We start from the raw sequence: 72,089 nt of genomic DNA, 5'->3' as shown, positions 1-72,089 counted from the left end.
AGCTGCTTCTGAACCAATCCATAGAAACAAAACTTTCCAATTCTGGCGGCTTGATAGCAGCAATTGTACGAGAGAGAAGGATGATCTAAGAACAGTCCACGATAAATATTGTCGATACATTCTTGGCTGATCCAATATTCACACTCATTCACCCATGGGTCTCCGATGTAGTGCGGGTCGTCGCTTGCCGGACCTAGCGAATAGTTCCCTTCTTCTTGTCCCAGCACCGGCGAAAACACCAGCCAAACTGCCGCCACCATTATCACTACTTTGTGAAGCTTCGACGGCGCCATTGTTGTTGAACCTCGTACGTGGGTGTGTGTCTGTGTCGGTGTGTTGGAGGGTGATGAGAGAAAGATGGTTTTGTGTAGTGTCACGGTCTCCTCCATATATATCGTTACTTACTTGTTTGGAGTTTCGGAGGGGTTTTCATTTGAGCATTGATGAGTTGTGAGTTATATATATATATATATATATGCATGTTAATTATCGATCTTGAGTGTGAAACTTAATATTTGAGCATTGATGAGTAGTGATGAAGGACATTATGAAAAACTAGCGAGCAGATGTATAGGCAGGTTCACCGATAATACAGCATATCTTCTAGAAAACTTACTTCAAAATATAGAATATTAAATCGTTTTTATATTTATTTTTTTCACTGTAAACTCTTACTTCATTGATTATTATTTTAAAAAAATAATGAATTAAAATTTTAAAATACATGTATAAGACAATTATGAGGTATTTTGTTACCCCAAATTATATTAAATGAAGAATTCTTTTTGAAAGTTTATATTTTTATTTTAAAAAGGTAAATTTGTATAGTTTTATTGTAAAACTTTATTGATATGTATAATTTTATCTTAAATTATTTTTAAATTTGGGACGGAGGGACCAATTTATAATTACCAATACCTTATACTCCCTCTAGACCATAATATAAAAGTATTTTTTCATAAACATTGCTTACCTTAATCCAAAATATAGAGCATTGTGTTAATTATATATAGATATATATATATATATATATATTAATTATATATTTACTTTATTATACTCCACACACATAATTGATAAATATATTTTTAATGAATCAAATGTTATATTTATGTTACTCAATTGTATAATTGAAAAGATGTGAAAATTTTTAAAAATTCAATATTTCAACTAAATTTTTTAAAAAAATATAAATTACTTAACAATGACTTATATTATTTGGAGAACTATAGAACCCTTCAAAAGAAGATGAATGAAATTCTAGGATCCAATTTGATTATTAGAAAGTAATAGAATGAAATTGATTGAAAAATCAAAATAAAAATAAATTAAATCACCTTTTTTCATGGTAAGTAGGATAAAACTTATTAATATATACTATAAATATTGAGAATCATCACATCATTTAAAAATTTAATAAATCATGATTTTCAACACTATAAACTAAATCAACCTTTTTTATTATGAATGTATTTATCTATCTCTTTTAATTATCTTATTTTTTTTTATTTTTTTAAATTTATTTTTTTTTAGTAAGCAAATGGCACCTAAGTTTCGTCCTTATTTATGCAATCATTGCTATCTCGATTTCCATGTGTCAATCTCATCGCTACTTTCTTTCTCTCTCTTTAGAATTTTCCTTTTTTGTTTGCCAATTTCTCTACTTGGACTGAAAAAGCGCATGTTTCAAGCCCACTTTAACTTAAATGAATGTGATATAGATAGCAGTGATTTAGATCCTTTAAATATCATTTTAGGATTTAATTCCTATATAGAAAAGCATCATCTGGGAGAGGATTATCTCTTAAATTATTTTTAGATTTTTTAATGGATTAATCTCATGACTGTTAGCTATAAGAATATCTTGGACAACAACAAAAAATTAATCAATAACCCAAAAAAAATTTAAAACCAATCAATCCGAAAGTTGCCTTGCCCTCCCTTTATAAACCGTCCAACCTTTTAGCCTGCCATCCATATTATATATGCATGTATGTATGTGCACATGCGTATCTTATATATCGACCCACCATTACTATAACATTTTTATCTGTGGCAATAGCGAAGAACCATTGCAACAGGGTGTAAAATCATTGCATATAGGTATAGGCAACAATTTTTGGGCGTGGAACTTGTCCTTGTTACCTATATTCTAAGACAAAGGTTTTTTTTTTTTTTTTCATATATTAGGCCACAAAATCATAAAATCGTTGCCTATAGCAAGACATTAGGCAACAGTTTTATGTCGCTGAAATAAGCAATGACTTTTGCCTATTGCCAATTATGTAAGCATAGACAATACTTAAGAATTGTTGTAAAAATATTAAATAGTAAAATTTAATATTTTTTGACTTAGGATTCAAACCTTGATCCACTTGAAGTAAAGAGATGGCTCTATCCACTCTTTTAACATAACTTTTAATTATTACAATACAAAATATTATATATATATAGTTGTTATATTAAAATTTAAATTTTTCTACTTAATAAATAAAAATTAAGAAGATAAAATAAATAAACTAATAAAAGAATATAGATAAGTTTTAAAAAAATAAAAATAATATTTTATTAGTAGAAAAACAAAAGGCAACAGCTTTTAAATATTGCCAAAAAAAAAAATTTATGGGCAACATTTTTTTTTGTTGCCTATTAAAATAGAAAATAATTTTAAAATGTTGTAATAGAGGTGCATTATAGGTTAACAGTTTTTTATGTTGCTTATTTAAAAATTTTATTGCAACACTTGAAAACTGTTACCTATTCTATTTTACAGAACATTTTTCAAGCATAACCAAATATTTATTGCTTAAAGTATGATCGATAGCAACACACAAAAGTGTTGCTTATATCCATGTCAGGCAGCACTTTTAAAACTATTGCAACCAAAATTGTTGCCTAAACAAACAATGTTGTAGTGCATATATGCTTACATATAAGTATGTAGACTATATGCACTCACATTATTAAAATAGAGAATAACAATGAAGTTTCAACATTTAGAATTTATAACAGTTAAACTTCTGGCAAAATCTTTTAAAGAAGGGAGAATTAGGCTCTCTAAACAAAATAAATTTCTCTTAAAGCTCAAAAGATTTTGATAATGCACTGCAAGTTTAAAGTTCCATGTGCAATTAATTTTTGAAGCTAAAAGGATCAAACTATCCTTGGCTCTTCCACCCTTTCGTCCTTCCTCCTCCCATACTCATAATCACCGTCTTCATTACCTCCTCTTTACCTCATCTTTGTCATTGCCTTTATCATCTCCCGTGGTTTCCTTGCAAATAGGAATGAAAAATACCATCCATCCTCCTTGCAAATAGGGCCAAAATCATTGAACAAAAGCCACAATCAACAAGGGGAAAACTAGATTATATCAACTTGAATAATTAAGAACAACCAATTAACAAAATTGAAATCCTAAGAAGCTAAAATCAGCAACCAATTATAAGAGACATACGTTGAAACCCCAAAATCCGACCATCGGACCGCATCGTACTAAATCTATCATATAATCTTCCTCACACATTAATCGCACTGGTTTGTTGTCAACAACCTGGCCCAAAAATCCGTAGTGGCTTCCTCGGTCTCCGACCCTCCTCTATGAGATTTCATGAGCCCTTCCTCCACTTCTTCCCCTCGCTCTCCTCCTCACTGTGTCTTCCATTGCCACTGCAAGTTCTTCTCCTCCAGGCTCTCAACGACCACTAGAATGCCTACACACAGGAACGAGCTACTGTTGATAGAACCAACACCCCTCACCATCACTCTTTGCTCATCTTGATTCCTACACGTTGACCCCCCGACTTTTCATCGTCAACGACCGGTGAGTTGATGGATGAAGACGATGAGGTAGAGAGGGAGGTAACAGACGGTGTTTCTGAGTATTGGAGGAGGAAGGAGGAAAGGGTTGAAGGGTCAAGAATAATTTAGTCTTTTCAGTTGTAAAGTTAATTGCAAATATGATCTTTGGAATTGCAGCATTATCAGAATTTGTTAAGCCTCAGAAGCAAGAATTGCTTTTAAAGACCTTACATGCAATTCTCCCGTTAAAAAATAAGTTGCAAATTAAATATTAATTATTCTACCAGTTGCAAATAGGCATTTCAACAGTAAATTAAGAGTTATATTTAAAATTTAAAAATTTTATTTATAGTTAGAACTTTTAAATTTATAATTATTTGAATCAATATTCATAACTAATTTAAAAAAAAATTGTCAAAAACTTAACTGTCATACATCGTAAGTTTTAAAACTTTATTATCATTCAATGGCAAATCTACATGGGTTTGGGGATGCCCCACTGACTTAAAAAATTTCATGCAAGTGTAAGGGAATTTTACACATTGCTTGTACAAAATTTATGATTTTGAATCCCATACTTGGAAAGAAAAAAAAAAGATTTCAATGTAGAATTAAAATTTAAATATAGTTTTATATTTTGAATAGAGGAGTACAAATAGAATTAGTTAACTAATTTTATTTAACTTAATTTTAAAGTTTACAATATTGTAAATTAATCTTTTTATAAAAATGCCACCACTGATGAAAGGTCCTCGGTCGGCCACTGTTGTCATTTTCCCTTATAAATTAGTTGACCAACTTGCTTGATAGCTTGACACTCACTTTATTCTTCCTCTCACTTCGCCTTTTTCTTTGGACAAATTATAAAGAAGGGCCATAATCAACTTTTGATTACTATAAATCTCGTAATTAAAAGTGTTGCTTTAATGTCAGCCAAAAAAAAAAAGTGTTGCTTTTATTAGAAGATCAAAAGATCAAATTGTAGATATATTATGCTTTGACACCCTTCTCACCGTTTGTCCACGCTAATCTTTTATTTTTAAAAATTACAAATAACTATTTATAATTTTTATAACAAGTAGAATATTAAATACTTATGTTCTCATGTGTACTGATTCCAAGGCATTTTTTTATTGAATTTCATACTTCAATAAAATAGTTAATTATTTTTAAATTAATATTATTTTTCATATTTAGTTATATTTAACAGGATGTTTCACTTTTAAATAAATATAAAGTAATTTCTTTTATATATGAACACTTTAAGAAATATATTAATTATATATTAAAATACTAAAAATGTTTATATATACTCGTGCAATAATATATTCTTCGATATCACATAGTAATGTCCTTAAGTAGTTAGTAACAAGATATCACAAAATTTAGATCCTAGCTAGTAGCTAACAAATTAAAGCCACAACATATGACAACGTCCTACGATAAGACACACACACATCCTTGTACCGACACTATATCTTTTCTTAATACTTCTTTTATCTTAAATTATAAAATAGTTTTAGATAAAATCTCATATATCAATAATTCTTATTAAATATACTTAACAACCTTATTTTTAAAAAATATAAATTTTTAAAAATATCCTTCATTTAATAACCTTAAATCCATACCAAATTAATATTGAATAGAAAGAGAAAGGGTAATGTTCGAATAAGCATATCTAATAAACTTTAATTTTTTCAAAGTATCTTATACTTTGAGATAACAAATCTCTCTCAAAAATGTCTTATAATTTGGGATAGAGAAAGTATCAGATTAATAATTAATATACAGTAATACTCACGTGATAATCTTGGATAGACGGTCCACATCCTCTCCTAATCTCATTTTCCGTAATTTCTTCTCATCCCATCTCCACTTTTAGATGACAAAATCAATGGTTCTAATTTAATTGTTTTATATAAAAAAATTAATCACAGTATCATATAAAAATAAATAAATACATTTAAACTGTTAAAATTTGACTTACATAGTTCACAAATGTATACTTTATTAAAAAAATTTATAAATGAATTTTATTTATTTGTTAAAATTATTTATTTATTTTTATATAATATTATGACAGTAATTTTTTACAAAACAATTCAATCTAAACTATTTATTCTTTATCCAATGGTGGAGATGAGATGAGGAAAGCAAAAGAAGAAAGAGAGATGAGGAAAGGATATGCTTCCTGGATGGAACCACGTGACTCTTAGATATTTTATTACTAACCACTTTAATTTGATGAAAGTTTCTGTACCAGGAAGTAAAAATGTATTCTCTTGAGTCTTTATTACAAGACATAGTTAACTACTTCACTGTAAAAAAATATTGCTATGACATGGCTATAATATTCAAAGACGTTATCATATATATGTTTAATCAAGTTACTATATCAAGATTTAGAAATATTTCCTTTTCTTATCGATCGATTTTTTAAGCTAATTAAGGTTATTATGATGCTGAGGGATGTTATGACAATTATTTGTATTTTTTCCTTCTTTGTAATTTTGTCTTTTTTCTATTTTCAAGTGTTTAGTTGATAGTTATATATAATTTAACTGTATGTAATATGAAATAAAAAAATTCAAGATATTACAATGGGGTAGACGAAGAAGAGAAATTTGAAAGAACTGAAGGTTATGGGATAGATAAAGAAGAGAATTAAGTAATATAATTATATAATTGGAAGTTATGAGATTTAATATCATTCAAGGTGAGATGTAATGTAAAAGGTCGACATTCACGCAAAATTAATAATTATAATTTTCATAGCTCAAAATAATATGCATGTTTAAAAAAAAAAGGAGAGAGAATTACTATGAAGTCCTAACTTATTAATTCAATTATCCTCAAGTCCGATAAAATGCACAAATTGCCATAAAGTCTCAAATTTCTACGCATTTACAACAATACCCCTACAATATTTTTTGAAAAAAAATATACCATCCATCCATCACTATCGCTGAAGCTCAGGCCAGCCTCCTTTGGAGACCTCCCAGCCACCACTACCGGTCTTCAAAACACCTGCCAATGCCAAAGCTTTGGCGATTGATGGTGGAATTTTATTTTATTTTTTGGGGAAATGTGGTCTTGGGAGATTGGAATCCAAAATCACAGGGTTCCCAAACACTTTGGCCCCTTCTACTTATTAATATAATAGTGCAAAAACTTATATATATATATATATATACACACACACACACACACATATATATAAACTAATGTCAACTTAAATAGAGAAAAATAACAACTTCAATTTAAGTAAAAGACAATTCGAGTATATGTAGATGATAACTTAACAAAAGAAAATAATAACTTAATAAATGATAATAACAACTTGTAACAACTTGAGTTTAAGTAAACAATAACTTGACAAAGAAAAATAATAACTTAAATATACAGAAATGACAACTTAAGTGTTAGGGGAAAAAAAACTTATCTTAGTTGTCATTTCTATCCACTCAAATTGTTATTTTCTTTTGCAAAGTTATTATTTCATATCCCTAATTGTTATTTATTTAAATTGAGGTTATTATTTCACCACATGCAAGTTTTCATTCTCCTTTGCCAAATTGTTATTTCTATATACATAAGTTGTTATTTTTCATTTGGCAAGTTAGTTGTTTCATATTTCTAGTTGTTATCTACTTAAATTCAAATTGTTATTTCCTGGCATTCAAGTTTTCATTTTCCCTTGTCAAGTTGTTATTTTTGTATATCTAGGTTGTTATTTTCATTTGCCGAGTTGTCATTTTTGCATACTCGAATTTTTTTTACTTAAAACAAAATTGTTATTTTCTTATACTTGAGTTATCATTTTCCTTTATCAAGTTGTCATTTTTTTACTCAAGTTGACACCATTCATTATATATATATATATATATATATAATAAGATTTTGCACTATTATATCAATAATTATGAGTGGCCCAATGATTACAAAACATTTTGGTAACTTTATGGTCTTAGGGTTCTAATCCTTGCAAGACCATCCTTTCCAAAATAAATCCCACCGTTAGTCATAGGAACTCTAGTGCCAACAAGTGTTCCTACGACCAACAATGGTGATCGAGAGGTCTTTGGTAGAGGCTAGCCAAAGCTCCGGTGGTAGATGAATGATATATGTTTAAAGAAAAATAATGCAACGGTACTTTTGTGATTGCACAAGGATTTGGGTCTTGATAGTAATTTGTACATTTCATGAGACTTAAGGGTAATTGAATTAATTACCAGCTAGGACTTTTCAGTAATTCTTCCTAAGAAAAAAAATGGATAAATTGACCTCCTAGCCAAAAAAATCCCGTGCTAGAAAATATGGACCAAATTTTTAAAATTTTAAGAGTGTATCAGTTCACATTAATATATAAAAAGTTTATTATTGATATACAATGATATATCATTGACAAATATAATAAATCAATCATAATATAAAATATAATAAATGTTGATTTGTTTGCTTGATTTGATCCTGAATTATATCTGCAAAAGCCATAAGAGAAACTATGGCTTCATTAGATATGGTGGAAGAGTTTTTGATCAAATTGAAATTAAAATTGAAATTGAAATAGGAATAGAATTGAATTATAAAAGTATATTTGGTATAGAGATAGAATTCTAATATAATTTTATTAAAATATATATTTTAAAATATTAAAAGACTAAAGTGCCCTTTTCATTAAATAAAAAGAAAGTATTTCCCTCAATCCCAAGCCTGTTGAATGAACCAGTAACCATCATCGTATCCTTGGAACAAGAAACCACAATGCGTAGAAATAACAACATAAACAAAGAACAAGAGATCAAAACGGACCAAAAATCTTTGAAACATGTAAAGCAAGAACGAGAACATAGACTTTGCACCAACCAAAATCTCCAATGTCGATAAATGTCTGACCGCTTTTGCTCTTGGTTTCACAACTCACATTGAGTCATTTCTAGAAGCTTGTAGTAGAGGCCTGAGGGAAAGACATAAAGAGGCTCACTACAAAAAAATACTGCAATAGCGACGGACAATTGTCACATTTTTTTCTTAAACCGTCAGACAATCCCACATTTAAAAAAAAAAACCATCACTATTATTTTTTTTCCTTTCAAAAATTAATTAAAGCCACAGTTTTTCAAAAAATGAGGCTCATTGAGCCATGTTTTTTGTGAAAACTATGGCTCAACATGATTTGTTAGAAAATCGAGCCACGGTTTGTAATGAAACCATGGCTCATCTGACAGAAGTCAGAAACCGAGCCACGATTTCAAACAAAACCGTGGCTCAATGATCCACGTTTTTTCAAAAGCTATGGCTTAGTTTCTTGAGGTATGCATGCTTCATGTCTTTTCCTCTTCTTTTTTTTCTATTTATTTTACGTATGTTTTTATATTTAATATATTTTATTATATAATTTCAAGAGTTAAAAAATTCTCGAAGTCATTATAAATTTGATATTTTGCTGCACATTTGAGATAATTTATTTTATATTTCATTCTTTAATTATATAAAATTTTATGTGTGATATTTAGTTTTTTTTAATATACATTGGATATCTATGAATAGGATAAGTTGAAAATTAAATATTTAATTTTTTAGGATGAAATATGACATGAATTTATATCGTAGTATTTTATTAGGTTTAAAGTTTTTATTACAAATTTATATTTTTTATATAGAATAATTTAAATGTTTCGTTAATGTTAAAGTTAAATTTATTTGTTGTGCTTAAATTTATGATGTGCATGTTGCGATTTTTATTTTCATTGTTTATATTTATTTAAATAATAAAAAATATGTTGAAATTTTATGCTTAACTATAATAAATTATAAATATTTTTTATTTTATATAGAAAATAAATAAATCTTGGATATCTAAACTTCACAACACACGAGAATATATAAGTGGTTTGAAAAGATTTTTAGATTTTGCTTTTGTAAATAGTGGTGTTGAGGGTAAAATAATTTGTCCTTACCCTAAGTGTAATTTTAGAAAATGAAATGTTCGAGAGGAGGTTCGGACACTAGTGTAAAAGTATATTTCACGACAGTTGAAAATCACCTTTCACAACACAAGAAGCGTTGTAGTGGAAACGAGTGTAGTTGTAAGTTTACACCTTTCGTGACAGTTAGATGGAACACCATGGAGAAAAATATAAACTTTTCACGATTGTTATAATAACAACGGTGGCAAAAAGCTTTTTGGTAGGGGAAAAATCAATGAAAACTTTCGCGACAATTGTGTATTTGAAATGTTCCAGAACCATTTAATTGTTAAACCATTCCTTTCTAGATATACATGTTGGGTTTTGCACGGTGAAAAACATGAATTCAAAGTACCTTCTTCCAGTGGCCTAGTTAACATAGGAAATACAGAACAAGGCAATGAGGCTAGTGATCATATTCACGAATTATTTTGTGATGCTTTTGGGGTGCAAGAAGAAAATGAAACTTCAATTCAAATTGAGGATTCATCACAATATCAAAATCAGAGAAAGAATGAAGAGACCAAAGAATTTTTTGAATTGGTATAAGATAGACAAGAGCAATTATATGATGAGTGCGAAAAATATTCAAAATTATCATTCTTGTGTGGTATAAGCAACAAAGCTTTATCTATGATTCTGGAATTATCAGCATATGCCTTTTCATTTGCTAAAATTTTTTCTTCATTTTATGAAGCAAAAAAGACTATTATTAAATTAGGATTGGAATATAAAAAATTAATGTTTGCCCAAATGATTGTATGTTATATTGGGGGGAAGATGACAAAAGAGAAACCTGCAAAACGTGCAATACACCAAGATGGAAACTGATATCCAAAAAGAAAAAACAAGTGAAAAAGCCTATGAAATTTTTGAGATATTTTCCATTGAAGCCACGATTCCAACGACTATTTATGTCATTTAAAACTGCAAAGCATATAAGGTGACGTACTGATGAAAAGAATGTTGATAGTTTGATGAGGCATCTAAGGGATTTTAAAGCATGGAAAATTTTTGACATGACTTATCCAAATTTTGCTTTAAAACCTTAAAACATGCGGTTGGCATTAGCTACTGATGGTTTCAATCCTTTTGGAACTTTAAGTAGTAGTTATAGTATCTGGCTAATAGTTCTTATGCCTCATAATCTTTCCCCATGGATGTGTATGAAACAAGGTTCATTCATACTTTCAATGATAATTCCCGGACAAAAAGCTCCTAGAAATGACATTGATCTGTATCTGTAGCCCTTAATTCAAGAACTTTTAGATTTGTAAAATTCAATGACTTGTTGAGATGTGTTTTGTGATGAACATATGTAAAGTGACTATGATGATGATATTAAGCGTGTATGAACATTATGTAATTTTGCATGTTATGTGATATTGCCTCTATGCACCATATGATCATAAAAGGCAAGAGTTTGCTTATGGTGAGAAGTAGTGAGTTAAAATTCACGTGGTAAGGCTACCATTAAAGCTCAATAATTTGCTTAGATTTATTTATACATATCATCCCACTCGTTTGACGAGAGACTATCACACTTATTCAACAAAGGACCAAACCTAACTAATTTTTCACTTGTTCTATGAGGAACCTAGTTTAGGGAGAATGATATCACACAGTGTGAGATTTAGGAGAAACTGTGATCCACAAGTGAGATATGCAACCTTGGCCGACTAGCCCTTCAAGCCTGAATAGCTAAAGTAGTCTTATTTCATAGACAGTCCTAGTGTATAGCCCACAGTTTCATGTCAGAGATATAAGAGAAGTGTGATAATGCATATAGTGGTAAAAAGGCACATGGTTATCTGTGTTATAACCCTAATGATGAAAATCATGTAATTAGTCTTATATCCATGTAAACTTGTGTCACCAAGTCATTATCTTGTGAGTATATGCTACTATGAATGAGAAAGGTGAATAATGTTATGGAACAAGTTAAATGATTTGAAAATGATATCCTTACTAGTTACATTTGAATTGATTGACATGCATTAGTATAAGTTAGATAAAACTTAGTTATTAAGTAGTTATACTCACCCATTTCTCTTCAATATTATAGGATCTAACTCATCAGGACAAGATCAAGGAAAATGATCAAAGGCTTAAGACATTACCCTAATTTGTGTGCCTCAAATATTTTAGATTTATGTGTATAATATACTATGATATTTCCAATAGGATAAACCATGTTTACTTACTTGCACTATGTATTTTGTTAATATTAAAATTATGTATTTTGGGCCTTAGGATGAGTTCTATGTGTGAATTGTGAAAATTATAATAGGGCTAAAATACTAGTACAAGTAAGGGATAAACATAACATGTGATTGATGATGATTAATTGATGAATATGTGATTGAAGCTCCCCTTTTTGTTGTTTTAAATTAAGGAGTTAAGTATTAAAATGTGTTCTATTTGTTATTAGTGAGATATGGTGCATTGCATAGGTCCGATTTGATCTTTTTGAGTGTTGTCTAAGGTGTGAATTTGGCTTTTGACACTTGAAATATGAATTAGGCGCTCAAATTGTGTAATAAAATTGAAAAAGAGTGAGTTTTTAAAATGGGTTTCCAAATTTTGACTAAGAAATGTTATGATTGTGAAATCAGTACCATTAATTAAAGTTAGGAGAAATCTCTCTGTAGACACCAAATTCACCTCAATCAAATATCGAATTGAAAAATGGAGTCTGTTAGAAGTTCACCAATGTTAATGTCAAATCACAGCAATAGTGCTGTCAAATATGCGCAATATGCTACAGTGTATGGCACAGAAACATCCAAGTCATAATGCACATCTCTCTTCTGCACTGATATATTGTTTTCAACTTTTTTGCAAATGTTTTAATTTTTTCTGAATTCACATGCTTTTACATACCAAATAAACTCTGATTTTCAACTTGCAAAGATTTTTTGGATAGTATTAAATTTTGAAAAAAAAAAACTTGGGATCATTATATGTAATTTTATAGACTTGAAAATCTTATTGGGTATAATTCTATGATTGCCTATGTATGTGAAGTTAAATAGAGATTAGTAAGGAAGACTTAATGTAATGTCTACTTTGACATTATTAGGACAACACTCACACACCATTATGATAACTAGGATTAAACAAAATCCCATAAAGAAGTTACCACAATTCAAGAGTTTAAAGATAATTAGTTTAAAATATTAGGATCCCAAGAAAACCCTTTTTAAAATGTTTCTGAGCTCAAACTATAGTTAAAAATCAAATAATAGTAAATACGAAAGCATGAGAAACAAACCACGTCAAAATTAGGCTAAAACACCATTCTTCCACAAATTTTGATCTGTCTGCCGTGGTGCAAACACTCGCCGCGAAAGATGGCATATAGGGACAAGTCCCTCAAAGGCCCTATGTGCCATGGCCTAACAAACACGCACCGCAGCACGCACCTACTATCATGATAGTAATCTGCTGTCATAACAACCCTTCAAACTTCCGGAGTGCTCTTTTGCCATCTAACGTCTGATTTGAGCAGTTCAAGTGTCCACACAAAGTTTTTTGAGCTCTCTAGCTAATAGTACTGGTCTCAAGCTCAAATAACCATTTATCTAAAAGATGAACACCCGAATCTAAAATGGTTTGTTTTCATCTCAAAACACACATCGAGGATGTCCAACTCATAATATCAAATGTTATTAGCCTCAGAGACTCTTTGACCACCTTAAATAGACCACACACAATATAACAACTCATTCATATCATACAAATAAGCAGTCACACTCAAAATGACCACAAAACCCCCATTTGGCAATAACACAAAGGGGTGGATAAAAATCCAAGGCACATGTCAATTGGTCATTTTAGAACACAGATCACTTTAAATATATCACATGTAAGTGTGACTTGGCCAAGTACACACACTTAATCCACAACATCAATTTTAGAACAAGATAGACACACCTTTATCACAAATTCATATCAAAGGATAATTTCAACAATGTTATATTCCTAAGTTGGCATTATATATTAACAATATTCGTTACAATACCCAAAAAGAAGAAAGGGAAGGCTATGCAATATGCTCTTCACTTTACAAATGCTCCTTCTTTCCCTTTGCCCCTACCGGAGCCCTCACTTGTAAAATATAACCACGGGGTAAAATAAACATCTTAGTAACCAATATAGTTCATTAAATATTTATTACCACAAATAACCATGATAAAGTTTCAGAACTATAGTAATAATAAGTATACCATATTTATGAGATAAGTACATCTTTTCACAATAAAACACATAATTTCATACTAACATGATCATCTAACCATCGAACCTCCAATGCTCCCCGACATGAAGCTATAGGCTCTCCTAAATTAACCACTTGTTGACCCGAGCACACTTTCGATAGTAGAAACACCCAACCAAAGGTAAATCTAACCCACTTACAGACTATAGCCTTTTCCTCTTCACACACTTGTGATAGAGACTTCGTTGACTCCTAATTGCATTATAACGGGTACTAGAGAGTTGCCAGACTACCCAAATGTCCCATGATAACAGTCCCATATAATGCTGCACTGGATGTCCCATGGTGCCAGCTCGACCATATGGATTTTTCACTCACATATCTCCACACACACATATCCCCACATATCTCGGGTGAACTCTTACCCCCTATAATCATGCTCCTTTACAATTTCCATTACTTTTCTTCACATTTCCACATCACAAACTCATATACATAGTATGTACACATCGATCAAATTCAATAACATTTTACAAATTAATTTTCATGTTAAAATCATTTACAATATCAAATTATGCACAAAACTCTTCAAAACCACAACTTTATCATTTGTACTTACTTCTATACAGTTATAATAGTTAATAAACACAATAAACTATATGATTACCTCAACCCTTTACACATAAAAGGATTACCGTGGCTCAAAATTAGCTCTACACATTCTATACGCACGATAAAACTTGAGCAATACTTAATCTACATAATCAAGTGACAATTATCAATTATCACTTCAGTTAACCCTAAATTCACAAAGTTCTAGGTGCCTATACACCTAATTTCATTTTCTCACAACATCAACCATTCTCAGACACTCTAACCATCCTATTAAACATCCCAATACACCAAATTTGCTAATCAATATCCCACATTATCTCGAAATTTTCAAATTATATATAGGGTTCGTCCAAACCCTTACTAAAAATTTTCAAGCACTATAAAACTCATAAATTTAGGGTTAAAGGCTTGATTTAACTCTCCAAGACCTTAAATAAATCAATGGGTTTGGTTTAAACCCAAGAAAATCAAAATCAAAGCCCTTATTGCCCTAAATGGCCAGATTTTTGCACAATGAGGGAGAGAGAGAAGAAAGGATGGCTTACCCAATGTATATGAAGCTTGAAAGGCCTCCAAAATCATGTAGGAAGTAAGCCTTAGCAGCCACAAGTCTCTCTTCATCGCTGCCTTCGAGTTCCTTCTTTCTCTCTTTTATTTTTCGAGTTTGATTCATGATCTAATAAGTGCAAATTTTGCACGCCCTTCATGGTGCATTGACACGCCCGCCACGGCGCATGACACAAAAAATCTCACAGAATTTTAAATTTCCTTCCATGCCATAGCCCTCTTGAACATCGATCTAGCCCTCTTCTAAGGCTATCTAAAGATTCAAAAATCATATTAGTCTCCCATAAACCTCACTAAATCAATAATTTATCTAAATTGACCAAATTACCCTTAAAAACACTGATAATTATTAATGAGAAAATTTAGGATGTTACACTTAACACATTAACCCCCATATAAATTTATACATATTTTTTGGCCGAGATATAGTTGTATTATACACGCACAAATGTGTATATGAATAGAGTGAGAGTGAGGGAGAGAGTCATGCTAAGACGAGCAGGGAGAGAGTCCTTCATAGTTGATACTATATGATAACCAATTATTGGGTATAAAATTATGTTTCAATTTAAGATTATCATTTTATTCTTTTTCAATAGCATCACACCTAATTTTTTTGAATAGTATAAGTAGACTTAATTCAATAAAGATTGCAAATGAAAAATCTCTCTCAATTAGATTAAAATTCAATTATTATTATTATTATTATATTGGCATATTTTTATATTAAAACTTAACATGATTTTTTTAGCTTTTACAATGGTCAATATAGAAATTATAAGTATATTTTCAAATAAGTATATTAGTATTAAATACTCCCTCCGGTCCTATTTATAAGTCACTTCTACTAATCTCACTAATACCAATATAATAAAAGTACAAAGAATAATTGTCAATGAAATTCCAAATTTACCCTTCAAAATGAAAAAGGCAAAAGTACAATCAATGAATAAATTATTATTTTCAAAATTTCTCTCTCATGCTTTATCAAGCATGTGACTTTTACAGTGACAGGACAAGACTTTTATAGTGACAGTATGAGACTTCTGGCGAGAATAGAGCCTTTTACAGTGAAAATGAGACTTTTACAATGAAAAATTGAGCTTTCTCATGGGAATGAAACAGTAGAGGCATTGTTTCACATTTTGAGAAACTTCTATCCCACTAAAAGGGAATCAGACAACATTAAAAACAACAGAAAAGAAAGGCACAGAAACTGCACTTTTCCACCATAGAAAAGTGCTCCTTCTCCTTTGATTTAAATGCTTTAGCTAATGAGGAAGATAGTGGGGACAGCAACACCATTTCTTTGGACTTAAATGCTCCTCCCATATGTGAGAATGTCCACCTGGACAGTAATCAAAATGAAGAGCAACATATTACAATCAATGAAAGAAATGGTAAGAATCTCTCTCTTTATGAAGCCCATGAAGCCCATGAATATCCACATGAATATTCCCATCTTTTGTTATTTCTTCTTTCAATGATCTAAATTGTTTCTTCTTCTTTATTTTTCTCTTAAATTATTTATGTTCAGCTAACATTAAATAATAATTAAGTTAAATAAACCAAAATCTTCTACCACTTCTTTCCTCTCGATAATGCTTTAAATTAAATTAAATAAAAAGTTCTTACCTCCTGTGCATTGCACAGGTTAAATATCAAAATATTTGAAGACAAGGCTGGCCAAGAAAGTGCCATCATGATGCTAGGTACAAATAAACCAATGAAATAGGACTAGGAAATGTAACTTGCTGGGTTTAAACTTTAAAGAGTACAAGGGCGAATCTTACATGGGTAACTTGATGAAACAAGTAATTGAAGAGGCTAGACCTAAAAACATCAAGTCTTTAATGCTAATAAGGCTACAGTTGATTTGTTATATGATAAGTGGAATTGAATGATAGAAGTAGTAAAGGAACTGAATTATAAGCATGAGAGAATGGAACTTTTCAAGCATGCAATCTTTCATGAAGTTTTAGAGTATAGTAAATCAAGAATATTGGTCACTGACTATGTTATAACATGAAATAAGTCCATAAATAAACGGAACCAAGATCATTATTAAACACCTTCATATCATTCCTGACTATGTCATATCATTATTAACCAAGAGTTTAGCTAGCATTTCCATATGTATATTGTCCAAAAAAAACCTATAATTCCAATTAAAGAAATAAGAATCATAATTCCTAGCTTTGATTTTTCTCTCTTCTCTTATACTAACATCCTCCATATTTTCTTAATCTATAAAAATAGGCTAATTAGGAAGCAGTGAGGGATAAGAGTTCAGCTAGCATTTCTTAATCTCTTATACTACTTCATTCTTTATTGAAATATTAGTCTACTAAATCAACCCATCCAAATGTCACCAAATCTCTACCAACTAAACTGTTCCCCATGATCAAACTACTTCAATGAATAAACACTATCAGAGAATGAAACAGCTGACACCAGAAATAAACACTATCGAATAAATAAAACAATCCTAAAATTTTATACCTCATTCAACCACAATGTCACTACTCAACAAATAAAACAGCTAACACAACTAGACATTCTAAATTTCATTTTTCAAGGTAAGCAACAGCATCAATCTTTTCCATTTCTATACAGCGATTCAAAAAGAAAATTTATACCTTGGTTTGTGCTCAACTCACCCACAGAAACTTTTGTGTATAATTGGTATCCTCACAGTTTTAGAAGCTCAACCACAGCAACTTTTATAAATTCTCATTTTTTCTGCAAAAAAGGAGAAAAAAAGTTTATTAGATTATATGGTCTATCAAGAAATCTAACATTTGTAAACTTTTAAAACATAGACAGATGTAGGATGCAATACAATTAAATCACCAAGGCAACCACCATGTAAAAGAAGAAGGTTCTTATCAAATGAAGAACGTGTCTCCATTTACAAGATCTTATTAAACTCAAGCTATCAAGGTAAACTAAACAGTATTACAACAAGAGAGATAGCTTCAGCATATTCAGTTTTAATCAGAGTCATTCAACGCATTTGGCGTCAAGTTAAGGAAACAGGGGATGCAAGCCATAGAAAGACAAACAAGTATGGAAGAAAGGGACCTAATGTGAACATGGAACAAGTCATGGCAATTTCGATACATCGACGGGCTACTTATAGGTCTCTTGCAAGTGCTCTAGGTGTTAACAAGACATCACTAATCAGACTTAAAAAAAAGGAGTTCTATGGCACCACACAAGTGCAATCAAACCATATTTAAAAGAGAAAAACATGCTTGCTCAATTGAGGTGGTGTTTATCTATGCTAGAGCAATAAAGTATACCAAATGACCCAACTTTCTAATCTATGCATAACATTATCCACATTGATGAACAATGGTTTTACATGACAAAAAAAATCCCAAACCTACTACTTGGCAGCAGGGGAGGAGCCACCACATCAAACATGTAAAAACAAGAACTATGTTGATAAAAGTTATATTCCTAGTTGCTGTGGCTAGACCTAGATTTGATGCACAAGGAAATAAAATTTTCTCTGGGAAGATTGGTTTGTTCCCTTTTATTAAAAAGAGGCAGCAAGAAGAAGGAGTGTAAACAGGAGTAGAGGGACAATGGAAACAAAACCGATCACTTCAATTACAAAAGAAGTCATGAAGTCTTTCCTTATTGACAAAGTGCTAACAGAAATCAAAGCCAAATGGCCAACATGTCATGCAAATGAAACTATTTTTATTCAGCAAGATAATGCTCCTTGTCATATTGATAACAATGATGAGGATTTTTGTATGGTAGCAAGTGATGGTGGGTCTGATATTCGCTTGATTTCTCAACCCCCCAACTCCCCTAATTTAAAATTTTGGATCTTGGATACTTTAAAGCAATTCAAGCACTATAATATCAAGAGGCACCTAAAACTATAGAGGACCTCGTTAGAGCTGTAGAGAATTCCTTTGAATTTTACACATCTAAGCAATTGAATAGGATCTTCCTAACACTACAAGCTACTATAGTTGACATTATGAAGGACAAAGGTTCAAATAAGTACAAGCCAAGCCATTTGAAGAAGGATGTGATGGAAAGAAAGGGTGAATTGCCTAATCATCTCAAGTGTGATCCCTACCTAGTCCAAGAAGTGTTAGACCACTTAGAAGAAGTAGATGGATAGCTTAGATTAAGGGGTAAATATTTTTGTGAACCCTCAATGTTTTAGTCATTAATATTTTGTGTTACAATTTTTCATGTAAATTGCAACACATAATATAATCAGTCAATATTTTGTAGTAAATGAAGCAATTTTTGTATGAAGTGGGTAGTTTATAATTTGCCAACAATTTCTATATTGACAATGCATATTGATGCTACATATCAAATTAAAGAAGAAAAAAATCTTTAAGGATTCAAATTAACTCCACAATTATGAAAGGGCTAAATATTCAGCACTGCATATTGATATTGCCTATCCATTTGTAATTTCCTAGCTACTTATAATTCTTACCATAACAGAGATGCAAAAGCTCACTAAAACAAAAAGCTTGCTAATTCAAAAAAAAACAAAATAGAAAGCTCGCTAATTCAAAACATCTGCCATTAGTTTAAATATCATCATCTATCATTCTAATATAATAGAGACGCAGAAGTGGCTAAAATGTCAATACATTTATCCATCAAGCTAACCAAAAAAGAAGATCATCGACATGCAACTTTAGCCTAACCAAAATAAGCTAAACTATTATGCGTCAGAATAAGCTTAAAGTCTGGACTAATTAAAATTACATAAAACTACAGAAGGCCCAAAAATTTGACGCTAATTAGAGCATATAATGCAAAGTGTCATATACAAATTGCTTATGGGCTTTCTCTTCCTCGGTCAGATGCGCATAATCTTCCTCTGGAAATGGAAATTTGTTCAGATCAAATGAGTGGACAATCTTCCTCTTTTTTCTTTATCTTCCCCTGTCAGATGTGCCGTTGCCGTTATCGTTACCGCTGCTCACTTCTTCACTGTCCTTCGTTGCCTCTTCGTTCAAATTAAAGGACTGGACTTGCTTTTGTTGCACCACCTCAACGTCAAAAAAATTGAAAGACCCAAGCGAAGAATCCTTCGGACGAGGTGCCCACAAAATCTTCTGATTCAGAGACGTCACCTCTCCAGAGAAGTTGACTCGGGGTATATCTTCTTTCCCATCAAGAGAATCATCGACTATACAGCCCATTAGCTCATCCCATGACAGATCTTTAAAACCCTTTTTCATTGAGCTTGAACGGCGAAGATCCATCGACATTTCGAACCACTCCTTTCACGGCGAGTTTGAGGTGGACCACAATGGAAGAGGAAAGTTAGAAATGAAAGCTGATCACCGATGAGGCGAGAGCTAACGAGAAGAATGAGAGAAGCGATCAACGACGGAGACTAAACATGGTGAAAGAAGAAGCTCGACTTGAAGAGAGAGAGAGAGCTAAACCACAGACATAGGCAGGTGTCAGAAATGTCATACCACTAAGGGTATTTTTAGAACTTCAATCTAAAATACACAGTCATCATCTCTTGGTGACTTATATTGTGAACCAGAATTTCCTTTAGAATACACCTAATATTGTGGACCGGAGGGAATATAGGGTAAATGGATAAAACTACTCAAGAAATGATAAGCTAGAACACATAGTAACTTAAAATAAAAATAAAAGTGTAGAAGTACTTGTGACACTACTTTTTCAATACATTTATGAACAAATCATTAAATTTTAATTCACAGTGAAATGGTTAATGTCATTGATTTTTAACAGTTTGATCACAACTACATTTAAAAAATAATTTTATAAGCACTCATATTTTTTTTTATTTTAGGCTATTTGATGTTATGAACCTATGGTTGTTTGAATATTTCTGTCTCTTTGCTCTTGAACATAAAATAAATAATTTCATCTTATTTCTTAAATTTTTTTTTTAACCCTCACGGGTTTCATGCTGGTTGATGAAAATGTACTTGGGCTTTAAGGAATGATGATTGATTTTGTTTGTGTGGGTACTTGTGCCACGTGGTCAAAAATGTCCGCCAGCAGAGCAGCAAGCCCACATGCTTAGCATTTGTAATATGGGTCCACAGAGTGTGTCGGTGAATATAAATGTCGTATATATTTATTTTTAATTTTAATTTTAATTCCGAAGATATTTTTTTAAGGTGGATGTTAAAGTTCCCAAAGTCTCCCCACCCACTTACTGTCAGTCCCGTAATTATTACGCAAATCAATGACTACTGACAACAACACCGACTCCAGCCAAGTCCGACTCACCCACGTCAACCTCAACCTCCATTGGATCTCTCCATTACGTTATTAATAAACAAAGCAAAACCATATCACATGACTCACAATATGACTTGATCAAATCCTATTATTCGGGGGTCAAAGACTTCCTAACTTTTAATTTTTTTTATAAAATATTAAATTATATATTTTTAACTCTTAAATTAATACATTATAAAAGTTTTAAAATATTAAATAAAATTTCATTTCAATTCTATGAGTAATTTTTAGACATGTATTATATATAGTCCAACTACTTTAATAACTTAAAGATATAATTGTTATAAAATTTATTTATGTTCAACAAGAAAATGCTTTAAAACATTGATGGTATTTGTTTTCTTTTATTTTATACTCTTTTCATTAAAAGATATTTTTTAAGCAATTAAATATTTAAAAATATAAGACATTTTTAATATTTTGAGGTATAATCATTGTCAGTGCCTCATTAATGATGAATTTATATTTATCGTAAGGTATTTAATAGGGGTAAGTATAAAAAGATAGAGTTTGTTTGAAAGTAAGTAACTACTTTATTGCGAGTAAGATTTAGTTAAAAATGCTTTATATTTTGAACGAAGAAAGTATTTGATTAAATAAATTATAAGAATTATAACAAATAAACTTTGTCAAGTATTTCAACAAAAATTTCAAGAGATATTGAATAATATGTGCTTAATATCTATTGTAAAATCATTTATCCAAAATTTAAGACATTGTGGATAAAATATGTTCTTCTAAAAAAAAAATTAGTGACAACTAAGTATCATTACTTTGTTGATATATTTATTTACTCAATTAGTGACAATTGAAATAATTAAACAGTAAATTTAAAATGTAAGTAAGAGCTTCACAGATTTAACAAAAATTTGATTCTCAATTATGTGTTTAAATTATTCAATGCTCATGGAAAAAATAAAATGTTCACTGATTTAGTAATAGTTTATATTAAGAAGGAAATTACTGAAAATTTATCATAGATATAATAATTAATTATTCTTATGTGATAAAAAATCTAACTAAAACTTAAAAAAATAAAGGTACATATTTATTTTTGTTATATATTTGTAAAATTGAATAAAAATATATATATGTTAAAATATGTATCTAATATTAATCATATATATATATATATATATATTTAATTTTCCTTTGACTAACATATATGCTTTGTCATTTTGGCCCTCTTAATAAAATTTGTTAACTTTGCCCATGCTATTATTAATAAAAATATTTTTTATAAATAATTTATAATTATTTTTGTAAATATTTTTTGAATTTGAAAATATATATTGGCTTTAGTAAATTCTCAAGGCCAACTCATTTACCCGTTTTTTAACCCACAAAAAATAAATCATTCCAATAATCCAACATCATTTACTACAGTTAACAAAAACTTTGAATACTCTCTGTAGCACATTTAGTTAACTACATTCATGAGATTAAAAAATTATTAAAATTAATTAAATGCCAATGTTTTTTTCTTTTACAACTTTTCAAAATTATCATTTGATTTGTAGAATAATTTATTGGGAGGAAAAAAGAGAAATGGAAAAAACCATCATTAAAGTAAGAGCAGAGGAGATAAGGGCAATTTTTTTTTTTTTTAACCGGCGAGATGAGGGCATTTTTAAAAGCGTTATAATTTTTTTAAAAAAATGTATTACTCCCTATTTGGTAAGAAGGGAATGGGGTAACATGTAATTTGAGAATAAAATATGTATAATTTTATGTTATTTTATTCATATCAAAATAAAATTCTCTTTTCGTTTAACCTTTATATTTTCCATTGAAGAAAGGCACATGAAATTTCTGTATAAAAGAAAAAGTACTTGAAATTTCCGCAGATATTTTTGCAACCAAACGATTTTAAAGTTTTAAAATCCTTTTGAACGATTTCAAGATTGAAAAAAAATTAGCTAATTAAGCTTAAAATCATACATCATAATTTCTTACAAATATTTTTACAATAAAAAATTTAATCTGAGATGAGATGATTAATTAATTACTTTTCAAGAGTAACGTCTCGACGAAGTACAAGACCGTACGTAACTACAATCACAAAACGATAGGCCCCACTCGAAAGCCCAGGCCCATATATTCACTTTTCGTACATTTACCACTAAAGCATCGTACCATCAAAAGGGAGAACCACTGTTTTAAGACCTGGACAATTGGCCCAATCAAACTCTCACCCAAAAGAGAACATAGTTTCCCTTTACCATTTGGACAGTTGATTCAAATTCACCTGTTTTGACTCAAATGGTTCTTAAAAATTCAAAGCAAAAACTCGAGAACCAGAAGCAGTTAAACCATTTTAACATTTTTTTAAAAATATATATATATATATATATATATTATTTTTTATTTAATTATTATATCACTGATTTAACCACCAGTCGAACTAGTTGAATTATAAGATCTATAATCCACTAATCTTTTTTATTATCCGGTTTGATTTTTAAAACATTAAAAAGCAAAAATTCAAGGAAAGGGTCTCTTTTCTTTTTTTTTTTTACTTTCATTTTTCTCTGCACTTTTTCGATCTTGCCCATTCATATTATTTTATTAAAAAAAATTTGAATTATAGAATTAATAGATAGTCAAGATCAACTAGAGGAAGAAAAAAGAGTAAAAAAGAGAGAGAGACCACTCTCCCACAAATTCGAAAAAAAACCCTCCTTATAATTTTCCTTTAGAAATTTACATTGATATCTGCCATTAAGATTCCATAATATCAAATTAAGTTTTAACCACACAAAAAAAAGGCTTTAAACTAGTTTAGCATTTTAGAGATTCATCATTGAAAATACTACCTAAAGCATTCCCATCCTATATATGCAAGTTATTTCCACAAGTGTTAGATTCTGGCTGCCCCTTGTGAAAATAACTTGCGTGCTTCATAGGTACTAATATTATATGAATGGATTGTGAAAAAGGAAAAATAAAAATCTTCCAAATGTTACCATGGAAAGAAAGAGGATAGCACTTATGCACTTAATCTTATATATTTAATATATTTTTATTTAATTAAATTAAAATATGTGAATTTAAATGTGTTAATAATATTAACAATGAGAATTTTTCATGAAATAGATAATCTCTAAATAATACACTTCTCTTGATTTAATTAAAAATGAATACCTTAAATATATAATGCCTATTAATAACAAGAATTTCATAGAATTTTACCTCTATTTTTATATTTAATATCTGATTGTATCTTGAAAAAAAATATCTGCAATAAAAATATACTTGTGTAATTTTTTTTTTTCAAAAAGAAAGTGCACCTCAAATTGTAGTTGTCAAACTCTCGAGTTAATTCTATGAATTTAACGTTTTAACGTTTTCAACTTAAAAAATTATGTCAATTCACTCATAAATTCAGATTAAATATAAGCTCTGTTAAAATCACGAACTTACCTCCAAGTTTACCATTTTTTACATTTTTTAATTTTTAAAATTGTGTCAACTAATTCATATACTCAAGTTTAATTAAACTTATTAAACTCATTAATTTTTATTTATTTTTTTAAATTGAGCAAGTTGAATATATGCTACGAAAAATTCGATTCTTAAAAGCTATAAAAACTAGTACAAAGAAAAATTAAAATGTAAAAACTAATATTAATAAAAAAGGAAAGCAAAAACTACCAAGAATAAGTTTTCCCAATTTAAAATTTTTATCTCTTGCATATAATAATTTATCAATGTTAGATAGATTTAATTTCAATAATTTATATTTTTAATATATTTAAATTAAATTATAATTATATGTTAATAATTATTTGTTAATAATATAAATTTATATTTTTACCACAAATTTACTTATAAACTCGTGAGTGTAATAACTTTGCCTCAAACCCTTGCCATTTTTTAACTCGATTACAACCCAAAAGCCCCACAACTTTCTTTTCTCGTTGTTTTTGTCGGCGCTTTTTTTCCCCCGGTCTTTATTAGGTACAGAGACTTTACAGCTGGATCTGACCGCTCGTCTGATACCAACCCAAATCCAGCGGCTAAAGCCCACACGCCCACTCCCATGTGGACCCATAACCCAGCCGTATCTCACGATTGCACCAGTTGTCACTTTCCTCTTAGCTGTCTCCCCTCTCAACGTGATATAAATCCGCAAAAAATTCCACCCACCCCCGAAATTACCAATATACCCTCAACGTCATCGACTGTGATGTGCATCACACTCATTCGCGCCTATCGAAACTGTGATATAGGACATGTATCGGAGAAATAATCATGCTTGAGCTTTTTCATTACCTTAAATAAAAACTTAAAAACTCACATGTAATAATACAAAAACCAGAACTCACAACTGAGAGAGCACCAGCTTCTTCTTCTTCTTTGTTTTTTTTAATGGCAGGCCCCAGCTCCTTTTTGCTGCTCCGTTAATTGAGTAAAGAATGTATTCCTTCTCTTTCTTTCTTTCTTTCCTTCCTTTTTTTTTTTTTTTTTGCTTTTCAAATAGTGTTTCTTCCTTCCTTCTTATCTTTTTGAATGGCAGAAATCTCTAGAAGACTACGGAAAAAATTTATAATAATTAATTTACATGTTTGCCGTGGTGGTAACCATAATAGGAAAGATACCACTTCACGAACTTTTTCAACCCGGTTTGCAAATCGGTTGTGGGCTTGTACCCGAGTTCTCGTCGGGCCGAACTGATGTTGGCGTGTGTGAACGGAACGTCGCCGTTTCCCGGCATGTCCACGATCTTCCTCTTCGCCTTCACCTTCAAGTGACTCTCAAGGATACTCACCAATGTTGGTACAGTCACCGGCGATGTGTTCCCAAGGTTGAAGATTCGGTACGGTGCGGGTCCACGCTTCTTGCCGCCCGATCCAGTGCTCTTCCCTGCAGTGTCCAGCGATCCGACGCAACCTTTCACTATATCGTCGATGTAAGTAAAATCTCGGGCCAGGTCGACCCGATTTTTTCCGCGATATATCGTGATTGGTTTGCCTTGGAGGATGTTCCTGGTGAACGAGAAGTAAGCCATATCGGGTCTACCCCAGGGTCCGTAAACAGTGAAGAATCTCAACCCGGTGATGGATAAACCGTAGATGTGGTTGTAGGTGTGAGTGATTTCTTCACCGGCTTTCTTGGTGGCAGCGTAGAGGCTCGCCGGTTGGTCAGTCCGATCTGATTCCGAGAATGGCACCTTCTCGTTTAGGCCATAAACGGAGCTCGAGGAGGCCCAGACAACCGCCGGCTGAGGATTCGCCGATTTGCAAGCCTCAAGGAGCGTGACGAGGCCAGCGATGTTGCTGTGAACATAGGAGTGTGGATTCTCCATGGCGTACCTAACACCGGCTTGAGCCGCCAAGTGCATTACGTGCGTGAAGGCGACGGTGTCGAAAAGCTTAGCCAGAAGCTTGGCGTCATTAATGTCCCCTTCGACGATGAAGACGCCATGGCTATTTAGAAGCGATTTGCGAGCTTTCTTCAACGATGGATCGTAGTAGTTATTGAAGTTGTCGATGCCTACTAGACCGTCTCCTCGTCGCTTCAGGGCAAGGGAAACGTGGGTGCCAACGAAACCGGCGGCTCCGGTGACGAGCACTGACATGCCTCCGCTGCGGTGGATCTGAGCTGAGTTGCGGACCTGCTTCTCCCACTGGATGCCTCCCCAAGACGCCGACAAGTACCGGCTGCCGGAATCGACGAAACCCTGGAAGCTCAAATAGGAAGCCGTCAAGGCAATGAGGAAGAGGGCCCACAAGAACATGGTGCTGGTGGAGGCAAAACATCGATACATCTGACGATTCATGGTGTGAGCTCTCTCGATCTTGAACTTGCCCGGCGTAGAAGGAAACAGATCATCCTCTAATGACGGCATTTGCTTCCCCAGATTGAAAGGTAAGGAGGAAAAACCAAAAAAAGAATAACAAGTAAAAATAAGAAGACGAAGATAACTCCTTGTGCTTCTTTTCTCTGCTCTTGATAAGGTAGGATGATTGATTCTGGGCGTTCAAAAGAAAGAGACGAGGAAAAAGGGGGAAGAGAATAGGATTGATTGGGGAGAAAGAAAGGAACAACTTGGCACACAGATGCAGAAGAAATTATTAAAAAATGCGACTCACTTCGCTGCATCTGCAAAGAGAGCAATGGAGGGTGGGGTATATATATAGTGGTTACCCACGACGAAGCGACAGGTATGCGCGTGAAGGACGGCCAGAGTGGAGGAGAGAGAAACTGCACAGAAAAAAACACATACACACACGGATTTAGGTAGAGGGAAGTGTGTGCGCGTTGTGTGTCAGAATTAATTCAAAGGATGCAGAAATGAAAAACTCTCAATTATTAATTATTATTTATTACTACTATTATTTATTTTGGAGCCAGGCGGTAAAATTGGGTGACACTCGTAGATGACAGATGGCGTAGTGACTACATAGTAATGCTCTCGGCTGTCTCTGAACGAATTGATCATCTAAAGACTAAAAGTTGGGAAAATCCCTCGCAAGGATCCAATTCTCAAATCATGATTTCAATATCTAGTCTAATTTATTTTTTTAGAATTAAGAAAGTCCATCATAATATTCATAGTTTTTAAAATAATTCTTAGGTTTTCTTGGCCTGAATAATTCTTGGATGTTTCGGGGATGAGAAAATCCATGCATTAAGCTAAGCTGTATTATCTCATTTCCAGTTGTGGGCGCTGTAGACAAGATTCCACATGCGGAAGACGTTACTCGGGACCGGAAGCACTGGCATTGATTATATCGATTTGGATAAAAAAAAAATTGGACCAACTTTTTTCCCCGGTCAAGACAAGTTGATATTCATTTTGTGAAATTTCAAAATTACAAAAATGGGCTCCCTGCCGCGTCCCGGGAAAACTCGAGAATGGTCTTTGCCAGGGAGTTTACCGGTACTTTTGTAGTTGCATAATATCTGTCCATTTTATTTTTTTGACAGAATTTCAGTTCAGTTCCTCCATAAAGACTTAATTTCAAGTGATTTTAAAAAAATTTTAAAATTTCATATCAGTTCACGACAAAAAAAATTTTTTGTCAATAAAATAACTAAAATACCTTTTACTTATTACACATAATCACTAGTTATTAATTTTCTTACTATACTTATTAATTTATTAATATTACTTACAAATTACATACATTTTTCAGACAATCAGTAACATTAATTATTAATTTGCTAACTTTACTTATTAATTTACTAATATCAGTTGTAAATTACAAGACTCGTTAGTAATTTATAATTTATGTTTGTAAATTACAAGACCTATTAATAATTTATAACTAATGTTAGTAAATTAACAAATAAAATTTATAATTTAACAATTGATATTGCTGCTTATAATTAAAAAATTGATGTTAAGTTTTATATAATTTTTCACATGTCAACTCGTATAATTTGCAACTCATATTCGTAAATTAACAAGTGAAGTAAGAAAATTAACAATTAGTGATTATGTATAACAAATGAAGGGTACTTTGATCTTTTTATTGGCGAAATTGTTTTGACTTTTCTCCCCTGAATTGAACTAAAATTTCAAAAAAAAAATTGGATCCACCTAAAATTAAGCCTCTACAGAGGAATTTAATTGAAATTCTCCCTTTTATTTTTAGCACTTTAAAATTTTAGACCTTTACAAATTACAATGTTAGAGACTTGTATTAGATAAAATTTTTGGTGTTATCTTTAATATTTTTAAGTATTATTCTTAGGGTAAACAAGCAAATTGTTCATTAAACTTTAGGTGCAGTAACACCATAAATCCTGAAGGCTTGAACTTATTTATTATGCAAATTATTCCCTTAATTTTTAAAAATGATGCAATCTAATCCCTACAGTTAACAAAAGTTAATTTTGATAATTAGTTGACAAAAAAAACAAGAAAAGACAATAAATTACAGAAAATCACCCAAAAATACAGAAAATGACCAAAAATTGCAATAAAGCATCCAAAAAAAATAAAGCTTTATGTAATTTTTGATGTTCTTTTATGCTATTTTTTGGTCAACTAATGGTTGAAGTTAATTTTTATTAAAACAAGGGCTAGATTGCACTGTTTTCAAAAGTTAAAGGAACAATTTGCACAATACATAAGTTCAAGATGTATGGTACTACTAGACCTACAGTTTACAAGATAATTTGCTCATTTATCCTTATTATTATATATGACTATTTCTTTGGGTATTCTTTCCCAACTATAAATGAGGACTTCTTTACTCTTCTAAATAGAGTGGCCTCTTTCGATGAGATTAAGCAAGCCTTATTTCATATGAAGCTGTTGAAGGCCCTTGGAATTGATAGATTGGAAGATATGTTCTCCCAAACCTAATAGGAGCTAGTAAGGAGTAGTCTCTTTCAATTTGGTCTTAATCTTTAGCATGATCACCCACTTGACCCCTCTTTAAACCATACCTTCATTACCTTAATTCCAAAAGTCACCATATCACAATACATTCTGGAATTTTGCCCAATTAGTGTGTGTTTTATGGTTTATAAAGTTGCAACAAAGGTGATTGCCAACCATCTTAGCACCATTATGCTAGAAATTATCCTTCCCAATCAAAACAATTTCATAGGGGGTAGAAGCATTATTGATAACATTATTATAGCTTAGGAAGTGATGTACTCTATGAGGAAAAGAGAGATCTAAGTGTGCTAGATGGCAATCAAGATACATTTAGAATTAAAAATCTTTTGACAAGCTAAGACGGCATTTCATTGAAGACACCCTTCATGATGTTAGTCTGCCAGAGGCTTTAGTCAAGTTTGTCATGGCTTGTATTATTACTACACCTTCAACATAGGTAATCTAGAACGGGAAGCCGTCTTCCTCCTTCTCTCCAAGTAGGGGTATTAGGAGGAACCCCTATCACCTTACAATTTTGTGTTATGCATGGAACGCTTATCTCAAGCAACAACGAAAGTTAGGAAAAGGAATTGGTGTACTAATAAGATGGGGAGGCAGGAAATACCTCTCTCACATCTCTTCTTTGCCAACAATCTTATCCTTTTTAGTGATACCACACCTGGTCGAATTGACCAAGCAAATCCTTGATCAGTTCTTCATATCATCTCCATATATCCTGAAAAGTGGGCATAAGTATTTTACCTTGGAAACTTTTAAAAGCTTGCAACCAATAGTGGAGCTAGGATCTTGAGTCAGGGGGTGAAGCCAGGATCTTAGTATAATAAAAATATTTTTGTCTTTTCAAAATCTATTAAATTTCTTTCTTTTTTTCTCTGTCTTTGTTTTTAAATTCAACTTTCAGTTACAAATTTGCAGATGTAGTGAGTTATTAAAATGCATTCAACAAGTTTACTCTTGATTCCTAAATCTTCATTCTTTGTTTCCTTTTTTTCCTAGCTAATATTCTTAGGACGAGGATAATGAGAGCCTAGTTTAGTCAAATTATTTTTTTTTCTATTTTTTAAAGGATTAATAAATAATATTGACATTTAATTATGGTGAAATTATAGGCTAATATTCATTAGGCTAAGTTAAAAAATTAAATTTTAGATTTGGGCTAAATGTAGCATTGAAATGGGTTCAAAGTTTGAAATATTAAAATAAGAGTGCAAAGTATGAAAAAGAGAGGGAGCCAATTGTAAAATATGAAAATATATACCTAATATATGCTATTTTTCCCAAGTGAGGGGGCATACCCTCAACAGTCACCACTGCCTCTCCAGGGTCTTTTTCCAAGCGTTGGATAACACACATGTCACCACATGATTATCGGCTTTCCCACTGGTGTTACAGTGGTTATTCCTCACCCTCACGGGGGTCTTTTGGAACCTCCCCAGGAACCTCCCCAGGTTCGAGTCTGGGGAGGTTCCAAAAGACTCCCGTGAGGGTGGGGTGAAGAATAACCACTGTACCACCAGTGGGAAAGCCGGCAATCATGTGGTGACATGTGTGTTGTCCAGCGCTGGGAAAAGATCCGGGAGAGGTAGTGGTGACCCAGAGGGCTGTTACAGCATGCGACTCTGCCACTACTTGTAACAGAAGGTTTTTGCTGTTGAAATCATTAATAAGGATCATTTTTAACTGCATGTTATGTTAATAGTCAACCATACCCTTAGGGCTTTTTGCACTCTTAATACTTACATGTAATCCCTCTTAGTTTTGTTTCTTTGCTTCCTTGTTGTTTTCCTTGACTGTTATACAGTTTACTGATTAATACAATTTCCTTGTTGTTTTCCTGGACCTGATGGCATTAATGCAGGATTCATTCACTCTTATTGGTAGGATCTTAAAGACAGCATATTCAATCTAGTCAAAAAGATTTTTAGAGAACCAAATTCTATAAAGGAAATTAACGACACTTTCATTACCTTGATCCCTAAGATTGATTACTTAACTTGTATGAAAGACTTCCAACCTATCTCTCTCTACAACGTGAGCTATAAAATAATCACCAAAATTCTATCCATAAGATTACATGCTTGCATGAACCACTTAATTAGTGATTACCAAAGTAGTTTCATTTAGGGACGGCAGAGTAGTGATAATATTATTATTGCTCAAGAAGTCATTTATTCTGTGAGGAAAAAAATAAGAACAAAAGGTTTTATGGCCCTTAAGGTGGATCTTGAAAAAGCTTTTGATAGACTATCATGGAATTTCATTGACGATACTCTTATCTCCATTGAGATAAACAATCACTTCAGGAAATTAATTCTTGCTGCTATCTCTATCACTCGTATGAAAGTTCTTTGGAATGGCAAACCAACAAAAGAATTTACTCCTTCACGTGGCATTCGTCAGGGGCATCCTCTTTCTCCTTATCTTTTTGTCCTTTGTATTGAATGTTTGAGTCACTGCATTATTAGTAGTATCAATAAGAATGAATAAAAACCTATTAAACTAACACCTAATGAGCCTCCTATCTCTCACTTATTTTTTGCTGACGATTTGTTACTTTTTGCATAACTATCTCTTTCTCAAATGCAAATCATTGTTCAATGTCTTTCTGATTTCTGTAATGCATCCGGTCAAAAAATCAACACAAGCAAATCCAAACTTTTCTGCTTTAGAAATGTCAATTTTAACAGAGCTTTGCAAATTAGTGAAAATCTTGGAATTTCTCTCACTGATAATCTTGAAAAATATCTTGAGATTCCTATCATTCATGAGAAAGTTACAAGGCTTACCTTTATGCCTTTAATTGAAAAGACGAACTCTCACTTGGCAAATTGGAGAAGTCGATACCTCAACATTATGGGAAAATCTATTCTCATAAAATCTGTTCTATTAGCTCTTCCCAATTACACTATGTAAACTATGCTCCTGCTTGATAACGTGTTAGCAGAATTGGACAAAATCTCTAAAAGTTTTCTTTGGGACTTTTCTAATAGGAGAAAAACATCCCACCTTCTCTCCTGGGATTGCGTCACTTCTGATAAAAAGGTTGGCGGTCTTGGTATTAAACATCTTAAAAGCCAAAATATTGCTTTTATCATGAAGTTATGTTAGGGCATTCTCTCTAAAACAGATTGTCTTTGGGTGAGGGTCTCGCGAGATAAATACAATTATAGCATACCGACTATCCCTATGGTTGTTAAACCTAATTCCTGCTCTGATACCTGGAGTAGCATTTGCAAAATATGGGACACTTTCATGACTTTTATTGGTTGGAAAGTTGGAAAAGGAGACAAAATATCTTTTTAGTATGATAAATGGACCTCTCTCCCTGATCCTCTTGTTAATCATGCCTTTTGTAACGTCAATTCTATTCTCTATGCACGAGTATCGAATTTATACAAGCCTAACAGAGGTTGGAATTTAGATCTTATAAGGAGATACTTGCACCCGAATATTATTAATCATATTGCTCTTGTTCAACCTCCTAACACTCAGAGCACAGAGGACACTCTTATTTGGAGACCATCTTCTGATGGTAACTTTTCTATTAAATCTACCTATACAGCAATAGAAAATCGAAAGGCTCAAGAGCACAATAATTTATGGTCCAAAATCTGGAAATGGACTACTTATGAAAAAATCAAGTACTTCCTTTAGAAAGTAGCTTGGGATCGTCTACAAATAAATTTATGCCCTCTAATGGGAACATTATGCAGCAACATACTTGTTAGCTGGGTTGTAACTCTCCTAACTCTTATATTCATATCTTAAGAGATTGCAAAGATGCTAAGAAGGTTTGGAAAAAGTTAGTTAAACCTTTCAAATATAATATCTTTTTCTCTCTTCCTTTGCAGGACTGAATTATTTGGAATGCTAATAATGAGCAGGCAGCAACCATACTAGAGGATTGCCCTAGAAGAAACTTTTTGCACAAGCCTGTTGGAACATCTTGAAAACAAGACGCAAGGAAGTTTACTCTGAAGATGAAAATTTGGACAAAGACATTTCTTTCTTATGCACTCAACAAATCATAAATGATCTACAGCTTCAATCCAAGCCTGACCATCTGAGTAATTTCAATACCAGACATGAAGCAACTTGGAAGCCTCTGAATCCTGGATGGGTGAGACTTGATGTTGATGGTTTGCTCAAGTATAATGGTGCTACAGCCTGTGGAGGTCTTATCAGGGATGACAAGGGTAACTGGATCAAAAGTTTTACTAAAAACCTTGGTTACCAATACATTACCACTCCCGAGCTTATGGGGATTCTAGAAGGGCTAAACATCTGCTAGAACGCAAAGATTTCAAAAATTAACATTTATACTGATTTCATGGAGGCCATATCCCTCATTAATGGTCCCTCGATCCAGAATCATCCACTCTCAGAAATCATCAAAAGCATTAAAAATCTCATTATGAGGAGCTGAGAGGTCACTCTGAAACATATCCATAGAGAAGCAAACTGCTATGCTAATCTTCTGGCTCATAAGGCCTCTAGTGAACATTTTGATACTACTCTGTTTGATGATGCCCCAATAGATTGTAGAAGTATTATGTCTTCTGATATGACCTGACCTTGGTCTATTTGCACGGTTTTTTTTACCGTAGCCTTATATTAAAAAAAACAAATGTGTTTGAAAAAAAAACTAGATGGTGGCTGGTAAAAAAAAAAAAAAAGATGAACTAGATGGTATTATATACTTGAGACAAACTCTATAATGAATCATATTTACTTACTCCTTCAATCCCTAATTATAAAATGCAGTTTTAAAATTCAAGGATATTAAGAACATAGTTAAAGTTGATTAGTTTATGTGTTATTTTTTGCTTCTTTCAAATTATGCCCTTAATAAAAAATATTGATTTACGCAATTCTAAATGCTCTTTTTATTAAAATTTAATCATAATCTAAGGGTATACTTGGAAATATGCTCTAACTTCTCTTAGAATTGCGAAAAAAAAAAAATCATGAAAAGGGGACATCACTCACCTCAAAGTCCGGTCTTATAATTTATAAATAAGGACAAGGGAGTATGATTTATTCATTATATAATTTAGCATAGAGTTTATATTATATAGTGTGCTTGAATCTTACTCATACTAAGATAAATAAAATCCTTGTAGTTCTATGAAATGTCTCTTTAAATCATAAGCTTTGTCATAATTTAGCTAGTGAAGCTCAACCCATTTAACATGTCTTCTGTTACAAAAGAATTTTATGGTATTTTTATATATTCATTATTTAATTAAATTTTATATTCGTTCATGTGGAAATTTTATTTTTATTGTTAATCTCACTTTTATATTCACTGCTTTTTGTATATAAAATAATTTATATTGTCAAAAAAAAACTTCAGATAATCAAAACAATAGGCACAGAAGTTCATCTGAAAAATTGACAAATTAAAATCAAAATATTTGACAATACTTAAATTTTATTAAAGGGAAAAGTGTGAGTGGAAGATAACTTTAACTTGGCAAGTAAGGAAAAAAAAATAAAAACAAGTATGGTTGGATCAAAATAGAAAAAAAGTTAAATTATCTATTAATAAAGTAAAAAAAAAAGCGAATATTATAAATAAAAAAGTTGAGTTGAAAGAACAATCTCAAGTTAATTATATATAAAAGCTTTTGAAGGTGTGTTCCATAAATATGTCATTGATGAGAAGTAAAATCTATCTGCTCCGAGCAGATGTTGCTTATAAATTAATCAACAGCAAGTTGGCAAAGTGTAAGGTACATTCCAAAGCCAATGATAAAATAGTAAGCTCTTAAAGGATAATAATGAAGACCTTAATTGAGTGTATCTCACTACAGAATTATTATTATTAACTTTTTTCCTTCGAATCAAATCCGGAGGATTTTGTGCTCGAATACATGGTTAATATGGTTTAGCTAAGACAAGCAAACCTGAACAATTTATATATATATATTTTAATAACATTATTTACTATGAAATCAAGATACAAGAGAAAGTTGTTTTTTGAATAGTGATGACGCAATTTTACAGAACATTTATTAAAAGAACATTTGTTAAACCCTTAAAGAAAAAAAAGAACAGTTACTGATGCTATCATAATTATTTTCTCATTTCTCTTGTCAATGTGTATCTTTTAAAATAAAGAACAAAATTAGCGAACTTGTCAAATATAATAATGTTTGGCTATATTTTTTTCAAACAAAACAAGGAATGTTTAACTATATTTATCAAATAAGTTTATTGAATGAAAATTTATTATACAAAATTTATCTAGTAAGACAATAATGAATATTAGGCATCTTGTATTTCTCTCTTTTTTTTTTTTTTTACCTGTAAGGCATCTTATAAATTATAATTGTAGCGCTTTCGAAAGTGATAGAGGATCCCTTCGTGAGTAAAAATATTTATCAGGACAAATTATATTCATAAAAATCTATTTAAGAATTTTAAGCAATCAATTATATTTTTCTTGGCAAGAAAAATCAATTCTATTTTTTTAAAACTAGAATGAAAAATATGCCAAAAGACCATAACTTAGAGTATTAGTGATGCTTAATAATCTTAAAAATTAAAATTTTTGAAAGCATCATAAACATAAATTATTGCCAATAATTTTTATTTGTTAGGCCTTCTCTTTAGAATTACTTTGAGAATAAAAAAAGTTTAACATTGTATGTTTCATTAAATCGTTAATTCTATGCCCTATAAGTCTAATTAATATTTTAATATTATGATAATATTTTGAATTTTTTATTATATTTATATAAAGTCTACTTTTAACACACAAAAATAAAATATGGCTTGAAAAAATAATTGAGAGACGCAATAGTGATCATTTGATTATTATTTTGTAATTCGTTCTCCAGGCACAAAGTCTATCGGGACGACTGCAGACAATTTTTGTAAGACTTTAGCGGAAATGATAGAGTTAAAAAAAAAAAAAAAAGGGCCGAAATTTTTTTTCCCGCTGTGCCATTGCACTGACGTGAGGGGGACTATACCGACATAAATTTGTTTATTATTTTTTGAGAACCTTTATCAATTCATTGTTTTCTTCATTAATCTATTTTTTTATTGGAATAAGTCATACTGAATAAGATTATCGCTGAAATTTTTTCCAGAAAAACATAAAATAATATTAAGAATGTTGTGACACAAAATATTGACGATTATTGAAAGCAACTATATATAAAATTTATTTTTCCCCTTAGAAAAAAAAATATAGTATTAGAAGTAATATTTTTGCAAGCTTCACAATTGGACGGTGGACTTAATTTTTTTTTTTTAATACGATCGAACTATAAACCACTTTTAATCTTTGCTGAAAATCTGAAACGTAGAATTTGATCCGAGGAAGATACCTTAATTTATCTTCTTCTTCTCCTCTTGTTTTGTTTTGTTTTGTTTTGTTTTTTTAACTTATGCATGTGGACAGTGGACCATTGGACCGTCTTAATTTTGCGTCAGAACTGTACTGTCTCAAATTAATGATTCATAAAATAAACAATAAATAAGTAAAAACTTGGGAAAAATATGGTTTTAAGTGTTTATATTTTATTCATATTTTATTATTAATTCTTATATTTTTATTAATATTTTTGACCTGATATTTTTATTTTTTTATTATTTCATATCTTTTCAAGATCTCCATACTTTAATTATAAAAAGATCTAAAATAAAAAATTTAAAAGGACAAGAATCAAAAACATTGAAAAAAAAGTTCAAGGATCAATTATAAAACGCAAGCAAAATACAGAGACATGAATATATGTTTTCTCTATTATTTAAAATAATTAATAAAAATAAAAATTAAAAAAACACTTGACTCGTACCAAGAATCGGCCAAGTTGATCAATTAATCAAATTCGTACACTATCATGTTTGTTGTGATTAGTTATTAGCTACTCATGTAATTATTCACATTCTCGTCTTAGAGTGTAAAGTACTTTTAGGGCTATTTGGTTTCTATTCTCATTTATTATTTTTAAAAATTGTTTTGTAATGTAATTTTTAAAATTATCTCCAAAAAAATATAATTTTAAATACCTATACTTTACTCACATTTTACTACAAATTTATACACTTTTTTTGATATTTCAAATCCTTACACTTTTGTTTTTATGTTTTAGATCTTTTCAAGATCCTTATACTTTATTTATTTAGAGATTTAAAATATTAAAAAATAAAAGTATAAGGATTTAGAACACCAAAAAAGTGCAGGGATACAAAGCTATGTTTTTTCAATTTTTTCAAAACAAAATAAAATGAGAATTCATTTGGTTATATCAATTATAAAATAATTTTAGAATTAAAAATGGACTGATAATGATGGTTATAAGTAATTAATGATAGCAACTAATGATAGAAATTTTTCAAGGTAATTATAATTTTCATTAATTAAATATAGTGTATTTTAAAAACAAGAAAAAAAAAAACAATTTGAAGTTGTTTCTATTTTTTATTTTTAAAAAAATAAAAAATAATTTTAAAAATAATTAAATAAAAAACACATATCTAAACAATTTTTAAAATTTTTCTATTTTCAAAAAAATATTAAAAACAAAAAACAAACAGGTTCTAAAATATTTGTATTTTGTTTCAATTTGATTCATTAGCGTTACAGTGTTGTATTACTCCCTCGCTCAAGTCACGCCCTGGAAGGAAAATTGTAATGTCACTTTACATATATTTTGTCAGTATATAAAAATGTTTTTTACAAATTTTTTTTAATAAAAATCTTGCATGAGTTAACTCCAAGATCACTTAGTACTTAAAATCAACAAGATTTTCACGTTAACATCAAGATTTAAAATCATAACTTTATGGGTTATTTCTCTCGATATGTTCTCATCCTTGCATATTTTCGATGTAGGTAATTTATGTATATCTTTTTAAATGGATGGTATTAATTGGGATAGATGTAAAAAATTATTCAATTTTAAGTTTTTTTAAATTAGGATTTTATATTAATCTATCCCAATCTGATATGATGATTAGATTGATAAAATTGTTCGTACTCAACATTATTTTACTTTTGTCAGAATGACAGAGAAGTTTCTTTAATTTAAATTAAGTTTCAAGTATTAAATTTTAAAAATTTATAACTCAATTTTTTAGTTTTATAATTCTGTTGTGATGAATTTATAACTTATATTTTAAATTTTAATTAAAAAAAATAATTTTTTTATTATTCAATCATATTAAAATTAAAAAAATAAATTATAAATTTATTACAATACAGCTGTAAAATTAATAGATTGAGTTATGAATTTCTGTTATTTGGTACTTAAAATCTAACTTAAATTAATTGATTCTTTTGAGGCTTCTTTGTCATTCTCGCTTTTACTTTTAACATTTATTTATTATTTTTTTTGCCAAATACTTTTAACATTATTACTGTCTTATTTTTTTATACTACTAATACTAATTCAATTCACTCCATTGGCTCTTTAATTACTGTCATGTGTCACGCTTAAAAGGAAGAATTAAGCTCATATTCAAGTATAAATTTTGAGGAGAAAAAAAAATCACATTAAATAAGATTATATTGAAAGAGAAGTGTCTAGGTACGTAAAACATATAGATTGACTAACCAGATGATATTATGCGTGAAATTATATGATCTTACTGTGATAGCAAAGAATATGTATGCTGTAATAATTAATTATTTTTAGGATAAATATAACTTTTGATTCATGTAATTTACTCATATTATGCTTTTGATCCCTATATTTTTTTAATATTTAAAGTTTCTATACTTTTATTTTTTATTACTTTGAATCCTTTTAAGATCCTATACTTTACTTATAAGAAGATTAAAAATAGTGAAAAATAAAAGCGTAAAAACCTAAAATATAAAAAAAAAGTATAAAGATTAAAAGCAAAACATAAATAAAGTATAGGGATTAAAATTTATATTTACTCTTATTTTTATATATTTTTTCACGAGTTTATTGAAAAATATTTAATGAACATTATTTTTTATGGTAAATGGATTAAGGTAGAGACAAAACGAAGTTGTCTTGGCTCGATGTGTTCTAAATTTAATCCAAGTGTGAGAAAGCAGTCTGCGGAACATAGTTGCTGACTGGCTGTTACGGTACGGATCTAATCACAGTCAAAAAATGACCTATAATTTAATCATTATTGGTCTTGTTGTCAATATTCAAATTCTCGTCCACTTGTCAAAATTAACGTGAAAATTAATTATGTTTCGTCACTAAATACCTCGTCTCGTTTTTCTTGATTTGTCGTAATTGTAGCGGCGAGCAACTATAAGCTGAAGACTAGTTTTTGCAAAAAGAAAATAATAATAATAACTCAGGGTCAAGACAAAGGAAGGGTTCCAGAATGGAATCCATTTTGGAAGTGAATCCTTGAACGCTACTTATGTCTCATTATCATTAGTAAAAGCTTGAAACTGCCTGATTATATCCTTTCTAGATAGTTTCTGCAATATAGTTTTTAAATTTATTTGTAAAAAAATATAATTTTAAATTTCTATACTTTACTCGCGTTTTGTTATAAATTTTTATATTTTTTTTATATTCTAAATTCCTACACTTTTATTTTTCAGTATTCTAAGTCCTTCCAAAATCTTTATATTGTGTTCATTTGGGGACTTAAAATATTAAAAAATAAAAGTATAGAGATTTCGAACATCAAAAAAAGTGTAAGGGCCTATAGCAAAATAAAAATAAAATACAGGGATCTAAAGTTATGTTTTTTTAATTCTTTTTCAAAACAAAATAAAATGAGAATCCGTTTGGTTATGTCAATTAAAAAATAGTTTTAAAATTAAAAATGAATTGATAGTGATGATTATAGATTCATTTACTCAAATACTCAATGAAAGTTTCACATGACATTATAATAATCTTTCGATTTAATCGAACAATTGTCAAAGATTTTGTTATATGATACTCCACAAATACCAAATCTCAAATTTTTAAAAGAGACACTAACATATGTGAGAAGTGTTATAATCATGGCGGTATAGTTGTCGAACTCTCAAATTAACTTTTTGAGTTTATCATTTTTATATTTTTAACTTATAAAAGCACATTAACTTACTTATAAACTTGAACTAGATGAAATTCGATTAAATTTGTGAGTGAACTCTCCATGTTTGCTGATTTTACGTTTTTAGTTTTATAAAATCGTGTCAATTTATTTAGAAATTCAGACTAGATGCAATCAATTAAACTTGTTAAATTTGCCAATTTTTAATTGAGTTGAGCAAATTAGGTATATATTATGTAGAACTCGTTTCATAGAAGCGGTAGGACACAATTCAAAGAAAAATAAAATTCAAAAAGCAAAAAATTAATAGTAATATTAATAAAAAAGAAAACAACAAAAATAAGTTGCTCTATTTTAAAATTTTTATGTTAAGTATGATAATCTATCAATATAGGTAGATTTAATTTCAATGACTTATATTTAAAATATATTTAAATTAAATTATGATCATAGTTTATATTTTAATTATTTAATCATCTACTTTTAATGGTTATTTATTAATAAAAAAAACTCTTTCAAGTTGACAATCCAAACTCATACTCAAGTTTACATTTTTGTTATGAATTTACTTAAACTTGTTAGTTTGACAACCTTCTAACAAGATTGTTTTGAATTGTTTGAGGGTTATATATTTTGATCATTTTCAAGTGTTAATGAAAATTCAATGTCTATAATTGAGACACTCTTTATGTGAGTGAATTTAAACCACTCACTAATCAAAATTCTTGGATTCAGGCTATCCACCCAATCCAAATCCAATTATATCTGCCCTTAATTTGTTGGTCCATGGGAAAAGGGATAATGCCATTGTTTAATATCAATATAATATCTAGGTTATTTAGATTTAATTTAGTGGGTTAATATTTTTATTTTCTTAATTTTACATAATTAATTACAGATAAAAATTATTTTTCTTCTGAATAATCTTCTCCTAAAATAAAAAGCCTAATTTTAAAAATATAAAAATGTATATATAACTTATCAAAGATTACATGAATTATAAACATGCATCCATGATTGGACATTAAGATAAAAAAGTCTAAATCCTTTACATAAATTTAAATGGTCCATACCTATTATTTTATTTATAGCAGCATTTGTGTTGCCCTAGCAATGAAAGCAACAGAGAATTCATTGTTTGATCACCCTGAAGCCTAAACCTACAAGTTCATAATATGAACCACACGAAATATAAGGTTTATATATTCACAATCACATCTCATGTCACTTTCTTTCCAAAATCATATAAGCACGAATATAGAGAATCATGTTCGTTTGAGTTTTAGCAATTAGCTTGAAGTTGACAACTGGACAGATTGGCAAATAACAAATTATATACATAGAGACACTTATATATTATAGTTAATGCCATAAGTACAAGGAAAATGGCGCTCACACGATTCATACTTATAATTTAAATAACTTTAGCCATTCATTTAAAAAAAGGGAAAATCATATTAAAGGATCTTTGAAGAATCTTAGTTACGAAAAAATACCAAAATATTTTAAAATTGTTCTGAAATCCCTAACATGACATCTGACTAAAAATTGAATGAGAAAAGATAAAAACCAACCATGCTTGTTATTTTTCATTACGGTGCTTTTGTTCTTTATCACACTTGTACATGTTAAATTGTTATTGTTACTTATGATTTTCTGCATGCTTATCAGAATAATACACACACTTATCGCTCTCCATTATCGTGCTTATTAGAATATCGCATTGGTTATTTTTTTTACATTTGTACTTGTTCAAAAGTTATGGTTATTTGTTATTTTTCATGTGCATGTTTGTAAAAGCAATACTCTCCCTCGTCATTCATTACCCACAACCATGCATGTTAAAGCATTACATTTGTTATTTTTAGACTCATATTTGTTAAACATTATGGTTATTTGTCATTTTTATATTTATGTTTGTCAAAACAATGCACTCACTAGTTATTTTTTAACTGTCATGCTTGTTATATTATTGCACTTGGTATTTTTTAAATTCGTGCCTGTTAAATTGTTATTGTTACTTGTCATTTTTTATATGTATGCTTGTCAGAACAACATTTATACTATATGAAATTTAGAAGAGTTATTTTCTTCTTTTCTCATTCAATCTTTTTGTTAGATGGCACTTTAAGGATTTCAGAGCAATTTCAAAATATTTTGAACTTTTCTTAATTAAGGTTCTCTAGAGATCCTTTAATACGACTTTTTCTTATGTCTCTGGATATCGATGGTTACTTTCTTTTAATTTTACTTTTTCACAATTTTTTATAAGTAGAGTTAAAATTTACATATGAAAGAAAAATTGTTTATAAAAATAATGTATTAAAGGTTAAGGTATATTTTTATCCTTGAATTTTTCCTTGAAGACCAATTTAATCATTGTATTGATAAGTGGAATAATTTTATTCATGAACTATTTTTTTGAGAAGTATTAGACACCTTTTAGAAGGTTTTTTTTAAAAAAAATAATTTAAAAGCAAAATTACCTAACTTATCAATACAAGAGTAAAATTGCCTTTTGAGAAAAAGTTTGGTGATAAAAATGTACCTTAACCCCCATGTATTAATAAGGATAAATTGAACAAATATTTCTATTGAAACAAAATCAATGATTTAACTAACGTTTTCTGATTTAGTAAGATAGTTATCAGTTATTTATAATTTTATATACACGATGAGAGGGATTACAAGATATGCTTTTTAAAGTTCCAACTTTATATATTCTCATTATTATATTATGGTATTTTTTTTCATTTTTTATAGTTCTAATAATATGTCAAAATATGCTTCTTATATATCACCAATCACCATGGTCAGATTATCATTTTTTTAATCAAAATCAAGTTATTCACTTATCCTCAATTAATTCCAATAATACTTGAATGTGAATGAATGAAATAGCTAAATATAATTTTTTTTACTTTAGCAGAAAAACAAAAATTTGATTTTGAACTTATTGATATTATTTTTCAAGTATTACAATTCAAACATTAATTATGCATGAGAGGAGGCAGAAAGGGTTAAAATACTCCATTCCATTCAAAACTATAATTGAATTACTCCTTTCATCTCTATATATAAGATGTTTTTAAATAAATCACACAAATTAATAAAAGTTGGTTATCTAATTAAAAGCATAGTAATATTCTAATTTTATTTCTAATTATTGTAAATAAAAAATAATTTTTTTAAAGTAAATTAATAAAAGTACTTATTCCTTCTGTTCAAAAATTGTAAGGTGTTTTTTGAGGAGTTAGTTATTCAAAAATATAATACATTTTTAGCTTTTTGAGGTGTAATTATTATCTTTTTTTTCAAAAGTTTTCCTATTAATAGTGACTTTATATTTATTATAAAGTATTTAATAGGGATAAATATAAAAAGATATGGTTAGTTTGAAAGTAGGCAACTACTTTATTAGGAAGTGAGATTTAATTAAAAATGCCTTACATTTTTTGAATGGAGGGAGCATCTTTTTCTCTTTTCAAATTTAATAAAAATATAATGGCTTGTTCATTAAAAGATATACTAACAACCTCTTATATTTAGAGGGATAAAAAAATTTTAAAAAATCTCTTATATATAAGGACGGAGGGAGTATATCTTTAATAAGGTGGTAATTAATTATCAAAATAACACTAATAGGATGTTTTATTTATATATAAAAGGTTGAATGATTTATTTATTAAAATGTTTCTAGGAAAAAAATATCATTAATTATACATTAAAAAATAAAAAATGTCTCATATTTCTTAACATTTAACCTAAAAAAAATGATACTTCTTCCTGTCTAAAATATAAGCATTTTCTTTCAACTAATCTTAATTCAAAACATAAGAAATTTAATATATTAAAAAAAATTTCATTTTATATCTTTATTAATCGAGATCATTGTGCAAAGTTATATTTTACTCGTCATAAAATGTATTGATAATTGAAATTAAGAATAAAAATAGAAAAAATAATAATAAATTTTTTTAAAATATATAAATAATAATTTGATCTCTCAAAATATCATAATTTTCTTGAACCCCCTAAAAGCTTTTCTGTCATTAATGAATTTATATAAATTACCTAATTACCTTGTTGAAAATAAATCATTCACAAGTTTTATTTAAATATTTACAACTTTTCTTCTTATATTCATAAAAATGTAACATTAAATCACAAAAGCAAATAAAAAATTGAACATGTAAAGTTGTAATTTACTGTTGTATTGTTATGAATATAAGAAAAAAAGTTATAAATATTTTAAAAAAACTTATGAATCATTTATTTTTAACAAGGATAATTTAATAATTTATATAAATTTATTAATGATAAAAAAGTCTCTAAAAATTTAAAAAAATATGACATTTTAAGGGACTAAATTATTATTTATATATTTTAAAAGGAATTTTATTGTCATTTTTTATAAAAAACAATATATTTTTTAAAAAATAAAGATTTTATTGATATGCAATTTTTTTTAAAAAAAAATTTTATAGTGAAAATGACAATAAACTTTCACTAAAATATATAAATAATAATTATGTCCTTTGAAATATTATAATTCCTCTGAAATTCTTAGATATCTTTCTGACATTAATAATTTAAGGTTAAATGACTAAATTGTCCCTTGCTTAAAATAAAAAAAAAAAAGCTAACGTGAATTTAAATTTTTTATTCAATTTTTACAATTAAAAAAATAAAAATTATGATTGCTTAGACAAAAAATTTTAACTAGTTATTTCTAAAAAATTGGATTTCAATGATAAAAAAAATTCATGTGAAAAGTTATGATTTATTATTTAATTCTTATGATTCACAAAATAAAAATTGTAACTGTTTAAACAAAAGTTGTGATTGGTTATTTTCACAACTTGGACTTCAATGATAAAAGAAATTTCACGTGAGAAGTTATAATTCCTTATTTAATTTTTACAATTTATAAAATTAAAGTTATAATTAGAACTGATTATTTTCAGAGCTTATTTGTCAATTGTAAAATAAATTTTACTTGAAGAGTTGTGATTTTTTTATTTAATTTTTATGTTTTACAGAATAAAATTGTGATTGAAAAAATAAGGTCAGACCTATTATTTTTATTTTTAAATAAAAAATAATTTAATATTTAACTTAAAATTATTAATATAAAAAAAGTGTCCATTAAAATTTTAAAAAAATTCTTGTTTAAAAAAATTTATACTTTTTTTTTATAATTTTATTGTCATCTATCCTTATTTATATTTTAAAATAGAGAAAGTAATTGAGCACTGTAATATTGTTAGACAAAAATACATTGGCCTTTGATTCACGTCAGAGAGCTGTCCACAAATCTCTAGACATGGGAATAATAATAAACAAGGTCTCATTTCCACGAGCAACATAACAGACAGGCCCGACAAAATTTTGGTATTACCTGAAGTCTAAATCTTTTTGTCAAAAAGATTGAGTCAGACAACTCAAGATCTGATTTAATTTTGATATAATTTAAAGTCGAATGAAATTGGATTGATTTAGTAGGATTAAAAGATCAATTTTAATTTTTTTCAGTATTTAACTTTTCTTTTTTTTTTGAAATAATAATTTATTTTAACATAAAAAATCAATTAATATAATAAAATTACTTATAGTAATATAAAATTTATCACAATAATAACAATTATAAATTTACAATAATCCCTAATAATAACACAAAATTTTCGGTTGCAATATAAATAATTTAAATTAAATAATTTTTAACTGTTTGAAGTCGATTGCATCAAATTTGAAAAAATTAAGGTCGATTATTATTGAAATTTTGTTAAATATTCATGATTTTACAAATATAAAACATAAAAAAATTACTAACTTTTATTATAAATTAATTTATAATAATAATAATAATTAATAAATTAATTATAATTATATTAAATAAATTTATAGAGTTTGATGAAACCAAATAATTCAAATACTCAATTTTTTGTCAAATCTAAATCAAAGAAAAAGTCTAATCTCTTTTATCTCTTCAATCTTAAAAGACTAACTTTTGTCTTGGATCCAATTGAATCACGTTGTTTCGAGTTGAATTGTACCGAATTGGATCAAACTAGACTTTTGTACAGCCCCTAGTGCACGAACATGCTGAGCGAGTTTTACCTTGTCGTACTGATATGATATTCAAGTTAATTATTACGTTCACACTTTGCAGAGACATATTCCTCCAATTGGCAGAGCATAGAGAGAGAATCTTTGAAATAAATTAGCTTCCCGTGGAGCCCATGTCGTTCATTATTTGTTCTTTGTGCTGAGACTTGTCTTTGAAATCATCTCTTCGTTGCTTCTAAGAAGCATACACTATCTTTTACTTACAATTAATTATTTAATTAAAACCACTCATTTTCATCTGCCATGTGCATACCTAAATTCTCACTTATGTGGTGTAGTCCATGACCAGATACGCTCCCTCCTATTTTTATTATAAATTACTTCCAATCATTTTATACATTTTAATAAAATTATTATAAAAAAATGAAATATACTTTTATTTTTACTTTTCACTTTAAATAATAATATAATTACATTAAATACCTTTACACTAATTAAAAAAATATAAAATTAAAAAAATTGGTTTAATTATTATAAAGTGGCTTATATTTTAAATAAAAATTATTTTTTTAAAGGTGTGTTATAAATAAAATTAGAGAAAGTATTTCACTACTTGGATTTACCTATGTTAGGTGGCCCGGTTTTACTTTTTAGTTTTCACTCTGTTGTTTCTTTAAAAAAAAAAAAAAGATGCTTGCTTGTAAAAGGTTTATAATTTTTTTGGTATGAAAAAAGTTTTATAATTTTATTATATGATATGATGATGGAGTCCCTCGGTAATGACAGTTTGTTGTATACTTACTCCACTTACTATTATAAGTCAATTTAATCAGGGAATTAAAAATGGGTCATTAAGGACAAAAATCTATTAAATATTTGGTTATAAGTCCCAGAAGCATAAATAAACCCACAAAAGACCACGATCCCGAAGGATAATTTCTTTTCAGCAATATATATATATATATATATATATATCAAAATAGAATACACTTCATTTTCCTGCACTTTTTTCTAGTGTACGGCTTGTTAAAAATTCTTGAATGACTTCAACATATCGGAGCAAAAATGGGAAGGAGATTTTGATTTTTCTCCAAAAATATATTGTTGCCCTGCAAGTTTTTTATTTGGTTTGAGACTTCAGCCCAAATATTTGGGCCTTTTGGTCATCGTGGCCAATTTTTCCATATCCATTAGTTAATAGAGGTTAAGTATTTTTTCTTGGTTAATGACATTTTTGAAATAAACAAATCAATGACCTTTAATATTTTGTATAATATATTATAAATCAAAATATAAAAACTTAAAAAAGCATAGGAAAAGTACCTTTTAAGAGTAGTAAATAGAAGGAATATTGTTTTTAGTTTTATTTGTTTTTCGGATAAGAGAAGTGCTGACAGAATCATATGATTAATTGATAGCCTGGAGCAGTCTTATCTCAAAGTGAGCCATAGAGTCTCATTCATTGCACATTCCTACACGAAGCTTCATGGTATGTCCCACGTTGGAAGATTTTCGAGAGAGCTCTGGCTATATACAGTACGCGGCACATTTTAGGAAGTTAATTTTTTAGAAAGAGAGAAATAGGTTCATAATAAAATGATATTAAATTTACACCTAGGTTTTACCTAGTTGGTGGGCCCTCCGACATACTATTGATGATGAGGATGTTACAAATCGGCTTGGACAAGCTGCTATATTGTAAATCAGTAGAATTTCAAGAGAGTGCTGCCCACAAAACGAGTATGCTACCAAGTCGTTATTCCTTTTATTTAAAAATATAAAATATTTTTAATTAAATTTTATTTTTAATAAAATAATTATTTATTTTTAAATTAATCTCATCTTTTTATATTTACTTCTATTAACTATTTTATAATAAATATAAAATTATCATCAATAGGGACACTTTAAAAAAAAAAGGCAATGATTACACTTTAAAAGATTAAAAATAACTTTCATTTTTAAAAATCTAACTTCTTAAAAAATATTTTATATTTTTGAACGAAGGGAGTAGCTTTTTAAGGAGAGAATAATGATACTATGACAATTAACTACTTATTGCTTTTTCTGTATTTTAATCTAAACAACACTTTTTTTTTTTAATAGAATGCCATGAATAGACCATGCAAATAGACACCTTATGTTATTTCAGCATACAAAAGGTTTCTAATTATAAAAAATATAAATATTTAAATTATTGATAAAAACTTAATAAACCATCCAACCTATGCATTTATTAATTTTTATGAAAACGTGATAACAAATAATGGTTCAATTTTTCATTAAACAACAAATTTCTTAAACGTACTACCTTCCCCCCTTAAAAATATCTAGAACTTGGTATTGTAAATTAAAAAACAATGCCAATTATATATATATATATATATATATATTTTAAAAAACGATAGTAAAACTGTGGAAGTGAAACATAAAGTGATGCGGGTCACCATGTATCATATTTATTTTTCTAGTACAAAGTTTGGACTTATTTATTTTTAACTCACACATGCTTAAAATATTCTAGCCTATAGATCACTTCACTCTCTTAATCACCGCCACCCACACCGTGACCATAGCCGGAGCCCTCACCATGACCATAGCCGGAGCCACCGCCTCCTCCACCGCCCCCACCGCCTCCTCCACCTCCGCGTCCTTGTCCTCTTCCCGACCCAGCTCGAGAGCCCGCATAAGACCCGGCGTGCGAACCAGCTTCAGAACCCGCTCCAGATCCAGAGCCAGAAGACGAAGAGGACGAGCTGGATGAAGAACTTGAACTGGAGCCAGACCCAGACCCGGCTCCAGCTCCAGCTCCGGATCCACTTCCACCTCCTAGGCCCAAGCCCAATCCTGCTCCAACTCCAAGGCCCAGCCCACCAAGGTCCAGACTCAAGTCCTTCCTTTCGATAACCCTGCTCTCTGATGAAACAAAAGCAGACGCGAGAAGAAGCAGAGCAAGCAGAGAACAAGACCAGGATGCAGAAGCACCCATTGGCACAGAGAAAATGAAGGAGAACGCAAACTATATAAGGAATATGATCGATGAAGTTGATGCCACAGCAAGTAAGTAAATAAGATCACTCTGGGTTTTCTGATGGGAAGCTCAAGAGTTTTGGCCTGAATATATATTATGTAGAACTCGTTTCATAGAAGCGGTAGGACACAATTCAAAGAAAAATAAAATTCAAAAAGCAAAAAATTAATAGTAATATTAATAAAAAAGAAAACAACAAAAATAAGTTGCTCTATTTTAAAATTTTTATGTTAAGTATGATAATCTATCAATATAGGTAGATTTAATTTCAATGACTTATATTTAAAATATATTTAAATTAAATTATGATCATAGTTTATATTTTAATTATTTAATCATCTACTTTTAATGGTTATTTATTAATAAAAAAAAACTCTTTCAAGTTGACAATCCAAACTCATACTCAAGTTTACATTTTTGTTATGAATTTACTTAAACTTGTTAGTTTGACAACCTTCTAACAAGATTGTTTTGAATTGTTTGAGGGTTATATATTTTGATCATTTTCAAGTGTTAATGAAAATTCAATGTCTATAATTGAGACACTCTTTATGTGAGTGAATTTAAACCACTCACTAATCAAAATTCTTGGATTCAGGCTATCCACCCAATCCAAATCCAATTATATCTGCCCTTAATTTGTTGGTCCATGGGAAAAGGGATAATGCCATTGTTTAATATCAATATAATATCTAGGTTATTTAGATTTAATTTAGTGGGTTAATATTTTTATTTTCTTAATTTTACATAATTAATTACAGATAAAAATTATTTTTCTTCTGAATAATCTTCTCCTAAAATAAAAAGCCTAATTTTAAAAATATAAAAATGTATATATAACTTATCAAAGATTACATGAATTATAAACATGCATCCATGATTGGACATTAAGATAAAAAAGTCTAAATCCTTTACATAAATTTAAATGGTCCATACCTATTATTTTATTTATAGCAGCATTTGTGTTGCCCTAGCAATGAAAGCAACAGAGAATTCATTGTTTGATCACCCTGAAGCCTAAACCTACAAGTTCATAATATGAACCACACGAAATATAAGGTTTATATATTCACAATCACATCTCATGTCACTTTCTTTCCAAAATCATATAAGCACGAATATAGAGAATCATGTTCGTTTGAGTTTTAGCAATTAGCTTGAAGTTGACAACTGGACAGATTGGCAAATAACAAATTATATACATAGAGACACTTATATATTATAGTTAATGCCATAAGTACAAGGAAAATGGCGCTCACACGATTCATACTTATAATTTAAATAACTTTAGCCATTCATTTAAAAAAAGGGAAAATCATATTAAAGGATCTTTGAAGAATCTTAGTTACGAAAAAATACCAAAATATTTTAAAATTGTTCTGAAATCCCTAACATGACATCTGACTAAAAATTGAATGAGAAAAGATAAAAACCAACCATGCTTGTTATTTTTCATTACGGTGCTTTTGTTCTTTATCACACTTGTACATGTTAAATTGTTATTGTTACTTATGATTTTCTGCATGCTTATCAGAATAATACGCACACTTATCGCTCTCCATTATCGTGCTTATTAGAATATCGCATTGGTTATTTTTTTTACATTTGTACTTGTTCAAAAGTTATGGTTATTTGTTATTTTTCATGTGCATGTTTGTAAAAGCAATACTCTCCCTCGTCATTCATTACCCACAACCATGCATGTTAAAGCATTACATTTGTTATTTTTAGACTCATATTTGTTAAACATTATGGTTATTTGTCATTTTTATATTTATGTTTGTCAAAACAATGCACTCACTAGTTATTTTTTAACTGTCATGCTTGTTATATTATTGCACTTGGTATTTTTTAAATTCGTGCCTGTTAAATTGTTATTGTTACTTGTCATTTTTTATATGTATGCTTGTCAGAACAACATTTATACTATATGAAATTTAGAAGAGTTATTTTCTTCTTTTCTCATTCAATCTTTTTGTTAGATGGCACTTTAAGGATTTCAGAGCAATTTCAAAATATTTTGAACTTTTCTTAATTAAGGTTCTCTAGAGATCCTTTAATACGACTTTTTCTTATGTCTCTGGATATCGATGGTTACTTTCTTTTAATTTTACTTTTTCACAATTTTTTATAAGTAGAGTTAAAATTTACATATGAAAGAAAAATTGTTTATAAAAATAATGTATTAAAGGTTAAGGTATATTTTTATCCTTGAATTTTTCCTTGAAGACCAATTTAATCATTGTATTGATAAGTGGAATAATTTTATTCATGAACTATTTTTTTGAGAAGTATTAGACACCTTTTAGAAGGTTTTTTTTAAAAAAAATAATTTAAAAGCAAAATTACCTAACTTATCAATACAAGAGTAAAATTGCCTTTTGAGAAAAAGTTTGGTGATAAAAATGTACCTTAACCCCCATGTATTAATAAGGATAAATTGAACAAATATTTCTATTGAAACAAAATCAATGATTTAACTAACGTTTTCTGATTTAGTAAGATAGTTATCAGTTATTTATAATTTTATATACACGATGAGAGGGATTACAAGATATGCTTTTTAAAGTTCCAACTTTATATATTCTCATTATTATATTATGGTATTTTTTTTCATTTTTTATAGTTCTAATAATATGTCAAAATATGCTTCTTATATATCACCAATCACCATGGTCAGATTATCATTTTTTTAATCAAAATCAAGTTATTCACTTATCCTCAATTAATTCCAATAATACTTGAATGTGAATGAATGAAATAGCTAAATATAATTTTTTTTACTTTAGCAGAAAAACAAAAATTTGATTTTGAACTTATTGATATTATTTTTCAAGTATTACAATTCAAACATTAATTATGCATGAGAGGAGGCAGAAAGGGTTAAAATACTCCATTCCATTCAAAACTATAATTGAATTACTCCTTTCATCTCTATATATAAGATGTTTTTAAATAAATCACACAAATTAATAAAAGTTGGTTATCTAATTAAAAGCATAGTAATATTCTAATTTTATTTCTAATTATTGTAAATAAAAAATAATTTTTTTAAAGTAAATTAATAAAAGTACTTATTCCTTCTGTTCAAAAATTGTAAGGTGTTTTTTGAGGAGTTAGTTATTCAAAAATATAATACATTTTTAGCTTTTTGAGGTGTAATTATTATCTTTTTTTTCAAAAGTTTTCCTATTAATAGTGACTTTATATTTATTATAAAGTATTTAATAGGGATAAATATAAAAAGATATGGTTAGTTTGAAAGTAGGCAACTACTTTATTAGGAAGTGAGATTTAATTAAAAATGCCTTACATTTTTTGAATGGAGGGAGCATCTTTTTCTCTTTTCAAATTTAATAAAAATATAATGGCTTGTTCATTAAAAGATATACTAACAACCTCTTATATTTAGAGGGATAAAAAAATTTTAAAAAATCTCTTATATATAAGGACGGAGGGAGTATATCTTTAATAAGGTGGTAATTAATTATCAAAATAACACTAATAGGATGTTTTATTTATATATAAAAGGTTGAATGATTTATTTATTAAAATGTTTCTAGGAAAAAAATATCATTAATTATACATTAAAAAATAAAAAATGTCTCATATTTCTTAACATTTAACCTAAAAAAAATGATACTTCTTCCTGTCTAAAATATAAGCATTTTCTTTCAACTAATCTTAATTCAAAACATAAGAAATTTAATATATTAAAAAAAATTTCATTTTATATCTTTATTAATCGAGATCATTGTGCAAAGTTATATTTTACTCGTCATAAAATGTATTGATAATTGAAATTAAGAATAAAAATAGAAAAAATAATAATAAATTTTTTTAAAATATATAAATAATAATTTGATCTCTCAAAATATCATAATTTTCTTGAACCCCCTAAAAGCTTTTCTGTCATTAATGAATTTATATAAATTACCTAATTACCTTGTTGAAAATAAATCATTCACAAGTTTTATTTAAATATTTACAACTTTTCTTCTTATATTCATAAAAATGTAACATTAAATCACAAAAGCAAATAAAAAATTGAACATGTAAAGTTGTAATTTACTGTTGTATTGTTATGAATATAAGAAAAAAAGTTATAAATATTTTAAAAAAACTTATGAATCATTTATTTTTAACAAGGATAATTTAATAATTTATATAAATTTATTAATGATAAAAAAGTCTCTAAAAATTTAAAAAAATATGACATTTTAAGGGACTAAATTATTATTTATATATTTTAAAAGGAATTTTATTGTCATTTTTTATAAAAAACAATATATTTTTTAAAAAATAAAGATTTTATTGATATGCAATTTTTTTTAAAAAAAATTTTATAGTGAAAATGACAATAAACTTTCACTAAAATATATAAATAATAATTATGTCCTTTGAAATATTATAATTCCTCTGAAATTCTTAGATATCTTTCTGACATTAATAATTTAAGGTTAAATGACTAAATTGTCCCTTGCTTAAAATAAAAAAAAAAAGCTAACGTGAATTTAAATTTTTTATTCAATTTTTACAATTAAAAAAATAAAAATTATGATTGCTTAGACAAAAAATTTTAACTAGTTATTTCTAAAAAATTGGATTTCAATGATAAAAAAAATTCATGTGAAAAGTTATGATTTATTATTTAATTCTTATGATTCACAAAATAAAAATTGTAACTGTTTAAACAAAAGTTGTGATTGGTTATTTTCACAACTTGGACTTCAATGATAAAAGAAATTTCACGTGAGAAGTTATAATTCCTTATTTAATTTTTACAATTTATAAAATTAAAGTTATAATTAGAACTGATTATTTTCAGAGCTTATTTGTCAATTGTAAAATAAATTTTACTTGAAGAGTTGTGATTTTTTTATTTAATTTTTATGTTTTACAGAATAAAATTGTGATTGAAAAAATAAGGTCAGACCTATTATTTTTATTTTTAAATAAAAAATAATTTAATATTTAACTTAAAATTATTAATATAAAAAAAGTGTCCATTAAAATTTTAAAAAAATTCTTGTTTAAAAAAATTTATACTTTTTTTTTATAATTTTATTGTCATCTATCCTTATTTATATTTTAAAATAGAGAAAGTAATTGAGCACTGTAATATTGTTAGACAAAAATACATTGGCCTTTGATTCACGTCAGAGAGCTGTCCACAAATCTCTAGACATGGGAATAATAATAAACAAGGTCTCATTTCCACGAGCAACATAACAGACAGGCCCGACAAAATTTTGGTATTACCTGAAGTCTAAATCTTTTTGTCAAAAAGATTGAGTCAGACAACTCAAGATCTGATTTAATTTTGATATAATTTAAAGTCGAATGAAATTGGATTGATTTAGTAGGATTAAAAGATCAATTTTAATTTTTTTCAGTATTTAACTTTTCTTTTTTTTTGAAATAATAATTTATTTTAACATAAAAAATCAATTAATATAATAAAATTACTTATAGTAATATAAAATTTATCACAATAATAACAATTATAAATTTACAATAATCCCTAATAATAACACAAAATTTTCGGTTGCAATATAAATAATTTAAATTAAATAATTTTTAACTGTTTGAAGTCGATTGCATCAAATTTGAAAAAATTAAGGTCGATTATTATTGAAATTTTGTTAAATATTCATGATTTTACAAATATAAAACATAAAAAAATTACTAACTTTTATTATAAATTAATTTATAATAATAATAATAATTAATAAATTAATTATAATTATATTAAATAAATTTATAGAGTTTGATGAAACCAAATAATTCAAATACTCAATTTTTTGTCAAATCTAAATCAAAGAAAAAGTCTAATCTCTTTTATCTCTTCAATCTTAAAAGACTAACTTTTGTCTTGGATCCAATTGAATCACGTTGTTTCGAGTTGAATTGTACCGAATTGGATCAAACTAGACTTTTGTACAGCCCCTAGTGCACGAACATGCTGAGCGAGTTTTACCTTGTCGTACTGATATGATATTCAAGTTAATTATTACGTTCACACTTTGCAGAGACATATTCCTCCAATTGGCAGAGCATAGAGAGAGAATCTTTGAAATAAATTAGCTTCCCGTGGAGCCCATGTCGTTCATTATTTGTTCTTTGTGCTGAGACTTGTCTTTGAAATCATCTCTTCGTTGCTTCTAAGAAGCATACACTATCTTTTACTTACAATTAATTATTTAATTAAAACCACTCATTTTCATCTGCCATGTGCATACCTAAATTCTCACTTATGTGGTGTAGTCCATGACCAGATACGCTCCCTCCTATTTTTATTATAAATTACTTCCAATCATTTTATACATTTTAATAAAATTATTATAAAAAAATGAAATATACTTTTATTTTTACTTTTCACTTTAAATAATAATATAATTACATTAAATACCTTTACACTAATTAAAAAAAATAAAATTAAAAAAATTGGTTTAATTATTATAAAGTGGCTTATATTTTAAATAAAAATTATTTTTTTAAAGGTGTGTTATAAATAAAATTAGAGAAAGTATTTCACTACTTGGATTTACCTATGTTAGGTGGCCCGGTTTTACTTTTTAGTTTTCACTCTGTTGTTTCTTTAAAAAAAAAAAAAAAGATGCTTGCTTGTAAAAGGTTTATAATTTTTTTGGTATGAAAAAAGTTTTATAATTTTATTATATGATATGATGATGGAGTCCCTCGGTAATGACAGTTTGTTGTATACTTACTCCACTTACTATTATAAGTCAATTTAATCAGGGAATTAAAAATGGGTCATTAAGGACAAAAATCTATTAAATATTTGGTTATAAGTCCCAGAAGCATAAATAAACCCACAAAAGACCACGATCCCGAAGGATAATTTCTTTTCAGCAATATATATATATATATATATATATATCAAAATAGAATACACTTCATTTTCCTGCACTTTTTTCTAGTGTACGGCTTGTTAAAAATTCTTGAATGACTTCAACATATCGGAGCAAAAATGGGAAGGAGATTTTGATTTTTCTCCAAAAATATATTGTTGCCCTGCAAGTTTTTTATTTGGTTTGAGACTTCAGCCCAAATATTTGGGCCTTTTGGTCATCGTGGCCAATTTTTCCATATCCATTAGTTAATAGAGGTTAAGTATTTTTTCTTGGTTAATGACATTTTTGAAATAAACAAATCAATGACCTTTAATATTTTGTATAATATATTATAAATCAAAATATAAAAACTTAAAAAAGCATAGGAAAAGTACCTTTTAAGAGTAGTAAATAGAAGGAATATTGTTTTTAGTTTTATTTGTTTTTCGGATAAGAGAAGTGCTGACAGAATCATATGATTAATTGATAGCCTGGAGCAGTCTTATCTCAAAGTGAGCCATAGAGTCTCATTCATTGCACATTCCTACACGAAGCTTCATGGTATGTCCCACGTTGGAAGATTTTCGAGAGAGCTCTGGCTATATACAGTACGCGGCACATTTTAGGAAGTTAATTTTTTAGAAAGAGAGAAATAGGTTCATAATAAAATGATATTAAATTTACACCTAGGTTTTACCTAGTTGGTGGGCCCTCCGACATACTATTGATGATGAGGATGTTACAAATCGGCTTGGACAAGCTGCTATATTGTAAATCAGTAGAATTTCAAGAGAGTGCTGCCCACAAAACGAGTATGCTACCAAGTCGTTATTCCTTTTATTTAAAAATATAAAATATTTTTAATTAAATTTTATTTTTAATAAAATAATTATTTATTTTTAAATTAATCTCATCTTTTTATATTTACTTCTATTAACTATTTTATAATAAATATAAAATTATCATCAATAGGGACACTTTAAAAAAAAAAGGCAATGATTACACTTTAAAAGATTAAAAATAACTTTCATTTTTAAAAATCTAACTTCTTAAAAAATATTTTATATTTTTGAACGAAGGGAGTAGCTTTTTAAGGAGAGAATAATGATACTATGACAATTAACTACTTATTGCTTTTTCTGTATTTTAATCTAAACAACACTTTTTTTTTTTAATAGAATGCCATGAATAGACCATGCAAATAGACACCTTATGTTATTTCAGCATACAAAAGGTTTCTAATTATAAAAAATATAAATATTTAAATTATTGATAAAAACTTAATAAACCATCCAACCTATGCATTTATTAATTTTTATGAAAACGTGATAACAAATAATGGTTCAATTTTTCATTAAACAACAAATTTCTTAAACGTACTACCTTCCCCCCTTAAAAATATCTAGAACTTGGTATTGTAAATTAAAAACAATGCCAATTATATATATATATATATATATATATATTTTAAAAAACGATAGTAAAACTGTGGAAGTGAAACATAAAGTGATGCGGGTCACCATGTATCATATTTATTTTTCTAGTACAAAGTTTGGACTTATTTATTTTTAACTCACACATGCTTAAAATATTCTAGCCTATAGATCACTTCACTCTCTTAATCACCGCCACCCACACCGTGACCATAGCCGGAGCCCTCACCATGACCATAGCCGGAGCCACCGCCTCCTCCACCGCCCCCACCGCCTCCTCCACCTCCGCGTCCTTGTCCTCTTCCCGACCCAGCTCGAGAGCCCGCATAAGACCCGGCGTGCGAACCAGCTTCAGAACCCGCTCCAGATCCAGAGCCAGAAGACGAAGAGGACGAGCTGGATGAAGAACTTGAACTGGAGCCAGACCCAGACCCGGCTCCAGCTCCAGCTCCGGATCCACTTCCACCTCCTAGGCCCAAGCCCAATCCTGCTCCAACTCCAAGGCCCAGCCCACCAAGGTCCAGACTCAAGTCCTTCCTTTCGATAACCCTGCTCTCTGATGAAACAAAAGCAGACGCGAGAAGAAGCAGAGCAAGCAGAGAACAAGACCAGGATGCAGAAGCACCCATTGGCACAGAGAAAATGAAGGAGAACGCAAACTATATAAGGAATATGATCGATGAAGTTGATGCCACAGCAAGTAAGTAAATAAGATCACTCTGGGTTTTCTGATGGGAAGCTCAAGAGTTTTGGCCTGAATATATATAGTTGCTGACGCAGTGATGGGAACATTATTTTAGGGTTAGAAATTAGGAAGTGGAGGATGTGATAGGCACAAACTTTGTGGCTGAAACTTCGAGAACCAGAAGCGTGTGACTGCGTTGTTGACAAGTGCCCTGGGAAACCGACCCATTTGATGTCCACTCAAGATAGTGGAGAATGAAAAAGCTGTTCATTGCTGACTACATGCATTTTGCTGCATGTTCTTGGTTTCGTATTGTGTTTGCTTTAATTACTGGTTGTTGTTGGTGCCAGCTTAGGTCTACAGGGTTTTGCTTAGCACTTACCCACAGAAAGTCTCACTAGTTTTACAAATTACAAGTATCTTTCTCATACACGAAGTATGATGAGACATTAAATATAAATAACTTTTTCAATAAACATTTGAATTTTAGTTCCTCGTAATGTAAGGTTTAATCTATTTTCCTAGGCCTAACCCATTGGTTAGTCTTATCTTTTTTTTTTTTTTTTTCCTGGGAATGAAGCAGGTATATATATTACTAAGAAGAAATAAAACCAGTTACAACTAAGCAGGGCATCATCCACTCACTATTACAAAATATACATTTTACTATCCTCAATTTACGTCACTTTTCTTAAAAGTGATGTAAAAAATAGAGGTGATAATAATTTCATAAATAAATATTGAATTTGGGAGCCTATCCATGTCACTTTATAGAAATCAACATGGTTATTTAAATCCATTTCATTTTACACGTAGCGATGTCGATTATGAAGAACATATAAATATGAATTATTTATTCACTATAAATTATCTACATCGTTTTTTTTTAAAATGAAATGTAAATAGTATATCCACGTCTATTTTTATTAAAAAAACATAGATTCAAAAACATTTTAAATAATATTATATTTTTTTTTATGTTGAGAATACACGTCGTTTTTAAAATGTGACATGGACTGTAAAAATCATATCATTTTAAATTTATAGGATGCAATTGATTTAATATAATTTAATTTAAATTTTAATAATTTATTTGGCTTACCTAATCTACATCGCTTTTTAATAAAAAAAAAAATCAACGTGAAAATGTTTTAAATCCATGTCCTGTTTTTTTTAAAAAAAAAGGTGACATGAATTTTGATGAATTTTTTTAAAATAGATATGTCCCCTTTACTAGTTCATCTTATGTATTTTGAAACCTCTCCCTCAGCAACTCTCTTTTCTCCCCATTTGACAAGCAACTTTGAGACCCACAACTTCGCCTCCTCTTTCCCATGGGATAGCAATAGCTGATTAGTGTTATTTTCACCCACAAATCCTTTTTCTTTGTAGATCTTTCTAACTTTTGTTTGAGCCTTCTCCATTATCTTTAATTTTTCATCAATTCTAGTATCATTTCTACTTTAAAGTGATTATTTCAAAACTTTGTACAGTTTTTCCTCTGAATTAATAAATCTTTCCATTACATTCAAAAAACAAAATAGAGAGAGTAGACTAAGAATGTCTGAATGAATCAATTTAGTTCTTTATATATAATTAAATCATTGGGCTCCTATAAAGTTTTCAAAACCCATATATAATAGTCATATGATGAATTCTCTAAACTCTCATTTTTAGCTTGTTGATGACTTCTAACAAGGTATAACTTTTTAGAGATTAAAGTGATAATCTACTCCATTATACAACATAGTTACTAATTATTGGGTCTTATGCATTATATGCCCATTAAATAGAATGATATAATTGTTCATTAATATAATTTTCTATGAGATTAAATAAATGAAAAGTTCATAAATGAATAAATTTCTTAATATAATTTTTCATAATTTGTCTTAGTGACTTCTGGTATTAGTGGGATGCATGAATTGGAATTGCATTCGGTGCTCATCACTTGATATTAATATTTAAAAATAAAAAAAATTAAAATTTTAAAATATCTATTCATTACCAATTTGGCTAATATAGATTTAATCTAACAGTTTAATTTAATATTAAAAATTTATAATTTTACAATTTAACTATATAGGTAGACTCTGTAGAGTTTAGGTATAATTTAATGACTTAATTTAATATTTAAAAATTTATAGATTTTATAAATTAATCATTTAAATATACTCTACATAGTCTAGATTTAATATTAAATTTTTTTATATTTTTTATTTTACTAAATATAATATTAAAATATTTAAAAATTAATTTAAATGAATGGCAGGGTTCAAATAAGGTTGAAATAGAGAGCCATGGCCTTAACGAGCATTCGATGCTCATCACTATGGTGAGCACCAAATGCAACCGTGTATGAATTTACAAGAGTGTTTTAATCCCATTATTGCAACTTGATTCCTACTGTATTGTGCAAGGAAGCAACTTGTTTATTTATAATGTTTTTAGTTTAGTTTAAATAGTCATTCTAGTTTATTTTAGAACTTTAATTTACAAGTGATTGTTAATTGTGGTAAGAAATTATTTAATATTTAATTGTTAATTTTTTTTTGTTGTATATTTTTTTCATTTATACTTAATTTGATATTTAATTATTTAGATAGGTTAAAATGTTTAATTTATTAATGTTGAAATTTGAAGAGGCCTCATTTTTAAGGGAAAATTTTGTCAAAATTTTTTATTATATATTGTTTTCTTTTATGCTTAAATATTTGATTATTTGGACTGGTTAAAGTGTTTAATTAATTGTTGTTGAAATTTAGAGAGGTCCCATTTTAAAGGAGAAACTCTATTGAATTTTTTCTAATGTTAATATGTTTATATAAGTTAGAGAATTGCTATTTGAAGGACTTTAATGTATATGCATTAATTTTTATCTTTTTTTACTAATAGGTTTCTCAATAATATTTGCATTGGGCCCAAAGAAGATCAATTTAAATTTTTGTGTCTAGCTTTTGTGACGCTAGCTGACAACAATATCCATGATAGGACAAGATACATGGGCAATAATATTTCAAAAAAAAAATTACCACATCATCTGGCCCCAGTACTTGAAGGGCAAATTGTTTATATTTATGTTTATATATTTAGTTTGGTAATATTTTTCTTGTTTTTATATACTAATTATACTTTTTATATGTTGTAATTATCATTGATCCCTCTTGTAACACTTGCCCCGAATGTTATCCAAAAATCACACAATTCAAATAAACTAAGTGTGGTTAAGGAATTAATCCTAAAACTAACTTAGGAAACAAACCATTTAAAGCCTTTAAAAAAAATTTATAGGTTCTACCTATAGCACGCTGAAGCAAGCTAGACGAAAGTGAAATGAAAAGATGCTATCATGACAGCATTAAATTGCTATCATGACAGCCCTCCTGGGCCAACTTTCGGGAGGTACCGTTTCGTCATTCGACCTCCGATCAAAGTGATTTTAAAGCTCACACGTCACATTCAAAGGGTACTATAAGTATACCAAATTTCAAAAAGATCTAACGATTGGATTGAAAATTAGACATGTTAAAAAATTAGTTATTTTTGCTGTCATGACAGCTAAAAGACAGCACTTCCGGACCAACTTCCCGGAGTGCACCATTTCATCATCTGATCTTCAATCGGAGTGATTCCAAAGCCCACATGTCACTTTTAAAGAATACTATTAGCATACTAAATTTTGAAAAGATCCAACGGACGGATTGAATTTTATGCAAGTTACAACATCAATACTGTAGCTGTCATGACAGCAATTTAATGCTGTCATGACAGCACCTCCAGACTAAATTCTGAAGTGCGTCGTTTCTCCGTCCGATATCCAATCAACGTGATTCTAAAGCCCACACGAAACTTATAAAAGGTTTTACTTGTGACCCAAATTTTAGAGAAATCCAACGGTCGGATTAAGATTTGGACACCCGGATGTAAAAGTGCAGCTTTTTGGTAAAAACCATTTTCAAAATTGTCCAAATCTCATCCTAATGGTCACAAACTTGTGAGAACATTTTGGACACGTCAAATAAGATTAAAAACACCTGATGGAACATTCAAATAATAAAAAACCTCTATACATCAAAATTTGACCACCCGGGTGCCATTTCTCAAAATGGACCCTAGACCCCCAAAATGCACAAATCATACAAGAGTAGTCACAAATCAATCCAAATACCATGTATTTATATAAATACATATGCTAAACATTTTCACTTGGCTCATAGCTCCTTGTGGGGCCACGCACCCACTCTCTCTATCCAAGGTGTATGTTTGCCCATAGCACACCATTTGCAATGCAACCACTTTGCATTTGCTTATAAAATCACATATATATCAAAATAAAGATATGCTTGTAATAGAAACTTGGTCTACTAAGTAAATCCATCAAAACGACACACCATAACCAGTTTCCTAGCCACAAGTCTGCAAACAGACAAAAATTCATACACAAGCACACAATCCACACATATTCACACACACATACATAATCATATCCTACTGGCACCCTAATCTTAAATACATTACAATATATTTGCTCAAAAGAAAGGGGTTGCAGTTCTTTACAAATCACAAGCAAACCCCTAGCTTTGCTCCTTTTCCCGTCCACCACTAGATCCTTCGCCTGGACTTAGAATATTGAAAAGAAAGGGGTGAGACAACCACAGTCTCAGTAACAGTGAAATCTACATTGATTATTACAAAGTAAGCCATAATTAAATAAACGAATAATAAATTCAACATAGTATATAATTTAGTCATTTAAAATGCATGAATGCATGACCTAGGCCGGTATGGCCTTTCATGACCAACAGAATGCCCCCTGACACTCTTTAACTCGCAGGTAAACCTTATACCTACTTGTACCTTCACAGGCACAAAACATAGTCTAAGGCATGATCTAATCCACCGAACCGCCTATACCCCTTCGACGTGAATCCTGAGCAGTCAAAGCTAACTCCCTCCCAGAGCCAGCTCGACTTACTCTCCATGTGAGGGCTACCTTGGCCTAGGCACTCAACCTCACACTTCATATGTCAGATTCCCTCCCCACTGAGAGGTGTCGAACACTCAATACACTAACCACTTTAGTGCACTGAGCCCACAATACATAAGACAACACTGAGTACTGACAGTGTGCCATAAAATATCAAAAATCCACACCTTCTCATTGGTGAACTCCCACCAAGATCATGCCTTTTACTCTTGTCTATCTTTCCTGAGTATTGACCATTCAACACTCTAAAGTAGTATAACATTTATAAATCTCGTTTCCATAAAAACATTGTTATTAAACAATTAAAAAAACATAATTGCACTATAATCAAAGTAATACCCCATAACCCCTTATAAAGCACATTTAATCTTTTAAAACATGTAATGCATAATAGCTAGTAATATTTATTCAAAAATAGCTAAAATAGAGTAATAGAAAATATAAATTTCTCCTGTTACCTTAACCCTTTGGTACCAAAAGGGTTTCCCTTGTACAAAATAGGGCTCGGCTTGTTCCTTAATTTCTGAACAAATTCCACCAACAATTCCTACAACATATAAGTGATCCACATCACTTATCATGTCAAATAGCATTAATGAAGATTATAACTCATACCACACAACTTGGGTCTATGAGCCATAATCCATCCCAATGGTCCATATATTAAACCAACCATTCATATAGTATCACTTAACCACCAAAACCATTTATTAGCCATCATTAGGCTAATTTTCAATTTATATAATTTTTTTAATCAATTAAAAACCTTTACTTAGTGCCACCAACTTTCACCATTAGCCCTTATAATGAAACCAAACTTTAATTTAAATCTTATTGGGCTCAAATAGCAAAATTATAACTAAATTAATAGGCTTAAACCATTGAGGAGCAAAAACCCAATTTCTCAGAGTTTATTTTATGCCCAAAACACCTCTTTTCATCCAATTATTCACTCAAAACATTAGATCACTATATAGAAACTCAAAACATGCTCCCTAGGATCCAAAGAAACAAAAGCTTAAAAGAATAAAGCCTTTAGGATCAAAATCCAAAAATCTCCTCTTCCAAAAATTGAAGAAAATCAAGAGAAAGGGAAGATGATTGAAGTAGGGAGTTTACCTATCGTGTAGCCGAGCTAGCAACGGTCGCAAAGACTCCTAGATTCAAGCCTAACTCCCTTCCTTTCTCTTCTCTTCTCTCTCTCTCTCTCTCTCTCTTTGCATTTTGTTCTTCTTTCCTTTCTGCATTTTCTGCGTCCAGTTTGCCTCTTAAAATGCTAGTCAAAAAGTTTGGGAAAAAATTACAAGAAAGGGCCCAACATTTTTTATTATTGCACAAAAGCCCGAGTCAACTTTGGTAATTTTTTCCATAGTTAAAAATCAAATAAAATCAAACTTTTGCTTAGTAAAATTTAAACTCTGGACCTCTATCAAATTATTCTAAATTTTAATTTAATTATAGATATTTTATTTTATTTTTATAAATCTGAGTTTTAAAATTTTAGGATGTTACACCTCTGTATTGGCTGCCTATATTTGCATGAGATTTACTAATTTTGTTCCATAGGCAAGCAACTATTTGCTAAAGCCAAAGATGCATTTAACAAAAAGTTAATCTTATTTTTATAAACACTAGTTTTTTCATATATTTAAAATATTTTAATATCTTTTTATTTAAATTTTATTATAGTTTGTTAAAGATATATCAAATAATGGGAGGAAGCTACTATTCACCAAAAAATCAAACAAAAAAATGGTCTACCAACTTGGATATTTTTAAAGGTGAGTAATTTTTATTCAATATTTTTCATCTACAATTATTCTATATATATTTTTGTTTAAACTTATCATTTCTTTTAATTTGTCTAATGCCATCAACAGATAAGGAGTACAAAGTTTGGACAATAGATTATCTGTTATATGTTCAAGATTATTTAATCTAATATGAATGAGAATTTACACCTAGTATGTAATTTAATCTCAATGAAAAATTAGACAACTTACAGAGGCTTTGTAATTTTTTTAGATCTAATGAAATCTTATAAAAACTTGCAACTTTTTGACAATTAGTACCCTTATACCAATGAAGAGATGAATAACATTCAAAATAGTTTGGCGGGTTAACTTCTTGAAGAGCTATTTATATGATCTAAATTTTATAGTTTGTTCATTATAGTTAAGCTTTCAGCTAGATGATGGCATTGATTGCTAGGTGGTTAGAAACTCTAATTAGTATTGTTGTAGTTTATTGGACTTTGATTGTAAATATTAAATACTTGAATAGATAATGATTATGGTGTTCAATTGGTATATATGCTTATGTTGCTATTGTTTTTTGTTGAACACTCTAGTTGTATATATTGGACTGCTGCTGTTGTTGTTGTGAAATTTTATAGGTTCAATTGGTTGTAAAGAAAAATATAGAATAGCTATTTAAGAAAAATCACTTTTATAAAGAAAGATGTAGTTTATATTAACAAGATCACTTTTATGATTGGAAGTGATTTGATTTTTGAAGAAATCATATCCCTTTTTTTGTTTACAAGAAACCACGTCTTTTTATGACTAAAAGGAGAAATCACGTCCTTCATAAAAGTAATGTGGATAATTTATTTATTTTTTAATTTTTATATTATCCTTATTTATGTTTCTCATGATAAAGATGTGAAATATCTTTAAAAAGTAACATAAAAAGTTTTTTTTTTGGTAGTAGTGATTACCTTGCAACAATAACAAGGTGATGGTTGATTAGCGGTCCAAAAGGGAGAATCTAAAGCGTGAGAAGCTCTAAGAACATTTGCAAATTTCTTTAGCTTTTCTCAAACTAAAATTTAAAATTACAATACTATCTTTTTGAATAAATTCCTAGTTGCTTGAATTTTTTCTTAGGCTTTTAGTTCATCACAATGTAAGAGTGTAAAGACAGGGAGACTAGAAGGAGTCACAGCAGCCCCCTAACTTTTTAATTTTTTTTAGGAAAACGTTGGAATTATATATTTTTAGCCCCTTAAATTAACATATTATAGAAGCTCGGAGACATTAGATAGAGTTCTTATTTTAATTCTATATGTAGTTATTTTTACATGTATAGTACAATTGCTTAAATTTTTGAAAATATAACTATTATAGGATTTATTTATTTTTAACGAGATGATGCTACATTTTCTCTTTATAAGCATTGATGTCATTACCATGTTGATATATTTATTATTGTTATCAATTATCAATTGAAAGAATTAAATAGTAAATTTAGTAAGCAAGCAATACAACTTTCTAAGGGATATTTAAATTATTCAATACTAAAAAGAAAATAAAATTTTCACCAATTTATTATTAGTTTATATTAAAAAGAAAATTACTAAAAATTTTATAATGGACATGATAATGGATGATTTTTATGTCATGAAAAATTAACAAGCAAAACTTAAAAAATAAAGGTACATATTTATTTGTTTATATATTTATAAAATTAAATATAATATATACCTTAAAATATTTATATTATGTTAGTGATATATATATAACTTTCCTTTTGTTATCATATATGCCCTACTATCTTGACTCGCTTTAATTAGTTATAATTTCTGGCTTCGCCCTTAGTAAGGGATAATGGTACCCATTTGCTACACCCCAATTCCATTTGTTGGTTTAATTTTATTATTTTTTTTTATAATGCACTTTCTTAGTTTGGCAGTGTTAAGTATCAACACTTTCCAAATTATCATAAGACTAGATAGACAGGCTCTATATAATAGGATACAAATCATATGCAGTGGCAGACCGTGCAGATGGCAAGTGAAAAACCTGACCATGAATTTTATCTAATAGCTAGTAAAAAATATGTGTATAAAAAGGTCTTTCATTTGCAAACACACAATTACATTTTATTCAAAATAAAAATTTATAAAAATATACTAATTACTAATTTGGTTAGTTAACTTATAAAAAATTAAAAAATTAATATTATGTTAGACTATCCAGGTAAAATTTGTATTGTTCAAATTAGTAATAACAGATTTATTAAAAAATTACTCCACCATTGAAAAATTTAAGGCATTTTTAATTGAATCTCATCTCAATAAAATAATTACTTATTTTTAAACTAACCTTATCTTTTATGTTTATTCCTATTAAATACTTACAATAAATATAAAACCATTTATTAATAGAGATACTTTTAAAAAAAGACAATGATTATATCTTGAAAGATTAAAAATGCCTTTAATTTTTAACATTTAACTTCTGACAAAATGCTTTATATTTTTTAACAAAAAGAATATATTTTTTTTTAAATTTTTATTTTAAATAAAATGTAATTGTGTATTTGTAAATAAATTTTTTTTTATATACTTATTTTTTATTAATCATTAGATAAAAATTTGTGGTGAAAATTTTCCACTTCCCATCCACTGCATGATTGCACGGGTTCGCACTACACATGATCCGTATCCCTATATAACTAGTTGGTGGTGATGTGACTGTAAAGAGTATGATGAGAAATGAAATGTTCACTCCTGTGTGCCGTGGAAACTTGTGAGTGGAGTAGGTGTGGTCCTGTAATTTTGTCAGTTGTCGTAGTGGATTCTATAGTAGTGATGATTATCATGTGACGTGGCTTGACCTAGTGTGTGTTTAATTTTTAAAGTTCATCCAATAAAAATTAATTATTATAATAAAAATATATATTTAAATATTTTTTTAAAAAATCAGTTTGATATATTAAAAGTTGTTTTATTTGTGATAGTTAAATATACTTTTAAATATATAATTATTAAAAAAGATATTAATTTATGATGATTTATAATTTGTATAATATATTTAAAATATTTAAAAAATTTGATAAAATTTTAAATAATATAAATTTTATCTATAATGTTAAAAATTTAATCTCTAATTATTTATATTTTTTAATTTATAATTTTACAAAATGTGATAAAGATTTATATTTTTTATTATATATTAATGTTAAAAATTGATATGATTAATTATTTAATTTATAATGATAAAAAATTAACATTTAATTATTATTATTGAAATAAAAATTATATTCTTAATGAATTAAATTTTTTAAATAAAAAAATAAAAGATTAAATTTGAAGTATTATGATCAAATAACATTATACTTTTTAAAAGTTTAAAAGAGTTAGAGATTCATTGTCTACTATTGTTTGACTATATTTTTAGAGTGTATTTTTTGTAAAATATCTTATTTCAATAATTTTTAATTTTTAAAAATAAAATTTTATTTTTTAAATATGAAATGGGAAAAAACCAAACGAGCCTTTAATTGTCATGCATAAAATAAATGACTACTAAACTAGTAAGCTAAGCTAAGGCCCACGGTGAATTTATTTCAATGCATACACTGATTAACTTGGCAGTAGCTGTAGCTAGATTCTTCAGCTTCATCATGCTCGCCATGTATCATTACTGCTAAATATCTTATTAATCATTGCTTCCTGGAACAAGTCATTATCAAAGAATGAGGTCAGTATGTTCGAATTTTGATATAAATTTTATATTATATATTTCCTTCGTTTAAAAATATATAATTTTTTAATTAAATTTTACTTTTTAATAAAATAATACTCACTTTTAAAATAATTTTATTTTTTTATATTTATCCTTATTAAACACCCTATATTAAATATGAAGTCATTATTAATAGAAATATTTTTTAAAAAAAATAATAATTACACCTCAAAAGACTAAAAATGTCTTATATTTTTTTTAATATTCAACTCTTCAAAAAATATCTTATATTTTTAAATAGAAAAAAATATTATTATTTTAATCAGATAATTAGATATGTCCCGTCACAAGAAGAGGTTTTAAAATATAGTGATACAATATTAAATTAATTTATTTTAAGATTGTACCCATTTTTTTTATATTTATATCATTAACGATATTAAATGTTACAGTTAATATAATATCTTAAGAAGTATATATAATTATTCTATAATATCAAGTTAAAAGAAAAACTTATACTCTATTTAACCATACTTGTTTTTTAATTAAATTAAGACATGTTCATAATTTATATTATTCATTTCATAATAAATTCTTGTTATTAATATTGCGAACATACTAAAATTCACATGTTTTAATTTAATTGAAATAAAATTATATCAAATATATAAATGTAAGTGTCTAAGTCTTTTCCAATATCAAATTAATTTAAGATTTTACCATCATTTTTCTAAAAAAAATATTTTTAAATTTATTTTAAAAAATGCCTAGAGAGATGCCAAGTTGCTATTGTTTATATATTATTAACAATATTAATCTAAAATGTAAATTTATGATAGATCAGATATTTGTAAGTTCATAAATTATAAAAACATTATTATTATTTTTTCATAGATATCCTCTTATTAAATACAATCTTATTTGAGACCTTGGTAAGTATTAAATATGGACATCTCTCCTAATAAGAATTCAAACTTTATTTCACCAAATTATTTGTTAAAATTAACCTTTTTAATTAGATCTGACCTATTAGTTAAAATAATACTCTCTCTGTTTCAAATTATAAAATACTTTTAAATAAAATCTCACATATCAATAAATCTTATTAAATATATTAACAACTTTATCTTTCTAAAATAAAAATATTAATTTTTAAAAATACTCATAATTTAATATATTAAAATAGAAGGAATATAAATTAATTATAGAGAAAGAAAGTGTAAAATTAAAATTAATATATTTAATGAAACCTTAATATGTTTAAAGTGTTTTATATTTTAAAATAATTTTTTTAAAAAAATATTTTATAATTAAGATGGAGGGTGTATATTACTTATCTCATATCATCTTCCAGGCACTGCATGAAGAAAAGTGCCTAGTTGTTATAGAGGCAGGTCATGAGGAGTTGTTGTGGGCCTAATTTCTTATGGCTAACTCGGCTTAAAGGCCCAATTAAGTGTGACGAGATGTAATTGGGTCTCAGTATGGGTAGTTGTCATTTATATTTCATGGCCTGTTCAATTTGAATTTTTTTGGGCCAAATTGTACAGTTTGAATTTGAAATTACAATAGAGGCTTGTTTAATTTTCGGCACAGAATTATTCTCATCCCTTCCCCGAAAGGCGACCATCCATCTCTCATTTCTTGATCTCTGACTCTGTTCTCTCTCATGGCGGAGGCAAGCTTCTATTTTCTTCGACATTATTGTTGTTATTTTTAATTTTTCATAACTCTTGTTATATCATGAAAATAAAGCTATCTATTTGGATGTTTAGCATTTTAATCCCCTTTTGCTTATGGAAATTCATGTTCTTGTCCTTCTTTTTTGATTTCGCTGTTCGTGACTGCGCTTCGTTCCGCTATTGCCTTATGACTTTCGATGGTTGTTTCTATCTTGAATTATTTTTTTCCTGAATTTATTTGATGGATGTTCGTCTCTGATTTATTGGTTCATTTGACCGCGGGTTAATTCTCCCCTTAATAAGCTGTGGTGGGAACGTGCTCAAATGTTAGTTGGGGTGCTTTTCTGACTGTAGGATTACTGCGGAGATTTTTGAAAACTAGTAAGTTATTTTATTGATAGTTAAATTCATAGTATAATAGGTTCATTTTCATATCGGTTTCATCTATTGGGCTATAATATAATTGAATCTTATGTAGACTCCTAATCAAGTCTTCTTTAGCTTCTGTTGACATTCACACAAATCATTGCATGTGGAGAATATAGGAGAAGCTGAGGTATGCTTCTAGTATCTTCATTCATTTATTTGGTTGACAGGGCGCCTTTGTCTTCATTGTGTTTCAAACCGGCGATCCTAATACTAGGTCATCCTCTAGCATTCAGTTGAAACCTGATTTATCCTGCTTTGTTTTTGAGCTTTGAACTGACTGGTGCAATAGCTTTCTATCCTCTTAATTTTTTCCTCATATAATTTGTCTCCTTTTTTATTTTTTATTTTTTATAGATTGAGCTGAAAACAGCACCTGCTGATTTTCGTTTTCCTACAACCAATCAACTAGACATTGTTTCACTCGCTATGTTGAATTCCATAGGTTGGTTGTCTAACACTGGCTATCTCACTTAGCAGGAATTTGTTTCTAGATTTTGTTCTTGAACTTTAAAGTTTCATGACAGGTGTGTAGCAGCAAAGGGTGAAGTTACAAATGATTGTGAGAGATTTGCTAAATATTTATCGTTCCCTTTGCCCTGGTGAATGGGTAAGTGGCCCTTAGCTGA

The 72,089-nt window shown here is 28.9% G+C and overlaps 3 protein-coding genes and 1 pseudogene across 3 annotated transcripts; 1 reads left to right on the top strand and 3 right to left on the bottom strand.

The window, feature by feature from the left end:
- Window positions 1-25,701: 25,701 nt before the first annotated feature.
- On the bottom strand, window positions 25,702-27,577 carry LOC129310017 (UDP-glucuronate 4-epimerase 1). Its single transcript, XM_054951825.1, has one exon. The coding sequence runs from the start codon at window positions 27,308-27,310 to the stop codon at window positions 26,015-26,017; it is 1,296 nt and encodes a 431-aa protein (XP_054807800.1). The 5' UTR covers window positions 27,311-27,577; the 3' UTR covers window positions 25,702-26,014.
- Window positions 27,578-49,310: 21,733 nt separating this feature from the next.
- Window positions 49,311-49,989, bottom strand: LOC129309953 (putative glycine-rich cell wall structural protein 1). Its single transcript, XM_054951740.1, has one exon. It carries the CDS (start codon window positions 49,875-49,877, stop codon window positions 49,434-49,436), a length of 444 nt encoding a protein of 147 aa, XP_054807715.1. The 5' UTR covers window positions 49,878-49,989; the 3' UTR covers window positions 49,311-49,433.
- Window positions 49,990-58,271: 8,282 nt separating this feature from the next.
- On the bottom strand, window positions 58,272-58,955 carry LOC129309898 (putative glycine-rich cell wall structural protein 1). The gene has a single exon (XM_054951651.1). The coding sequence runs from the start codon at window positions 58,836-58,838 to the stop codon at window positions 58,395-58,397; it is 444 nt and encodes a 147-aa protein (XP_054807626.1). The 5' UTR covers window positions 58,839-58,955; the 3' UTR covers window positions 58,272-58,394.
- A 12,066-nt stretch (window positions 58,956-71,021) lies between these two features.
- The window catches only part of LOC129308848 (cytochrome c oxidase subunit 6b-2-like), a 3,316-nt pseudogene continuing 2,248 nt past the window's right edge, over window positions 71,022-72,089 (top strand).

Source organism: Prosopis cineraria, unplaced genomic scaffold, assembly GCF_029017545.1.
Source record: "Prosopis cineraria cultivar Desert tree isolate PC_DT_omini unplaced genomic scaffold, ASM2901754v1 PC4, whole genome shotgun sequence".
Taxonomy (NCBI): domain Eukaryota; kingdom Viridiplantae; phylum Streptophyta; class Magnoliopsida; order Fabales; family Fabaceae; genus Prosopis; species Prosopis cineraria.
This window is presented reverse-complemented; position numbering and strand designations above follow the sequence as displayed.

Bases quoted from the DNA above. Each gene is read 5' to 3' on its own strand.
- LOC129310017 (XM_054951825.1), bottom strand. From the start codon at position 27,310: ATGCCGTCATTAGAGGATGATCTGTTTCCTTCTACGCCGGGCAAGTTC.
- LOC129309953 (XM_054951740.1), bottom strand. From the start codon at position 49,877: ATGGGTGCTTCTGCATCCTGGTCTTGTTCTCTGCTTGCTCTGCTTCTT.
- LOC129309898 (XM_054951651.1), bottom strand. From the start codon at position 58,838: ATGGGTGCTTCTGCATCCTGGTCTTGTTCTCTGCTTGCTCTGCTTCTT.